This window comes from Chenopodium album, chromosome 1, assembly GCF_948465745.1.
Source record: "Chenopodium album chromosome 1, dcCheAlbu1.1, whole genome shotgun sequence".
Lineage (NCBI taxonomy): Eukaryota > Viridiplantae > Streptophyta > Magnoliopsida > Caryophyllales > Amaranthaceae > Chenopodium > Chenopodium album.
In genome coordinates this window covers 57,393,372-57,449,065 of record NC_137834.1, presented here as the reverse complement: position 1 = coordinate 57,449,065, position 55,694 = coordinate 57,393,372, and the positions used below count along the sequence as shown (strand labels likewise).

The following is a 55,694-nucleotide window of genomic DNA, read 5'->3' as shown; positions in this document are numbered from 1 at the left end:
ATTAAAGTAAACTCTACGTGAACAATACTAACTAAGACAGATAACTAGCGTTAGAGGGGTAACAGAAGATTGAGTTACCGGTAATATTCATATCCTTCGGGGTTGAACATCAAAGCAAAAATCGAAAAATCAAAGGAAGATTGGGTTCCAAAGGTAATATTCTTCGATGATGTATTTCATTTAGTATAATTGCTATAACAACAAAAAAATTACCTAATAAAACATTATATATCACTCCTTCATCACTCAATATTGAACATTAAGAGAGATAATGGTCAATTGACAAGTCAAAGATGATGATAAACAAAATCCTACCCTTTAGGGTTGAACATGCAATTTGTTTCGCCTGTTAATCTTAGGGTTTTCGTTTATTTCAGTGGCTTTTGTTGCCGGGAATACGGTGGCAATGGATATGGTCGGACATCTTTAATGGAGGACGAAACCTTGAACATCTTCAATGGAGGAAGAAACCTTGAGCATCTTCAAGGGAGGTCGAAAGCTTAAGCATCTTCAATGGAGGGAGGAAGAAAGCTTGAGCATCTTCGATGGAGGAAGAAAACTTGAAACACCGTCAATAGCCCTCAATAAACGTTAAGTCACGATAGCACACTAATTGTTAAAGCCAAATCACCATAGACAGCTAACACCAATAAATTATGAATATTACACAAATTCCAACACGATATAAACGAAATTGATTAACATAGGATATTAATGGGGGCGGCTCGACTAGCAGAGTGAAAGCCTTGGGAGCAAACATATAGTGTGCATAATATCATCCATTCATCATACAATCCTTGAAAGAATATAAATATAAATATTCCTAGGTGAACTAAAAGTACAATAAAATTTCTTAATAAATCCAATCCCACGATTTTTACATAACCCCAGAAATTGCACTTATTGGACTAAGCTACCAGCTTACCATACAAAATCCTAACCAAGCCTTCCAACAGGCCTTATATCCTCAAAAATAAACAAGCATTATATTACTACATAACAGAAAACACATACACTGTAAAGAACAAAACAATATAATTGTCATTACCTTGGTCTATATAGCAAGTTTCCCAGAGTCGGGATACTCTAGAGTCTAAATCATTCCACAAGGAACACGGTGCAATTATACAGGCAAAGTAAATGCATATAGGTCTACAAGAGTACAAGGACAAATTTCTCCCAGCATATACCCAACTATGAACCCAAATATACAAAATGAAACAACCTCAGATATATAAGATATATACAACTATACAAGAGTTCCACTTTCCTTTATGCTTCCAAGGTCCAAAATCAAAAGCTGTTCAACACCCTCAAAAGTCAAAACGAAGAGCATGAGCCTATAAATCACATCCCTAGGCCTTCCCATATCCATCACCATGATGCAATTATGAAACATTGGTCCGGCTGTCCCCAATGTGCTCAAAAATTCTATGTCCAGAATTCCAAATCAGCTAATTAAATTCTAAAAGCAAACTGGACAGCCTATGCAATCACCTATGCTGCAGCCACACACAAATTTCACCATCAGACTTGTATCGCCCTTTCCTAATAATTTTTTTAGTGGACTCCATCAGACATCATTCAGACGGTACTAAAATTACAGAAATCCAATAAGCAAATAATTCTTTTTCAAAAATCTTTTACCCTAGGTACATATATTCCTAGATGATCATGTTAACTGAGTAAATTTAAGGTAAACTATGCCTCGCTAAGAAGATAGACAACACAATCGCTAGCACAGCTAACAAACATTGAATTTTTCAAATCAAGCAACTAAGTTGAATCCTCAACATTCCGAAAATCCATAGAAATATGATACTGATAAATGCATAAGAATTACATTTGAGCCAAAAAGCCTGAATCCAATACTTCATCATGTCACCATGTTCTACATAAGTACTCAAACCCGAGTAACATAGATAGCCAGTATAGAAATTTGCATATACTGTAGCAAAACCAAAATGAAAGAGGCAGCTTATCTCCAAACTCCCAACCATAATAAAATTTTAAGGCAAAAAAAGAGATGAGATATAACTTCGAAACAGTAGAAGTTGAAATTTGTCAGCTCTTGTCTTTAAGTAAACAGCAATATGAATGACAAAGACTATAACAACAAATTTTAAGATCATATCTTTCATAAGCAATGGTTTCAAGTAAGAAATAATCAATTACAATAAATTAAATCACATTGACGCCAATTTCAAATTATAATTAACCACAAATGACACTTACCAAAACAAGGATTTGAGAAGAAATTTCTGACTCTAGCTCCTGAATGTTTGACAGTGAATGCTAATACCACAATTTTAGTATGAAACACAAAGTGAAAGAAAGGAAGTTCCTCATGCAACGCTCCAATCTGTGTAAAATTTTATGTTGTAACCACTCTAATGCACGAAAATCTAGATGTTTCACCTTCTTCACAACCATAGCTTCAAGACAGCAACATAATATCCGTCAAAAAAAAAAAAAAAAAAGACAGCATCATAATAGGCAGGCCATGCCCTTTCTGCTACCTCAAGACACTCCAGGAATAAACCCAAACATTGCCTTATTCGTTTGAATAGTTATAATATTCAATAAAAAGGAGCGAATAATAATCATTGTCGGTGTCCTTCTGGCAAGGCAACCACGTTATGAAATGGTACTGTTCTTTTTGGCATGGATCCATCTTCACTTTCATCATCATCAAACTCAAGGAGATAACTGCACCAAAACAGTTTATTTGCAACTGGAATCAGTCATCTATGAGATATCAGATATACAAATCAAATATAATTAAGTTCTTCTGAGCAAACTAATTAACTCCCCTATATCAACATATTATTTGACAAGATCAGACTCAAATGGCATTAAAAATTGTTTCACATTCTGATTCTACTATTTTAGCTAACCAGAAAATTCAGATTTCCATTTGAAATTTGGGGTAACAATATCGAAGCAGCACATTATTCTCCTACTCCGTCTAAGACACCCCTCCCCAAACCTAAAATAAATAAATTATAACAAATAACACCGCAGAAGTACAACAATTTCATAGTTTCTCAATTGCATCTACATATTAGATCATTCTACATTAGCATCTCTTGTCCTTCTTAGTTTCTTGTAGCAAAACATAGAAATCTGCAAATTCAATCCATTCACCAAATTAAAATTCAAAAACTTGAAGAGGCAAGACAGATAACTTACTCATCGGTCTTCCTCTGGAAAAGGTAATATCGACCGCAATAACACCACACCAAGAAACAGTGATATATAGCGAATCTCAGTCAGATACATTCCATGATATTTGGCTTCTTAGATTAGATATTAAGAAGCTGCAATTTTTTTGGAAATAAGGAAACCAGAATAACAATTGATTTGATATACCTTGCGATTTGGATTCACTACGGTTGCTTTGTACAATGCTGTTGTACCAGGATACACAGCCAAAACTGCTCTGCCAGGAGGGAAGTCCAGGGCAGTAGAAGGATCATTCCGTTTGGGGAAAGGTATGATATGTGATGCAGGAAGCTTATATTTTCTATACAAGGGAAAAGCAATTTGATTTAAATATGCAAAACACACAATTGACCAAAATGGTAAGACACATTTAGTATCATTCAAATACATACCAAAAGTAAAACATGCAATCTAAGCAGGGAAATAAAAGAGGAAGCAATTAGCTCCACTGCAAATATACAAGGAAAAAGAAAGCAGTTGCGGTAAATCCAGGCCTGGAAGCTATGATACTTCAAAAGTTCTCACTAAATCAAACTTCAAAAAGTGAAACAGTACGTACCCCTGCCCCCCCCCCCCCTCCCCCACCCCCTCCTCTCTCTAAAAAAAAAAAAGAAAGAAATAAGTCATTCCAGTGTCCACAGTGCAGTGTGTAATGAAGATTATATCAACCTCAGCCATGCATCATAAACTCCAGGCCTGGAAGCTATGACACTTCAGAAAGTCGTTCCAGTCGTTCTCACTAAATCAAATTTCAAAAAGTGAAACAGTACGGAATCCCCCCCCTCACCAAATTAGAAATAAGTCGTTCCACGTGTCCACAAATGCAGTGTGTAAAGAATCTTATGTCAACCCCCCCCCCCCCCGCCCGGCGCGGGCGCGTCATTTTACTTTTGAATTCAATCAGAACTTCTATAAGAAAGAACTTATGATTTGCAAGTCAAACAAAGGAGAAATCAGCATCTAAAAGAAAAGTGAATAAAAGCCCAGATGCAGGACAACAGCATCATGGGGTTCAAAACAAAAGGGAAACATAATACGCAGCTATATCATTAACTGTTCACCGCAATGAAGCCAATAGATTTGGTTAAGAATAATATTCACCAATAAGAGGTACAGCTTAGCCCTTAAACTGATAATTGGTTAACTGATCACCGTAGGTACACATTCCTATTTTACAAAATATGAGGCAAGCTTCAGAAGCCTGCATGTTCATTTGAAGTAGAATTGTCATGTATCTAAAATCGCATTAGGCACATTAGAACAACAATTGAAGCTTCCATGAATCAACAAGGCTTACAAATCTCAAAACCTATTTTATGTTTCTTATCTTTGAACCAGAACAATTTATTAATCAGCCTATGAATACACAAGTCCAATCCCTTCAACACTTGTCAATTTCTAATGGAGTCAATCATTCGCAATTTTTCAGCCTTTTAATATGATGGACTTGTGATGACTAATTAAGCGGTAATTTTGTCAGTAATAATGTAATTGAAGTAAGCTACTTATTAAATTAAGGGTTGATTAAAAACAGCATCATGGTTATAACAATTGAAAATTCTAGTGTAGTCCTATGACTTTCGACTACCATAACTTTTAAAAATGAACGGCTGAGATTTAATTACTTTTATTAATTTTTAAACAGTTTATTTAATTATAAATTTTTTTTATTTTTAAAAATACATTTTGTATTTTTCAGAATTTTTTTATCATTTTTGAAATTGTTTTTAATTAAGTTAGAAAATTTAAAAAAGAATTTCAAAAATACAAAATGTATTTTAAAAAATAAATAAATAAACCATTAAATCTCAGTCATTCATTTTTAAAAGTTTTGGTAGTAGAAAGTCATACGACCACACTAGAATCACCCTATAACAGTAAGAACACCACACCACCCCACCCAAATTAAAAAATAAAATAAAAAGGGGAGCATTTTGTAGAGAACATGGTGATAATATTGCTGAAGCTTATGGTGCCTTTAAACATGGTTTCAGGACTGCAATAGAACATAACAGTCACTATATTTACATTTTCGCACAATTATCAGATTACCTAATACATCGCTAGCCAAATCAACTTCATAAGTAATCAGTCAAAATACATTTTAAACAGCATTATTCGATGGTAATTGTGGTAGAACCTTCTTTCAATAGATGTCTATACTTCAATTGCAAAATTAAGATTCAGATACTAACCTCAGTATTAAGTATTAACAACTCACAGCAAAAATGAGTTATAGTTATAATTGATTCAAAGAAAGACATTGAACGCCTACCTCAAAACAATGACCTCTTACTAGGGTATAGTTTAAAACACAACAAGACTTGGAATTAAACAAAAATTCAGGAGCTCCAAAAACATGAAAAATATGTTTTTATGGACATTGACAGTTTACAATAGCACTTATCCCGATTGCAGATGCAATACGTAATACTTACCAAAATCCACTCAAACACTCAAAAAGAGACCAACACAAGAAATTGATATTTCAAGCTCCCAGATTGACCACAGTTCCCCACTGTGCCCAACAGAAAAGGATAAGGCATTTAGAGATAATTTTAGGACTATAAATTTCCTAGGAGTTTGTCATCATTTTTCAGTCAGTACGAAATCGTTAGATATCAACTTCAACATTGGAAAAATGAAACATTTTAGAGTTTAGATTGTCCAAGTTTCAGTGGAATAATGTAAATGGAACTTTAGGGCCTTACTTTATCATTTTTATTCAGTATTCGATTTTTAAGAGAAGAATGACTAAATAAAATTCAATATACAACCTATACAAATCCACTTTTTATAATAATATGCCAAGTACCATAAGTTGGCAATGATACCAAATGGGCCCTAAATTTTCTTGCAATAGTCCACTATTTTTCAACATTCAGGTATCTTTATAATTTGATTTTATGCATTGTTAATGAAAACATCCTGTTTTCCAGGGAAGTTTTCGATAAGTATCTAACAAAAGTAATGAGTTCCCATGAGATTAAAATACTGCACACTGTGGATCCAACGAGTAGTCTATGTAGGCTACGACGGTGAAAGAAAATAAATTTGCCTGTCCTTTTTATCTTTATTTACCAAGTAAAGAATTTTTTAAAGGAAAAGGCATGCAATCAGTTCACATTCCCCGGAGCATTTAGAATGGTAAAAGCCGACATTCATGAAGGTAGTGAAGTATCATGATTCGACATATCAAACCAACCAGGAACAGATATGAAGTCAGCTACCTTTGCCCACCACCCTCTTCATCGTCACCAGGTTCCTCGTCAAGCACTTCAAATCTGAGATTGGAAAAATGGAGAATTAAAATATGGTGAAGCAGGTGTAGCAAATTGTTTAAAACTGCAGAAAATAACAAGCAACAAGTGTTGACAATGACTAAGTGCAAGCGATCACAGAAAACTTTAATGGACCATGAAAACTGCATGATATGACAATTAGCTACTAAAACTAAGTGTCATTTCAAGACCCTACAATATATTTTTAAACACTAATCATTTTCCTTGAAAAAGTATTTATTGTTTTGTTACCATAGCAACCACAAGGCTTCAACACTTTTTAAGTTGCCTATACTATAATTCTTTAAATTTTTATTCAAGAAACTAGCATGTGCCCGTGCTAATGCATGATGTTTTAACTTAGCTATAATGAAAATTTGTTTCAAAAACTGATGTCAATATAAAAAAGATGGAATTTTTGGTTTTGATAATCCCAACTGGTCAATTTTCTTTTAGTAAACCCAACTTTATGGGGTGTTTTCTTCTATAAAGCATGGTGTCTGATGTCCTATTGAAAGGGTTAATTTTAAATTTTTATAAAGTAACAGGCACAAATTAATTGGTAAAAAAAAAAACACAAAAACAAAAACCATAACACTTGCCCCCCACGGCCCCACCTCACCCCCTACTTTACCCCAACCCAACTCTTCCCTAACCCAATCTGTCGACCACCCCAAGCCTCGCAATTGGTCGGCCACCCACCCCAACCACTAATGCTGGGTGAAAATGATATGGAAAAAAACCGAAATCCAAACCGAATTAACAATTAGGTTCAGTTTTTTTCCTATTCGTTTCGGTTCGGTTTGAAAAAAATAAAAAAAATCGGTTTCGGTTCGGTTTCGGTTAAAGGATTTAAAGAACTGAAATCCGAACCGAACTTCTGGCCCATTTATACATAAGCCCATACCTCTTTAACCTAAAAGCCCATCAGATGAAACCTCTCATATATAAACCTAAAAAAACCCTAAGTCCCTTATCAGTTTCTCTCTCCTCATTCACTGCCTCCCTCTTTCACGCATCTCCTCTTTCCTCTCAATTTTCTCACTCAAGTCACTCTAGTCTCTCTCCTCTCAATATCAATTGTTCTTCAAACTTTCAAAAACTTCAATATTTCCCATCAAAATTATATAGTCGCATCTCGAAACTCCGATGAACAAATTTTTTTTGGTACATTTCTTCTAATTAAAAGGCAAGTTACTTATTTTTTTAGTTCATTCGATGAAATTTGATTGCATGTTCTTTTTTTTTTTTTTTTTTTATTTTTTTTGTATTATTAGGTTTATAATTCAAACGAATTTCATGTGTGCAATTTTTTTCTTTTGTATAAAATCTTAGATCTCTTACCTCTCATATCTCTCTCATCAATTTTTTGTGTTTTTGCACTATATTTTAAATTTACAGATCAATTGGCCACGAGAAGAGCAAGAAGTGTTTTTGCATGATCTCTCATCAAAATTATAGTATTCTTGTAGATATTAGTGTTGTAATTCATGTTATTAATTATCATAGTTGTATTTACTTTTTGTACTGATTTTTTTTAGATTTATTAATTATAAATTTGGTTGTCTACTTTTGTTTATAATTTTAATTTTATCGAGAAAAAAGCAACACTAATTCGGTTTTCGGTTTGAAACCGAATTACATTTTAAAATTTTCGGTTTGGATTGGCTCGGTTTAAAATATGTTCAGTTCGGTTTCAATTTGAAAATATCAAAACCGCATTATTTCGATTTGGATTCGGTTTGAAACAAAATCCAAACCAGATACCAACATTCACCCCTACCCCCTACCCTCACCCCTATGCCAGCGCCACGAGGCAACCCCCCGACACCCATCCTCTCATCACCCGATTCCCACCTCCCTCCCTCCGAAAAACCTTAAAAACACCCCCCCCTTCAAAACCCACCACTGCCCTCTATCCCTACCCTAAAAAACCCTAGCAGCTAAGGTTTTGGGGGTGTGGGAAGGGCGGTTGGGGATTGGGGGGGTAATTCGAGGGGAAGAAAGATATACGACGACAACACTATAACAATCATATACCATTTTGTATAAGCAACTAATTTTTAATTTCTAATCATCCTAAAAATAGTATAATGTATAAAATAAAAAAAAAAATAATAATAAAAAAAGAACATATATATTAACACATAAAACTTTATAATGTGAATTTTGAGCCGACTAATTGGTATAATATGATAGGTCCTAAATCATTTTTTTTTAAATCTTTACTTAATTCTCATAATCATTGTGCTTATATGATTAATAATACTAAATTATATATATTTTTTTAAAAAAAAAAAAAAAAAAAAAAAAAAAAAAAAAAAAAAAACCTTTACTTCTCCTTATATTAGACTAAAATTTCAACTAACAAACAAAAACCGCAAATCAAATAACCATTTTGCAACAAAAACTTATTGACCAACATCATAATTAATGTTTTCAAAGAAGGAAGTCACATGCTAATATATTTTTTTACAACTTACTGGCAGAAAAAATAAATTATTAATTTCTTTCTTGTGAAACATGTAGCATAAATTATTTAGACGTCCGCTAGATATTGCTTCAAAATTCATCTCTAAATATATGAGTACAATTGATAATATCATGTCTGTTTCTTTCAAAGAAAAAATAATGGTAAATATATGTGAGAATTTCAAGAATCATTTTATGATCCTTCCTTAATAGTGTTGAATCCTTCATACTTTGCTTGCATTACTGTTTAATTTCAACATGTTATTTGTCTCATTCATGGAGATATTGTTTAAATCATAATGACTTATTTTCCTTTTCCCATTTAAGTATGAGTGACCGATATAAAAAATGAACATTTTGGTTGCCTTTCACAATTATATTAATTGATATTTCCTTTTTTTCTTTTCCCACTTTTTTATATTCTTAATTTTCTATTTTTGTTCATCCTAGAATACCATTGATTTATATTAAATTAACTTTCTTGAATTGTTTTCTTTTATTTCCCTTTTTTTAATGGTTCTTTTTTCCAAATACATTTCAATATCTTAAAAATATTTCTCCTCTTTTAACTTTTGATTGGTACTATTTGAAGATAATCGGAGTAATTTCTCTTTTCTCTTACTTATTGGTGCATGATTGGGCATCTAATAAATTTGTTGCCTTTTAAAGTTATAAGTGAGTATGAGGTGACATAGTTGAAAAGTAAGTATTAGGGGTTTGCCCATCAATCATTAATCCAATTTTAAAATAATAATATAGATATGTGTTTTGCATCCACCTAAGCACCAACACCCTCCTGCCATAAAGTTTGCCTACAGCAGGTACCAAAAAGGGTAAAATGGGCAGCCCTAAATAATTATATTAGCAAGCAAGTGATGTACCTTGAGACAGATAAATGTAGAGTACAAAAAAGAAACTGAGAAATCATCATAGAATTCATCATAGAATGGGTCAGGTGAGAGAATAAACAAAGCATTCAAGAAATTGTGATTAGCTCTTTGAAATTGGAGAGTATTCAACCTGAGGTCTTAAACCCTTGGGAGATCAACAGTTCTATCATTCTTTGTTTAGTACTTTAGTTGTTACATTTATTATCATTCTTTGCTTAGTACTTTAGCTGTTACATTCATACTTTAGATTTTGCATTCAATACCACAATTCAAAACCTCTACATTTACAACCAAAACCTCAATTCAAAACCTTGTCTCCTCCAAAAGGAGAATATTGGGGATATAGGCCTTTGACTTTCACTTCATCCCCTTAATCCATTCCCATTCCTATGGCCAAAGATAGTTTTTAAGTTACTTAACATCTCATTCTTAGTTCTCTCCTCTCATTGCCATAATGCCATGTACCTATAGAATCATTTGAAATGTTCTCCTTTGAAATATGAATCATCCATCACCCATTCAATCACACGAGGAAATCCTGTGTTACTTCTCATCAAGAAAACACCATAAAAGTTTCCTACCTGTACACTTGTGCAAGGGTGCAATGAACACCAAGATATCATGCCCAAATATAATGCTCAAGAGGACTTATATAGAAAATGGAGAAATCATGCACAAATGCCAAGGTGCTCACCCAAAAGATATCCTAATTAATTAATTGAGTTATGGTAATCTTTACTCCTAAATTAGTGGTGCCATCTATAGAGAAACAAAAATAGCTTTTGCAGGTACAATATGGCATAATATAAACTTTGAATTTAGCAAAGGAAAATAACAAATCATTCAAAACAAGGTCTTATAAGTAAGATTTAACTCACTCTTTTGTTTCCCTGTCATAATGCATCACTTTCACCACAATATACTCATCCTTCTCTGTTTCATCTGTTGTAACCCTAGCTGCTACCTGAAGACACATTACTAAGATCTTATGAAAAAAACTATTTAAAACTAAAAATTCAATGTACAGTATAAAGTATTACGGACATATACCTGTTCACCTTTCAAACTAGCAAAGTTATCAAGTTGGTTTCTCATGGAAGGAGAGACCCTTGGGATATCAGAATCATTTTTCTTCTGTTTCTTCTTTTGCTCATTACCTTCTGCAACTCAAAATTAGAAATAAGGAAACAGTTTTATATTAGGAAAATTTGTCGAAAACCACCTTATATAACACTTTTTTTTGAAAAAAAAAACTACCTTATAATTTTGTTTTTGCGAAAACACACCTTAAACGTAATTTTTTTGCGAGATAGCACCTTATGCCGGAATCCTACGTTGACCACCCCATGTGAGTGGCACGTGATTTCCAAAACACCACCACCACCACCCGCAACCACCTCACCTAAGCCACCCTAACCCCCTTAAATCATCGCGCCGGCACCACCTAACCCTTCCCCCCAACGTAAATCCACCTCCCCTACCCCTAAACCACCCTCCCTCCACCGTAAAACCCCTTCCTCCCTCGAAAAACCCTCCCCTACCGGCCAACACCCTAACCCCCTACCCACCTCCAGCGAACCATTTCGCCCCTCCCCCGGCTCTCTCCGCCCCTTTTCCTCCCCTAAATCTAAAACCCAAAAATAAAAAATCTGGGTTTCGATTTAGGGTTTTAGGGTGGTGGTTTAAGGGAGGCAAAGGGCGGAGACAACCGGAGGAGGGGCGAAATGGGTTTGCCGAAGGTGGGGAGGGGGTTAGGGTGTCGGGCGGTAGGGGAGGGTTTTTCGAGGGAGGAAGGGGTTTTACGGTGGAGGGAGGGTGGTTTAGGGAAAAGGAGGGATTGGGTGGTGCCGGCGCGGTAATTTAAGAGGGTTAGGGTGGCAGGGGTGGATAGGGTTTTTTGGGGTGTTTTGGAGGTCAACCTTAGGGTGGTGGTGTTTTGGAGGTCACGTGCCACTTAAATGGCCTTCAGCATAAGGTGTTATTTCACAAAAAAAAAATTATGATTAAGGTGTATTTTCGCAAAAAAAAAAAAAAAAAAAAAAAAAAAAAAAAAAAAAAATATATATATATATATATATATATATATATATATATATATATATATATATATATATATATATATATATATATATTATAAGATGGTTTTTTCCAAAAGAAGTGTTATATAAGGTGGTTTTCGACAAAATTTCCTTTCTATTATCTTGGTTTTTAACAAAATGAATACTTAATGCTAAACAAAAAGTAAATTTATTTCTTCCATGACACTCCACAAGGGAGTACACCCACAACGCACACACTAAGTCCCAATTAATATTTCCACATGTTGTTAGGAAAGCAAAAACACGAGGTTTGGTTGAGTAAAGGTGAAAAATAAGAATTTTAAAAATAAAAAAAGTGGGCAAGCATCATATATTATCATCCTTTTAAAAGAAGTATCACAATTCACAAGGAGTTTGAGAGAAAGAATAAAAATATGAAACCAAAACAATTTAAAAAAAAAAAAAGAAAAAAGAATTAATGAAATGATACTTTCTATTTAGGAACAAAATTATTGGGTAACTAGGACATTTATTTGGGGACAGAAAAGGAATATTAATGAATATATAAGTCAAAACATATCTTGGCCATGTCCTATCCTATGTTGTTTCATTTTTTTTAAAATTTGCATTATGTTGTTGCTTCAGTCTTTAGACACACATTAGGGCTTTAAAAGAGTGATGTTTAGCGAAAAGGTCAAGATGTTATGGATGAATAATGTACATACCTACTCTTCTTCGTTGCTGCCCAGGAGGGAGCAAACTATCCAGCTGATTTATTAAAATACCTGATACTCTGTAGGGTTTGAACATGTAGTCAGCTCTTCTAAAATTATCAAAAAGTAAGCTTTCATACTAAAGCTTAGGCAAAATGCTTGTTAACATGTAGGTAACGAGATGTACCTCACTTCAGTTTCAGCCAGTTCCTTAGCATTGGTGTACAAATGCTTAAGCTTCGATAAAGATGTGTCCCCAGGCTTCTCAACTACTTCTGGGTCTGCACCAAATTAATCATTTTTATTCTTTAGAAAAAATGTCCAGAGTTCCAACTTTTCACTAACAAAACCAAGCACCTTCAACAGTATTTTAACTTTTAATTACAAAACATCAACAAGTAGCTCAGAAAAAAAAATATAAAATTTCAAATTACCTTCTTACATTGTTACCTTTTATTTAAGCGTTTTCCATGTGATAATAGAAGCAATTTGCTGTTTATGATTGTTAAATCCACTTTCTTTGGGATCTGTTTCATTTGTGTAGTCGGCAATTTTATATGCAACTCCAACTCGACTATTTTTCCTACCTCTCCTAAATTACATCATTTACATGTATGTAGAATATGTCGGTGATTTACAAATGGAGGGTCTATTGCATTACGTTAATTGAACAACAGTTAGCTTTTTTACTTGTTTTCATTCTTATAATATCTAAAGAAGATGGACAATATACTTGCTCACAACCGCAAACTCATTCTAATTTGTTAAAACAATTCCAAGAGACTGCAATACACCTAACTCAATATATAGCAACAAAAAATGCAAAGATAGAATTAAAAGTGAAACTGGTACATGACTAAATCTTTCATTCGATCAATCATGTATAACCCAACACATCAAGGCCATATAAGGTCACATAATCACATGAGCTTATAAATTTTCATACTAGTGAAAGAAAGGATAAAAGATTGAATTACAAACAAGTGAAATAAAGTTAACACTAGAGAGCTTATAAATGAACCTGACCATGTGTTTGCAATTTATCTCTTGCATCATACTCCCAAAAAGTTCCATGGGTCTATTTATATGATAAACAACTTCATTGTATTTTAACTTATCTGATCTTATCTTAACTTATTTGATCTTATCTTAACTTATTTGATCTTATCTTAACTTGTAAGAACTTATTTTATTTATACATTGAACTTGAGTAACCTTATCAGCGGCCCCTTGGTTTTAAAAAGCGCGCCTCGGTCGCGTCTAGGCGCGCCTCACTCCCAGGCTATGGAAAATGGGCTTTAGCTAGGTGAGGCTTAGTCACCTACGGAAGGCGCGTGCCTCGTGCACCTCAAAGTGCCTTTGGTAAGGCGCGCCTTTGCGCCTCAAGGAAAATAACTAAGATTTAAGTAATAAATTGAAGAATGATGGACATTTTTTCAACTTCAGACTACCTTACCTTTAAATATATCTTTACTTAATTTATTATGAATCTTTTCAATTGGTATTAAGTACAAACAAAGTAAAAAATAATTTGAAATAAATATATAAATACATGCGCCTTGCATACAAAAGGCGCGCGCCTTCGCCTTGCGCCTAGGCTGCAAGGACCATTTGCACCTTGGTGCGCCTTGCGCTTTTTAAAACTAACGCACTTATTTGAACTTATTACCCAACTTATTAACCCTAATCTAAACTTATTAGACATAGATAAGTGAAAATAAGATGAACAAAACGGGCATAAAGGTTGTTCTACTTGCTACAACAAGAAAGACCTCTATACAAAGTGTACAAAATATCTCACTATAAAACTCTCCAAATATAAACCTTAATATGTCGCATAGGACCTATCTGTATAAAAAGTGTAAGACATTATTCAAGAAACCCTCTAAGGATAGCACCCCACGATATCCTAAGAGAATTTTCATATGTTAAGAAATACTTCTCATGATTCCACATATTTAGCCAAAGCAATATCATGTGCAGGTCATTTGGTGTCTAAGCCAAGACCCGAAAAATATCACTTGTAAAGAATTAAAAGTTACACTTCATCATCAAGCATTAACAAGTATCCATCCAACCACAAAGGGATTTTTATCACAAAGTTTTATGATATCCTTCAACAGGAATTTATAAGTAACTCTGACACTTCATCTTTAAGCCAAAATCATAGAAAAAATTACAACAAAAATACCCATGTTCGACACTTAAACATGTATCCATGTTAGATAAAAACAACTATTGGAAAATGATACCACCATTAACGGTACCATATAATTCTTAAGCCCAAACCAAACACATAGGAGTTGATCACATATTTATGTTCCAACTTTACAACCATACTAACCGGCCACTCTATCATACCAAATTTTAGTATTCGATAATGCTTTTTAATTTCCAACCAAAAATTAAGCAGCACGAAACAAATAAGACTTACCTTCTACATTTCAATAAACTAAATTAAAATGAAATTGATCAAAATATAATATTGACAAAAAACATAAAACAAATCATAATAAAATAAAAAGCAAAAATTGTGAAATTAATCATATACTGAAATTGAAAGGAGAGAGTAATAACACACTGGTTTGGAGCTTCTTATGAAGCTTATTAATATCAGACAAAACATCTTCCTGCTCTTTCCTAAGGCGGTCGAGCTCCTTCGAGTTGTCTAGTATGCTAGCAATTTCCGATGTCGACATTGTTGGTGAATTCTTCTTGCAATTGTATTATACTTCCTCTCTTTTGTATTTTTTCATTTGATTGTATTTATAAACTGAACAATTCATAAGTATAAAGAAATAAATCATCAATATAATTGACCAAAAAGAAAAGAAATCAAGAATAATTAGGGCTGATTATAAATTAATTTGTTACCAAACATATATATATATATATATATATATATATATATATATGTAAAGAGATTTGATTTCATATTGAATTATCTCGAAAAATACATAATTTTAGGGATATTTGATTCAATAAACAAATAACGCTCATAAATTTTTTATCTTTTGGATATGATGTTTCATAATCTAAGAATTTACGAACCGTAAACTTAAAGCACTGATAATTAAATTAGATTAGATCAAATATAAACCCTAAATTGTGAAATTGATATGATGATGACAACAAAAAAACAACTTACCTTAGAAGCTGCTTCAATGGGGGATACAACATACAAGGATAAGATTCGACGGAGAACGCTTCAATGGAGAACGTTGAGTGCGCTTCAACGAATAACTGAGAGTTTGAGAGAGGTAGGAAATAGGAACGGAGGCCTTTAAAAGCTATGACCCGCCAAAGTAATATGGGTTAGATCCGTCTGATAAATAAATGGGCGGGTCTTTATGGGTTAGATCCGTCTGATAAATAAATGGGCGGGTCTTTATATCATCAATAATCAATCAATCAATCAATAATTCATTAATCAATAACTAGTTCAAAAGGTTGATTATTTATTATTGAACTTCTTAATTAGTGATATTTAACTACGAATTAATGATCTTTGATTATTTATTATTATATATATGTGTATATACAAATATACACATTAAAATATTTTTTTAAAAAAAATTACTATATAATTAAAATATTTATGAAAAATATATTAAAAACATAGAACCCCAAAACATTTTAAAAATATATACTATATAATTAAAAATAAAATAAAATATTAAAATGATAAAAGAACACAAAACACCTTTTTGAAAAAAAAAAAAAAAAAAAAAAAAAAAAAAAAAAAAAAAAAAAAAAACAAAGAGTTGTGCCGGTCTTATTTAAAAACTAACTTGATCCTAATTTTACTCCTAACTTGTCAAATAATGAAATATGGTATAATAGTCATTAAGTGAAATATGGTATAATTATTGTTATTATTATTGTTATTGTTATTGTTATTGTTATTGTTATTATTATTATTATTATTATTATTATTATTATTATTATTATTATTATTATTATTATTATTATTATTATTATTATTATTATTATTATTATTATTATTATTATTATTATTGTCGTTGTTGTTGTAATATAAGCTTAAAAGTATGAAATTTGGATTAGGAATATCATTAGACATAAACTGAACTCAACTGAACTGAACTGAACTTATTAGAGTTGAACTGAACTGAATTGAAATTAATCTGATTAGAACAGGCCCTTAAATTATTTTTACCCTGGTGTGTCCTTCAATAATTTTTTTTTATTTCCTTTTAGAAAATATGTTATAATTAAAGTTTAAAGAGGTAAAAAAAAAAAAGTTAACTTAAATATAAATAACGACCTGAATTGTAATAAATTAATTATTGTCTAAATCTTTAACTATATAAAGAATAAAAAAAAACCAATTACATATTTAGGAAAATATCATATAGATTATCAACATAAGATTTTTAAAAATAATTTTTTTTATTTTTTATTTCCTTCTAGAAAATCTTTTATAAATAACGACTTTAATTGTAATAAATTAATTGTCTAAATCTTTAGTTATAGAAAGAATAATAAACAATCACATCTTTGGGAAAATATCATATAGATTATCAACATAAGATTTATTAATTATTTTTGCCAAGCAAATTACCTTGATGAACAATATCTACGTAGAAAAAATCAATGACCGACTATCTATAGCTATATACTAAATGATAAACCAGAAATGACACTTGTCATCCATTTGTTAAAAAAATTTCCTCGAAAGCTTTTTTTGTTTTTTTTTTTTTTTTTGGCGACAAGTTATTTTGTTTTTCCTAGTGAATATTAAGGGTGTGTTCAATTCACCTGAGTTTTACTTATCTGAACTTATCTGATCTTATCTTAACTTATCTGAACTTGTCTGAACTTATCTTATCTTATCTGACTTATTAGCCCTTATTAGAACTTATTTTAGTTATAAATTAAATTTGGTAGCCCTTATTAACCCTTATCACAACTTATCTGAACTTATTTTTCTTGAACTTATCTTATCTGAGCTTATCTTATCTGAACTTATTAACCCTTATCTGAACTTATTAACCCTGAAATAAGTGAAAATAGTCTTCAAAAAAAAAAAGTGAAAATAAGGTGAACTGAACAGGGCCTTAATATGGAGTATTATTACATTGTAATTAATCCCTTCCTATGAATTAAGTATATTTTATTTATACACATTCGACAAATATATTACTCTTTTATTTAATGCAAGTACTATATACCATAAAATAATATTTTTCTATATATAACTTTTTTATGTATATAATTCATAATTATTTTATTAGTTGTGTATGTAATACTCCTTAATTTTTTGTGTATTTATTTTGTATGATATAATTTTCTTTTTATTTTGTAATTACAAAACTTTCATTTTATTTTGCAATTACATTTAAATTTTTTTAATTAAACACAATATTAAACTAATGATAAATGGTAGAAATTACCCTGCATAGCACGAGATCTAACCTAGTGATCGACTAATTATGAGACAGGTGGAGTTTAAAGGTTTTAAGTAAACATGTTTTAAATTTTTTTAAATATTTAATTTCCATACACCAAAGCTTGTATCAATTCTTTGTAAGTTTTTTAGATTATTTTTTTTTTATAAAAAACAACTAAAAACTACTTTTAAATATTATATCTCTCTCTTCTCACGGTCCTTACCCAAACCCACTATTACTTTTTTATTATATATTTCTTCTCAAATTCATTACTTTTCAATAAATTAGTAACCTCATTATCTTTCTTTTATAATTTTTTAATACTCCAACTACCCTACTCACCTCTAATTTTATTTAAGTAAATTAGATTGCCTAAAACTATGTGTCCGTCAATCTGTAACACATATTAAAACACGGAGGGAATAATTAAACTGAGTTTACAACAAACGAAAGGACAATAAAGTAACATAAGTTACTATTGGCATAAGAAGCCCTTACACAATCCGAAGTACTAATTAAGGTCATTAACGAGATTTACCTTTAAGCTATTACAACGAGTGAGGACGACGCATATAAGGTTTACCAATATACATTTAAACATGTGATGGGACTATTGATAGAACGAGGGAAGTTGGTGATGATGTTTTGTGTTGTGCAAGGTATTTTCTAACATACAATTAAAAGTCTATGAATGTTGCTAAAATGACGGAGATAACCAAAATCAGTATGTCTTACCCTAAGGGACCCCAATAATTCAAATGGATAAAATCCTCTTGAAATCTATGTTGCATACATGTCAATCACATTTCTTTGCGATCTGACAAAACCATATCTTATACTTCCTCCGTCCCATAATGTAGTTCCTATTGTGTTTTTTTCACGGTATTTAAGAAATGAGAGGAGAAGTGGAAAAAGTTAGACAAAATTACAATGCAAGTGGATAATTTAAGGGGAAAAAAGTGAAAAGTACAAGTGTAGACAAAATTTAGAGAGATAAAGTGAAAAAAGTACAATGCAAGTGGATAAATTAAAGGTAAATTAGGAAGTTTAATGAATAAAGTAAAAAAAATAAGGGTATAATGGTCTTTACATACTATTCAAAATAGAAAACAAAAACTTTTGCATGCCCCCGGTTTACAATAATTTTATTGTACATTGAACATTTTACGAAAAGTGACCCTTTTTTCTTATAAAAGTGACCCTTTTTTTTTACAAAAGTGACCCATATTTTCACAAAAGTGACCCTTTTTTTTTTTTTTTTTACAGAAGTGACCCTTTTTTTTAATAAAAGTGACCTATATTTTCACAAAAGTTACCCTTTTTTTACACAAAAATGACCCCTTTTTGTCCACAAAAGTGACATTTTTTCTCACAAAAACAGAGTATCAAAATAAAAAAAATAAACACAAAATGCAAAAGTTTTTGTTCTATAGCAATCATCACCTCTCAGTTTCGGAAGTTGTGTTCTTGAAGTTGCAATTTCAGTCCCAAATGATATCACACCCACTCCCACTTACCACCTTCTTCCCAACAATACAATACAATTATCCTCCATCATATTCACTTTCTTCAAAATTCAACCATTTTCTTCTACAATTAGCAAATATTTTCCTCCATTTTCTCTCTCCTTTAATGGCGAAATCAATTAAGCTTGAGAACAACAACCCCTCCGAAGATCCGCCAAACTCCTTCGACCCGAATTCCTCCCTTGCGTCCTTCGTCGTTACCCGTTTCTCTATCATCTCGACCTCTCTCTCTTTCCTCGAATCACTGACACCCACCTCCAAATCACTGACGCCGGAATCGGGGGATGAGGGGAGGTCAATGGCGCTGGAATCGGGGGATGGGGGTGGTCAGCAAGGTCGAATCGGAGGGGGACGCCGGATTCTTGGGAGAAGCTAAGGGAGTGGCGACGGTGGTGGGTGTTTTTCTCGATGATGAAGTTGCCTAGCCCAACCTGATTTTACACTAATTTAGTGTAAACCGGATGTTATTAAGAGTTTGTGAATAGAAAAAAATGAACAACATTTTGGGTATCTAAAATAGGAAAGCAAAAAATATATTGTGGGACGGCGGGAGTATATATTCTCATACAAGGTCATGATGTTGTAATGACTTTTAATGTTAGCACATACAAATGGGTTTAACAACACTTACTATCATCCTCCTTTAACAAGGGTTTATGTAAATCTGAAATTGAAATTTTGCAACATCTCCCAACAAACATAAGTAACACCACTTTCATTAAAGGAACACATTTTTATTAAAACTAAAGAGATTAAAAAAGGGCAATTCCAAGAGTCAAACAACTTCAATTCATCCTCCAATTCGACTTGTCTTCGCTTCTCGATCTATTATATTGGGTGCTTCCAATATCTAAGTTTTATTTTTTTAGAAAAATTCACTTTAACTTATTAATCCAAACTTTTAGCGATTTACTCTGAATTATCCCAACTTACATTTATTAGGGAGCACTATGAACTTTTGGGTTGATTTTCTTCCACACTTTAAAGAAAGGGTGATTTTTATTTTGTAAAAGTCATGTGTGATGTGTCGCAACATAATTGGTCCAAATTTTTAAAATAATTAAAAAAAAAAATTCCCCAGCCAGCCACCATCCTTCATCCACTTAGCCCTAACCCCCAGCCCGACCAAAATTCGACCGCCTGCCTCCCCTAATGATATTCGTGTTTTATATGTTATTTTATCCCCCGTCCCACGGTCATTTATATGCTTATTTAAGCTCTTCGGAACTATTTTTAGCGCTAATGTGCGGTTTCTAGTTTTTTGTAGAGTTGGCATTTGTTTTGTAGGAATTTTCCGGATTTATCGGTTTTTCCTATGGTTTTCCGGCCGCTACGGGATATTGGAGCTTGTAGCACATTATGATCGTTGATCATAGCCCAAAACCGATCGTATCAGTGATTAAGGGATTGGTTCGTGAAATTGATTTGAGCAATGGACCAAGAAAAGGTGTTGGGCCTCGTCATTTGAAGCCCAAAAGATTTAGAAGATAAGCTCAAGGATGGCCAAGGCAAAATCCGGGCCCGATCGGGCGGCTACATAGAAATCAGCATTCAAGGAAAAAGGTGGCTCTGATCGGGCGGCCCTTCGCCCGATCGGGCGCGAGTATTTTTAGGCGGCTTAGGAGTTTCCATTTGGCTAATCTTCGAGCTTAGTTTTAATACTCTTTTGTAATCTTTATTAGTTACTGTAGACACCCATTTGTGTCTCCCCAAAACCAAACCCAGTGATGAGTACCTTTCACGTCGAATCATAATCGAATGAAGCGAAAGTGTGGAAAGTTTAGTGTTGCGGATAGTTTTAATTTCTTTTCTCTTTTCTCTGTTTTTGAAAACTTATTTTAAGAAAACAGCCAATCCAGTTTGGTTGGTCCATGATATGGGTCCAATAGTAGTGTAGTTGGATGAGGCTTGACAAGAGCTTTCCAACGATTTATTATAAGCCCAATTCCGATGAATATTGAGGAAGTTATGGCCAATTTACTAAGCTGGGCCCGGTTTGAGCCTTATATGCGGCCCAATGATCTAGGGGAGGGCCTAATATGATTTATCATTCCTAATGTAATTAGGAATGATTTTAGTCTTCTAGATTCTTATAGAAGGTTCTTTTCATTCCTAAGTCAATTAGCATTGATAAATTGACTTTTGTTGACTTTTCAGAGTTTTAATTAAAATCAAAGAGCATTTTTTAGGAAGATACGATTTTATCCTCCTGTACGGCAAAATTTATCTGATTTTAGAAAACGCGACAAAAACAGGGTTAGCGCCTGGCGCCAATAAGCTAGCGTTCGCGCCAGCTCTGTTTTAGGTGCGCCAGATGCTCTGTTTTGATATTTATCTTTTTGGCTGATTTTCTCTATAAATAACGTATTAAAAACTCTGTTTTCATTCATCAACGACCAGTTTTCAATTATAATCACCTACAACCAGTTTTCATTCGCAATCATTAATTCTCTCATTCTCTTTTAATCATTCATCATCTCTCTCTATCTTTTTCTCTTTTTCTAAACTTGTTTTTACATACAAAATTCCCCATTCACAAGATCTAGAAACACCTAGCCATATTCGAAGTTGTCTTCGCCCTAGACGTGAAAGGTTTAATTTCTGAGGGTTTGGTCCCAAATCTCTCTTTCAATTATTTGATTTAATTGTTGTTTATTATTTTCCTTGAAGTTACTAACGTGTGTGTTTTGTTATTAGAAAGAGGTACGAGGCATCAAAGTAAGTACTTTAATGATTTTTATTGATGTTATGATGTAGAAATCATGTTTAAATTGTTATTATGATATTCCTAGTATCATGTCTAGGGTAATTTTAATATTAAATATGATTGTTATGATGCCTTCTATGTTCTTCCTAATATTTATGATTGTTAGTATCATGTTAGGGTTAAAGCTTTGATTTTTATTGCTTAGTGACATGCTAGGGTTTGTTATTAATCTTATTAATTAGTATCATGCCTAGGATCTTGCTATTATTATGCTTTAATATTAACATGAACATGATTATGATTATAATGATTATAATTTATGATGATTGTGAATATTATTATTATTATTTTGATGATTATTATTTTATTTATAACGATTATTTTTATGACGATTATTATTATGATTATAATTATTATTTTGATTATTGTTATGATGATTGTTATTATCATGATATTGATTATTATTATGTTGCTTGATATTTATTGTTATTGCTTGATCACCCCTTTTATGCATGTTTAAAGGGAATTGGTACTTGTCATCACGCTTAAGAAGATAATTAATAATCTTGTTTAGGGTTAATTTGATTATAATTCAAGTGATTGTCAATAATAGTTTTATTTGTGCATTGATATTCAACCAACGTAGATAAATAGGTTTAGGGTTAATCCTATTGATTATATGTTAATTAGAAAGCGCACATGAATACGATCTGAACAAAGTAGAGTCCTATTATTAGGGCAGGTTCAATCTCTTTTAGGTTGGATTTGTACCTTCATCTCCGAACCCTTATTTGGTTCTAGACCTTAAGGAGTTGACGATCTCTTGGATCGTTAAGGGGTGTAACCTTCACCATGTGAATGGTTTACAAGTTCCTAAAACTTGTTGGCGACTCTTTTGCTCTATCTTCTTCCCTTTGGACGCCACCGTACTTTAGTGTATGATCACAGTGGGGTTCAAGCGAGGGGATTAACGCTTGAATTTATTCCCCACAGTTACGCTTTCATTATTCTCTTTTCTCATACTCTAACTTTAGAGAGCTTTTTAGTGGGTGATTATTGTTAAACTCAAGTTCTTTCCCTTTTTAGTGCAATTCCATATTTTCCTTCTTTCGGTATTCCTTCTTCTTTCTTTATTATTTTCTTGTTTTAATTTTAATCATGTCTTTTTCATATATTTTGATTTGTTTAGATTTAATTATGTGTGAGTAGTTTAATTCTAGGGTTCTTGGGGGATCCATAATTAATATGAAGGGATAATTTGTTATTATTGATTATTGATATTGCGTGATAATTTCTTATTTTACAATTGGATTATGAATCGAGCAGATGTGATTTGATTGTAAAAGTATAGAAGTATTGAATCGATGAATCGAGCAGATGTTAATTTGATATTAACGGCTAATTTCAATAGGGACTTAGATCTAGTAAATTGCGAGAACCTGTTAGATCTATGTTGATTAATAAATTGTGGGAGCCTGTTAATCATGTTATATGTGCAATGTTGATTATTGATTGTCATATTTATTCCAGAATCTTAAGTATTGGTGAACCTGTGACCCTAGGTTTCTTATTATTGAATTTTCCCTATTCTTAATCTTCGTAGTTTAATTCCCCTTTCATAACAATATTTTTGGTTACTTAATAGTTTAGATTATATTAATTAATTAGGAATAAATTGGCTTGTTTCCCTATGTTTTATCCCTACTTCAATATCTACTTAGTTAGAGGACTTAGGAATTACTTTTGATTAGGTGATACGAATTAAGCCTGTCACCTAATAACCGATAACAGCCAGTCGGCCTCTCCTTACCCCTAAAACCACTCAATGACCCACCTACACCGTCGAAACCACCCCCTTCCCCCATCCCCAAAATAGCCCCTCCCTTCTCAGGTAGATGAAACCGCCCCTCCTCCCTTTCCTTGTTGTTGAAAGGACTGATTTTTTAGCTCCCTTAATTGGAGATTATTGCCAAGAAATTAAATAAAGTTGTGTTACTTAAGGTTTTTGTGGTAGCTTTTTATAGATTTTTTTTTTTTACAAAATAAATAAATGGTAGTTGTTCTCAAAGTAGTCATTATAATGGTAGTTGTTGGTAAAATTTTCTTAAATTTTGACAAAATTACCCTATATCTAAAGTATAATACTCCCTTTGTCCTTTTTTATTGGATACGTTTTGACTTTTACACATTTGCCAATACACCTATTTGATTATACTTCATTACATACTTTTTTAAATTATAACGATTGAATATTAATAGAGTATTCGTTGAGACGAATCAAACATGATCTCACATGACTCTTTTACTTTTGTGAGTAAATTTGAAGATTATCTAATTCTCCCTCTATCCCAGAAACATGACACAGTCGATCAACATTGCACACATGTCAATGAACTATTTTGACTTTATTTGTATATAATTAATAAAAATTATTTTTAAAATTATATTTTGAGAGTATATATATATAAATATACCTATTTAACAACATATTTTATGATAAAATATGTTTTTATTATGTTAGTAAAAAATTATGATCAAAACTAATACATGAATAGTGAAAAAAGTCCAATGTCTCATATATTTTGGGACGAAAGGAGTATTATGAATCTATACTTAGTATTTAAAAAAACAAACCATCATCCTCATGATGCCACATGTAAATTAAATTTTTTACCAATGCCACATGTCATTTCATTTAATCTTTCTCATATTAAAAAAAATACACTAGCTTTAATTCAATACATGAATGACTGTTTTGTTCACTTTCCCCCAACTTAATATTTTCTACAATTACATTCAATTTTCACCCCTTATTCTTCTTTATAACTATTAATTTTCCAATAAAAAATATACGAGTATTATAAAATTAAAAATCATATTAAATACCTATAAACAATCCGTGCATTGCACGGGCCAGAAGGCTAGTAACATTTAAAATCTAAACATAACTAGTAAAAAGAAGCGGATGAAGTATTATGAATAGTATTTAAAATTTGATAATAACCAATAAAAATAAACGGAGTAGTACCCTACAAAATTAATCATCCTAAAGTTGTGGTAAAAAAAATAAAAAATAAATAACATCCTAAAGTAATTGAAGCACTTTAATATACATTTTGTTGATACATAATATTATTTTACCATTAATAATTTTGATTGTATATTTAGGGTCTGTTCTCTTCAGCTTATTTTCAGTTCATTTCAGTTTAGCTCCCATAAATTCAGTTCAGTCCAGTTCAGCTTAATTCAGTCAATCAGAACAGACCCTTATTATAATTAATTGATACTATGAAATTTTATACAATGTATCAATTTTTTTATGCATATTAGTTATAGAATTCAAGTCAATCTCCTACAAAATTATGCTGATTAAAGTGATACGCACTTTAACAAATGGAGGGATTATTTTTCTTGCATTAAATGTCTAAATTTATTATAAAAATGATTTATTATAAAACAATTTATTATAATTGTAGTTAAATAAAGATATCTTAATGAATGTTATTTTTTTATATTAATAATATATATCAAAGTTATCAAAATCGAGATTTCACTTTAATTTGGAAGGGATTTAGATGTGTATGTGTTACTATTGATAGTAGTCGTTTTAGAAGTTTTTCTATAAGTTTTTATTTCTCACATGAGATGGTTTTTTCTTGTTTAAGGCTTAGAATATTTTAATTATGCAATTTTATTTTGACAATCATTATTTTTACCATATAGGAGAATTCGAGTGAGATGATTTTTAGTGGTTGTGACTATTCACCATAATTTTATTTGGTATGCATGCATATATGTTTTTTTTTTTTTTTTTTTAAATTTTTTATTATAATACTCACATAGTATCATATTAGGTATTTTATATACTTTGAAAATTAAGTGACATCATTGTAAGAAGATTATGATTCTTAGATTATTTGATAAAATTTTTTTAATAACTTATTTACAAGCATGATAAGAATTGATAATTTAATTATGACATGATACATATTATTAAAAGTGAACTGAAACATATAATTATTTAACCATAAGTAGTAACAAGAAATGTTTCAAAAAAAAAAATAGTAACAAGAAAAAATTAATGTAATCTTAATTCAATTTTATAAGAAGGGGTTACATTTATTATTTATGAAGCATGATTATTATTTATTTCTCACTCATATTTAATTATAGATTGGAAAAGGTAAGTAAATTTAATACTCTTTCGTAGAATGAGTTGAGTCAAAGAAGGATTCCAATGTAGAGGTGTAATTATGCACATTTTGTATGTGTCATAACCGTGTAATAAATTAAATTGATTAATCACGAAATTAAGAGGCGACTGCAAAACTTATTACATATAAGTATAGCACCTGTGCGATGCACGACATACAAATCTTGATACGCATATTTATTTCACAAAATTTTAAAATAAAATGATTTAATGAGTAATAATGAATTTACTTATATACTACTTGTAAATAGAGCTGTCAAAAGCTGACCTGACCCGAAATATCGACCCTAATCCGACCTATTAACCGACCTGTCTGAACCCGAAAAAAATGGTGACCCTAACCCGACCTGAAACCAACCCTAGACCCGAGTTGTCCCGAGTATTTGAGACCCGAACCCGAACATTAACCGACCTAGAGACGACCCGACCCGAATGTAACCCGTAAATTATTGACCTGAACCGAAATTGACCCAAACCCGTTTTAACCCGTCAAAACCCGAAATCAACCCAACCTTTTCCTAACCCGACCTGAATTCAACTCGACCTGTTCCTAACCCGACCCGAATTTAACCCGACCTGCTACAAACCCGACTTGAATTTCAACCCGACCTGTTACAAACCCGACCCGAATTAACCCGACTTGTTATTGACCCGACCCAAATTCAACCCGACTTGCTATTGAATCAATATGTATAGGTCGTTATCTCATGTTGGTATTGTAACGGAAATTGAATCCTGACTCTATTCCTTCAATATTTTACTTTGAATTTTAAGAGGTTAGTTTCACAACATGTTTTTAGGGACGAATTTCAGGGACGAAACATGTTTTTCACAAATTATTGACTTAAATCGAACCCGACTCGAACCCGACTCGAACCCGAGAATGACCCGACTTGATTATAACCCGCAAATTATTGACTTGAACCGAACTCGACTTGAACCCAAGAATGACCCGACCTGATTATAACCCGCAAATAATTGACTTGAACCGAACCCGACTCGAACACGAGAACAACCCTAACTCGTTTAAACTCGTAAAGACCCAAATTTAACCCGACCTATTCTTCACTCGACCCGAATGTAACCCGACCTTTTACTAACTCGACCTAAACTCGACCCAAACCCGATAAGATGTATGACCCGACATGACCCGACTCAAGCATGACCCAACTCGAACCCGACCCTCATATGTTATGACATTAACCCGTATTAACCCGACCCGAGATAACCCGACTCACACTAACCCGACTCAAACCCGACCCGTTTACCCAAATTGAAAGCTCTACTTGTAAGCAGCCTTTTTTTTATTCTTAAATTGTATGGAAAGATTTGAAAAATAATTCAACTCAATGAACTAACAATCAATACGCACATTAATTAAGTCATATTTTTTCCCTCATTTCTACTTACGCCATTGGCCACCTCATTTTTAACTGGGGGTATTTTTCTATGTGGCTGGTCACACCGTGTGGTTGGGGTTACTCGAGTTAAACAATAAGGGGTTACTCGAGTTACTTTTGTCCGAGTAACCCTTTAAATAATCCCTAACTGAGTAACTTGAGACCCCTAACTAAACCCCTCGAGTATTCCCTAATCGAGTATCCCCTCGAGTAATCCCCGATTGAGTAACCCCTCGAGTAAAACCTGACCGAGTAACCTCTTAAGTAACCCATGACTGAGTAACTAACCCTTGACCGAACCCCTTGAGTAACCCCTGATCGAATCCCTAGAGTAAACCCTGACGGAGTAACTCGAGTAACTCATGTCCGAGTCACCTAAGTAACCCATGACCGAATATTTAACTAACCCCTGACCGAACCCCTCAAGTAACTTCTGACCGAATCCCTTAAGTAACCCTTGACCAAGTAACTCGAGTAACCCCTGCCACACGATGTGGCCGGCCACATATAAAAATTTGCCTCTTAATTGACTATCTCTAACTAAATACGAAGTATATTTTTGGAAAAGTTTACCATTATAGTAACAATATGATCATTATATATTGTACTTCGTATATCACAAATAATTTCGTATTTTTTCTCCTCTATGACTTCTAAAAACAATTAAAGTTTAAAGTTTAAAGTTTAACATGAATCTTTTAAAAATAGAATTTTTGATCCCATCAAATACTACCTTAATTTTATTAAATGATGAATTCAACTGATCATCACCACACACCTATTACACCTACTACAACTAAAAATCTACAAAGCCTCAAACTTAAAATTATTATGAAGTATAATTTTTTTTTTCTAATATTTTAACCTCGGAATGATGTTTAGGCTTGTCAATTGTTTGATTATATGTCTTTTTTTTTAATTATATGTAATTATTTAATATTTTTATTGCATATATATAATAGTAAATAAATAAAATAGAATACACAAGCATATAAGAGAGAAGAAAAAAAATGCATATCACCCGTGACTACATATACAAAATCTACAACAAATATTCTGTGCGGCTGGTCACACAGTGTGACCGCTTGTAAAAAAAAGGAGTAATTAACCCCTATGACACTAACAAACTAACTCCTATCATATTGATATAGTAACTTCTAAGCCCTGTTCACTTCACCTTATATTTGCTGAACTAAAATTATTTTTTTGTTAATCTTAAATTATTTTAACTAAACTAAAATTAATTTTACTGAATTAAAATTATTTTTGTTGTTGATTTTTTTTTTAATTATTATTTCTCTGTTATATTTCTTCTTTAAGGTAATTGTTCTTACCTGTACTGAAATTAAATGTACCAAATTGAACTTATTTACACTAAACTGAAATTATTTTTACCAAATATTATATGTTTAAGATGAAGTGAACAGAGTCTTATTATACTTATTTAGTAACCTTTAAATAACAAAGTACAACACCGACAAAGTAACAACTATAACACTAACTGGATAACCCCTATAACACTAACTGAGTAACCCCTATAACACTAACTGAGTAACCCAAGGAAAAATTGGCCGCAACAACACCAACTATGATAAAAGTGAGTGTAGCAGCACAACCTTTTAAGGGTACGGTCTTGTAGGGAATATTTCAAGCATTATCCCTAGCTTGAACCCCACTGTGATCATACACTTAAGTACGGTGGCGTCCAAAGGGAAAGAAGATAGAGCAAAAGAGTCGCCAACAAGTTTTAGGAACTTGTAAACCGTTCACGAGGTGAAGGTTACACCCCTTAACGATCCAGAAGATCGTCAACTCCAATAGGTCTGGAACCATGACTGGTAGTTCGGGGATGAAGGTACAAATCCAACCTAAAAGAGATTGAACCTGCCCTAATAATAGGCCTCTACTTTATTCTGATCGTATTCATGTGCGCTTTCTGACTAACATGCAATCAATAGGTTTAACCCTAAACCTGTTTATCTATGTTGGTTGAATATTAATGCACAAACAAAACTATTATTGGCGATCACTTGAATTATAATCAAATTAACCCTAAACAAGATTAGTAAATTATCTTATTCAGCGTGATTACAAATACAAATTCCCTTTCAACACGCATAAAAGGTGTGATCAAGCAATATCAATAAATATCAAGCAACATAATTATAATCATAAAAATAATAATAATAATAATAATAAATCATAATCATGTTAAAGCATAATAATAATAGTAAGATCCTAGGCATGATACTAACAAGATTAATAACAAAACCTAGCATGTCACTAAACAATAAAAATCAAAGCTTTATCCCTAACATGATACTAACATGATATTAGGAAAGACAATAGGAAGCATTGCAGGAATCACAATTGTCATATTTGATATAGATATTATAGTTGTTACCCTAAACATGATACTAGGAAGATCAAAACACCCTAACATGACATTAGGAATCATAATAACAATCTAGATATGATTTCTATATCATAATATCAATAAAACCATTAAAGCACTTACTTGGATGTCTCGTACCTCTTTCTAATAACAAAATACACGCGTTAGTAACTTTAAGGAAAATAATAAACAAACAATTAAATTAAATAATTGAAAGAGAGATTAAGAAAGTTTTTTAGACTAGATTTGGGACCAAACCCTCAGAAATCAAACCTTTCACGTCTAGGGCGAAGGCAACTTCGAACTTGGCTAGGTGTGTCTAGCGCTAATGTATGAGGAATTGTGTTTGTAAAAATCTAGGCTTAGAAAGAGAGAGAGAATCAAGAATTTCTTGATGAGAGTTGGTTGTTGATGAGAAGAATTGATGATTGAAAACGGAGGTTTTAGGAGACTATTTATAGAGAAAATCAGCCAAACGGATAGAAAAACGAATCAGAGTTTTGACAAGAATAAAACTCGATTAGCGCCAGATGCTGGACATTAGCGCTTAGCGCCAGGCGCCAAACCTTAGCGCCAGGCGCTAATGCTTGTCGTCAGGCGCTAATAATCAGTTTCACGCGTTTTTTGTTGTATCATATCTTTTGATCCGGAAGTCCAAATAAGGCATATAATATGTTGTTGGAAATCTCTTGAAGTCTAATTTCCAACCCAATTGGAATCAGATTAAAATCTTTTGTAGATAAAAAGATATGACCAAAATAGGGGGACGGTGTTAGTTTTGGATAAAGTTTCATATCTCATTCATATCTTTTTCGTTATAACCCGGATTTAATATTTTAATATATCATTGGAAAGATAATTTCAAGATATATCCAACTATATAAAATTTGGATAAAGATTATGAGGCACGAAAATAAAATCTGACTGTCTTTGAACATCTTTAAATTCGAATAGAATTAGGATTAAAAAAAAAGGAAAGTTTTTATTTAACTCAAATTCTTTAATCTTATCTTTTCAAAAAGGATAACTAAGATCTTTTAGAAACTTATAGAAGCTTCTAATGAATCCTAATTAGTTTAGGAATAGGATTAAACCTTTTGACCCTCTACATGATCATTGGGTCGTAGGTAAAATCCGGTTTGGGCCTAATTTAGTATTTTGGCCATAACTTCGTCATTATTCATCGGAATTGGGCTTATAATATATCGTTGGAAAGTTCTTTTCAAGCCCCATACAACTACACCGTTATTGGACCCATAACATGGACCAAACTAAACTGGAATGCACGTTTTTCAAAAATAGGGTAAGAAAAGAAATATTTTCAAAAACAGAAAGAAAAAATATTTTAATAAAAACATCCTCATCACTAGACTTTTCACACTTTCGCTTTGTTCGATAATCAAATAACATGAAAGGTATTCATCACTGGGTTTGGTTTTGGGGAGACATATTTGGGGTTTCTACAGGTCTACAACACAAACTATGTAATTGGGTGCACATATTAGCATAAATGACACTAATGAACTAAGGTTCCATGGAAAAAGTGAAATCTTGTTTATTTTATATAATTGTTTAAACATTATTTAAACTTATACTACCTCCGTTAATAGTTATGTGCAACTTTTGCCATTTCGGGATGATCGGGGTTATGTGCAACTTTCCATTTTCTTTCCATTTTTAGAAAAAAATAGGTGGAAATTACAATATTGCCCTTACGTAAAATTTTTATTTTCTTAATTATTACCCTTATTATAACTAATCTAATTAACCTAAAACTAATCAGATTCTCCTAATCTAATGATTCCCTCCCTTTATTTTCCCAATTCCCCCATTCTCCCCTCATTTACTCACATTCCCAACCACCAAAATTAATTTCTGATGGTTGATTCTCTCTATATTTTTCGGAGAGTTCATAAGATGAACCCTAGTTCATCTTCTGGGTATTTCTCTCTCCTCTGTTCTTGCGATTTTCTCACTTTCTCTCTCCAGATATACTCTTCTGTTCTTCAATCTTTCCCAAACAAAGTCCCCCCCATAATAATGGTGAACTTGGATCCTTTAAAGGATGCTTACATGGCTACAAACGACAAAGGAGAGGAGAATCTGATCCTCAACCTCATCCACTGCTTCGAGGTTGGATCTCCTTTCCCTCGTTAATTTTACGAGTCCAATGAAACGGGTCCCTACTGTACTTTGTACACTTACAGAACCCTGGGTCATCACTACAAGAAAAAGGGAAATTATCAACTGATTTTTGCGACTACCATAATAATCAGTCAAAGTTTGCAACTAATTTTGTAATAGTTGCTACGTGGTCGCTAATTAGCAACTGATTTTTGCGACTACCATAATAATAAGTCGCAAAAATTATTTTGCCTTGGTTGAGGTTCCGTATTATTTTTGCGACTGAAAAAGATGAATAGTCGCAAATTTTGCAGCCGATTTTGCAGTAGTTGTTATGCGGTCGCTAATCTGCGACACTCTTATAAGTTTTGCGACTAAATTATAGTTGTTGGGTTAACAATTAAATTTTTTTTTAAAAAAAATTGCGATTGCTATTGCAACTATTCGATAGTCGCTACCATTGTCGTTAAAATTTATTAAAAGAGAAATAAAAAAAAATTAATAAAGGAGAAATTAAAAAGGATTTTTTTGACTTTTACCACAAAAAAAAAATCACAAATTTAATTTTTTACTACCAAAACTTTGATTTTATCACCAAAAAAAAATTAAAAATTGTTTTTTACCACATGTCGCCAAAAACCTAATCGAAATTTATATGTTATTCGATTTTTGTGCCAAATACATGGTCTTTAGGGGTTTTGATACTTTGGATCCAATTTGAGGTCATAATTGACAAAAAAGATCATAATTGTTTCCTTTTGCGAGTCTAAATATACATCGATTTGCGTGAAATATTTAAAACGACTCATTTTCGATCATTTTTTGTCAATTCTGACCTCAATTTGAATCTACAAGGCCAAAATGCTCCCTTACACTTATAAAAAATATGTTTTGCGCACGAAAATCGAAGAATTTTTTTTTAAACCTTTAGATGTAACGGTTTTCTTTACGGTAGGTTGAAAAAAACAATTTAGTTTTTTTTTTATGGTAAAATAAAACTTTGGAAAATTTGCAAATTGCAGCCATTTAAAGTTCGTATTTTGCAAATTGCAGCCATTTAAAAAAAATTGCAAATTGCAGCCAAAAAGTTCATATAAATTGTAAATTGCAGCCCGATTCAACTTTTTCATCGGTTTACAAGTTGAAAATCTTCGATTAAGGTTTTAGGGGCTATTTTAGCCCTTTGGGGTCTGAATTGAGCTCGAAATCAGCAAAAAAAAAACGCAAGTGTCTTGTTTTGCGCAACAAAAATGTATCGATTTGTGGGAAACTGTAAATATGAGACACTTACGTTATTTTTTTGCTAATTCCAAGCTCAATTTCGGGCCCCTAAGAACTAAAATGACCCCTAAAACCTTAACCGAAGATTTTTCAACATGTAAACCGATGAAAAAATTGAATCGGGCTGCAATTTACAATTTATACGAACTTTTAGGCTGCAATTTGCAGAAAAAAAAAAAAAAAAAATACATGGCTGCAATTTGCAAAATATGAACTTTAAATGGCTGCAATTTGCAAATTTTCCTAAAACTTTTAAAATTTTTGGTGGTAAAAAATAATTTTATGTGTTTTTTTTGGGTAATAGTGAAAAAAATTCATTAAAAAACCCTTAGTATTACATGTTGTTCCCTCAAATGAAGAACTAAGGGCCTGTTCTCTTCCGTTGAAATTCAGTTCAGTTCAGTTCAGTTTAGTTCAATTCAGCTCAGTTTAGTTCAGTTCAGTTCAGTTCAGTTTAGTTCAGTTCAGTTCAGTTCAGTTCAGCTCTTAATTTACGTCTAATGATATTGCTAATGATATAAAGCCAAATTTCATTCTTTTAAGCTCTTATTACAACGACAACGACAACAACAACAACAACAACAACAACAACAACAACAACAACAACAACAACAACAACAACAACAACAACAACAACAACAACAACAACAACAACAACAACAACAACAACAATAACAACAACAACAACAACAACAACAACAACAACAATAATAATAATAATAATAATAATAATAATAATAATAATAATAATAATAATAATAATAATAATAATAATAATAATAATAAGTAATAATTAATAATAATAATAATAATCAATAAGTAATAAATAATATAATAATAATAATCAATAAATAATAATAATAATAACAATAATAATTTAAATAATAATACTAATAATAATAATCAATAAATAATAATAATAATCATCAATAAATAATAATAATAATAATAATAACAATAATAATAATACTAATAATAATACTAATAATAATAAATAATAATAATAATAATAATAATAATAATAATAATAATAATAATAATAATAATAATAATAATAATAATAATCAATAATTAATAATAATAATAATAATAATAATAATAATAATAATAATAATAATAATAATAATAATAATAGTATGAGGCTCGCTGTCAGGCGATTGGATATGGGTTCATTCCCTTCTCCTTTTCTTCGTTTGGTGAATTAGAGAAGGAGGCTATTGCGTTGCTTAAGCGAATTTAGAGGTTCTCGACGACGCAAGACATTGGAGCACGTGCTGCAGCTCATATTTTTACTAGGGTAGGCTTTGCTACAGCTAGAGGAGTGGGGGCCCAGATTGTATCTCGGCTTCCCACTAATTTATTGTAGGTTGTATGACTTTTTGTTTTTGAGATAATAATAATAATAATAATAATAATAATAATAATAATAATAATAATAATAATAATAATAATAATAATAATAATAATAATATGTACATTTGTATATACACATATGTATAGTAATAAATAATCAAAGATCACTAATCCGTAGTTAAAAATCCCTAATTAATAAGTTCAGTTCAGTTCAGCTCAGCTCAGTTCAGTTCAGTTCAGCTGAGTTCAGTCAATCGGAACAGGCCCTAAATCACTCTTTTTTACTCGAGTCATTCATAATACGTAATTACATACTCTTCTTCCTCCAAAAAAAAAAACAAAACAGAAGGCCAAGTTCAGAACTTTAGAGTAATCAATCAACCCGTCGTCGTTGTCTTCATCTGTCGCCGCTACGCCACCACATCTCCTCCCAGGTTAGTCACGTATTCTTCCCCTTCCTACTGTCCATTCCATCTTTCTCTTACTACAATTGGCCAATTGTGAATTTTAGTTTATCATTGAGTTTTTTGCCCAATTTTTTAAAATCTGGTTTATATTGCGATTTGTGAATTGATTTTAATCTAATTAAATTGATTGAATTTCGAGTTGATTTATTTGCGAATTGATTGAATTGATTTTAACTCTGGTTTCCATTGAGAATTGATTTTAATCTGGCTGCCAATTGCAAATTTTAGAATTATCATAGTCAATTAATGAAAAACCTATCAAAATTGATTGATTATGCAAAAAGCCCTAATTATTTTCAATGTAAAGATCCCAAGTTATATTATTCCAACTTTTTTTTCCTCTAAATGTGGTTGATTGGTTAGAGTATGTGAGATATGATCTATAACCACTTATTCAACAATGCTCAATCAAAATCATGAGCTCTTTGAGGTATTCATTTTATGTATCATTCTGCCTCAATATTCTTTAATCTATAAAGTTTTGATTTTTGTTTTTGAGGCTGTTTACATCTATAACTGATCAACTGTTCTTAATAACATTAGTGAATGTTTCTTAGTTAGCCAATACCTGTAGGGAATAATTTCAAGCCTTTAAAATCCCACTAGCTTGAACCCCACTGTGATCATACACTAAAGTACGGTGGCGTCCAAAAGGGAAGAAGATAGAGCAAAAGAGTCGCCAACAAGTTTTTTTAGGAACTTGTAAACCGTTCACGAGGTGAAGGTTACACCCCTTAACGATCCAAGAGATCGTCAACTCCATAAGGTCATGAACCAAATAAGGGTTCGGGGATGATGGTACAAATCCAACCTAAAAGAGATTGAACCTGCCCTAATAATAGGCCTCTACTTTATTCTGCTCGTATTCATGTGCGCTTTCTGATTAACATACAATCAATAGGATTAACCCTAAACCTGTTTATCTATGTTGGTTGAATTTAATGCACAAATAAACTATTATTAGTGATCACTTGAATTATAATCACAATTAACCCTAACAAGATTATTAATTATCTTATTAAGCGTGATTACAAGTACCAAATTCCCTTTAACAAATAAAATAATGTATCAAGCAACATAATAAATAATAATCATGAATTATAATCATAATCATGTTAAAGCATAATAAACATAGCAAGATCCTAGGCATGATACTAACAAGATTAATAACAAACCCTAGCATGTCACTAAGCAATAAAAATCAAATCTTTAGCCCTAACATGATACTAACATGAATTAATATTAGGAAGAATATAGGAAGCATCGTACTTTTAATCATACTTAATATTAAATTTACCCTAGACATGATACTAGGAATCAAAATAACAATCTAAGCATGATTTCTACATCATAATATCAATAAATCAATTAAAGTACTTACTTGGATGCCTCGTACCTCTTTCTAATAACAAAATACACACGTTAGTAACTTCAAGGAAAATAATAATCAAAACAATTAAATTAAATAATTGAAAGAGAGATTTGGGACCAAACCCTCAGAAATTAAAACCTTTCACGTCTAGGGCGAAGGCAACTTCGAATATGGCTAGGTGTATCAAGATCTTGCGAATGCGGAATTTTGTATGAAAAAGTAAAAGTTTATTAAAGAAAAGAATGCTAAAGAATGAATGAAAGCTTGATGAATGAAGAGAATTGGTGAATGCTAATTAAAACTAATTGTTGATGAGAATTCGTGAATGAAAACGGAGTTTTTGATACGATATTTATAGAGAAAATCATCCAAAAAAGATAATTTAACAAAACAGAGTCTGAAGATTGAAAAACAACCTTGGCGCCAGCCCTGGCTAGTCGGCGCCAGCACCAGTGGCTAGCGCCAGACGCCAATGGCTAGCGCCTGGCGCCAATCCTGGTTCCAGGCGCCAAGGCCTGGGGTTGGACGCCAAACTGATTTTTAACACGTTTTCGAAAATCCGATAAATTTCCCGTACTGGAAGATAAAATAATATAATTTCAGTCGAAAATGCTATTTGATCTTGATTAAAACTCTGAAGAGTCCTAATTGAATTAGGAATGAAAAGAATCTTCTAGAATGTTCTAGAAGACTAAAACCATTCCTAATTGCATTAGGAATGATAAATTATATTAGGCCGTCCCCTAGATCATTAGACCGTACTTAAAACTCAAACCGGGCCCAGTTTAGTAAATTGGCCATAACTTCCTCAATATTCATCGGAATTGGGCTTATAATATATCGTTGGAAAGGTCTTTGCAAGCCCCATCCAACTACACCACTATTGGACCCATATCATGGACCAACCAAACTGGATTGGCTGTTTTCTTAAAATAAAGTTTTCAAAAACAGGGAGAAGAGAAAAGAAATAAAACTTTCCGCAACGCTAGACCTTTCCACACTTTCGTTTCATTCGATTATGATTCGACGTGAAAGGCAGTCATCACCGGGTTTGGTTTTGGGGAGACACAAATGGGTGTCTATAGAAGCCCCCACTTTGACTGAGTTCGGAGAAACGCAAGTTTCGAAAACGAAAGCCAAAGTAACGATAGGGACGGAGAATGATTCAGAACGTTCTGCGACCCTAAATCACTCTTGTAACGCCGATACCTGCAAAACTAGCATTAGTTAAACAGATAAAAGAGTTATGAAACGCGTATCTTGCACCGTCGAGCACACGTCTCTAAAGGTAACCGATTGTTGCTGCTCTGTTGTTTTGATGACCTCCTGCAAGCCAGAGAATGTCATCCCGCTTGAAAACTGTTACGCCTTGTAACTGCTTCCAAATTAGAAGATTGTTTCGCCCGAAACTATCCTCTCCGTAATGATAATATTCCACATCCTAGGGAACATCATCGAAGATTATTTCTCTTGAAACAATCCTCATCCGCATTGATAACATTCCACGTCCAAGGGAATACTATCGAAGATTGCTTCTCTTGAAACAATCCTCAGTTGTTTGTGACAACTCTCCATAATCCAGGGAACGCCACCTTGTTGTTTCGATGTTCACTCGTCTCTGAACAAAGAGCTTCTTTTTTATATGATCTTCTGAATGATGTGTCCACGCGTCTCTGAACAAAAGAGCTTTGATAATAGGAGATCTTTGATGATATGTCCACGCGTCTCTGGAGCAAAGAGCTTTTGATGGAAATGTTCACGCGTCTCTGAACAATAGAGCTTGATTGATATGCCCACGCGTCTCTGGAGCAAAAGAGCTTGAAAAGGATTGTCCACGCGTCTCTGAACAAAAGAGCTTTGAAAAGGATTGTGCACGCGTCTCTGAACAAAAGAGCTTTGATTGATATGCCCACGCGTCTCTGGAGCAAAAGAGCTTGAATGAAATGTCCACGCGTCTCTGAACAAAAGAGCTTCGGTGCTTGAATGTTTGTTGCGATAATGTTCTGAAGAAAAATTTCCGAAGACCAACGTTTGTAGATCTCTAAAGCTCGCCTGAACTTTATTCTGCTAAAACCAGTATGTCGGTGTCTCCGTGATTAGGCGCTTTAAGCTAAGTGAGACGATCTTTCATCAGGTCGATCACTTATTGCAATTGTAATCAAACCGACTACTTAATCATGTCAAATTGCTTATAGGGGCTAACTGGCGTACCAAGGAACCCAAAATTGTTGTATGAGGTCGAAATCACCTTTCTGAGAGGCTTCGAGCTCTGTCGTTGTTGAGATATTTCTGGCGCCAAGAATTGATTCTGTCGCCGAACGCTGTGATAGGGTCTTCCCTGTTCTGCTACACCTGTATTTATTTTTTACTATAGAACTTTGGCAATTTCTTTAATTATCTTAGGGTTGACCTAAGGCTTAATGTTGCTTGACTCATCGACTTGACACGACTCAAGGTATAAACTTGACTCAATATGTTTGACTGACTCGAGGTTGACTCGACTCAAAGTGAAATGACACATGTGTTAGACTCAAATCAAAGTGATATGACACGACATGACTCAATGTGTACATGACTCGTGTGTGTGCATTGTAATGTGATCGTGCGACTCGAAAAATGCAAAAAACAAAAATTTCCGTCACTTTTGTGGAGGGTACCGACTTTCTCCCGAAAAAGAAAGACGCAAAAAAGAATCGAAGTTTAGAAGGTGCATGTCGAATGAGCTTAGTCAAATGTCATTCGATACTATCTCTCAAGGTGCAAGGATTAATCCATCCTAGGCTATCTCAATGGTTGACTCCATGATGAAAGTATTTGGGTAACTTAGGCATGGAGGCTAAGCACTTCATACTTCTATGTAATGACAATTATGATTGATTAGTGATGTGACAAGGCATGCTTCATCGTTATGTTAAGATTTCATGACAAAGGGTTCCTAAGGGAAGTGTATTTGGTCATGTATGCGTGATGTGTGTGATAGTGACACTAAAGTTAGGCCGCAAGGGCTAAGTGTGTGAAATGATATTATTTATTAAAAGAGTCAAATGGTGGTGACTCTTAAGCTAGATAAGCTAATGATGTAGGGATCAAGCCCCCAAGTCTAGCTCTAAATGAAAAGGGATGAGCATTGGAGATCCCTTGATATGATCATGGTGTAAGTGTGTGAATGTGAATATGAATGCATGTTTATTACGGCCGCACCTCGATGTGAGGTTGCCTACGTATCCGTTAGGAATCAGGCCGAACGTAGCTCTAGCCGAACCTCGCACAAGTGTGTATACCTCAAAAAGGTCTTCTTAAGGTTGTAACGTGGTTAGGCTAAAGGTTATAGAAGAAGGGGATAAAGGCTCAAGACCCTAGATAAGCCCCCAAGGTGTGCAACCTTGCTTTTGAATATTTGTATTTTTATGCTTGAGGTTTTCTGCTCTTTTTTTTTTAGCTCTTTTTGCTTTAGCATTTATTTTATTTTTATGAGTGTGGGCAATCCCGGTCATGCGGTCTATCACTCACTTGGCATTCATGTTTCTCAGGTACGGTACCGAGCACTCGATAAGAGACGCAATCTGAGACATGTTCTTATCGAAGATACTTTCATATCAAAGACATTGGAACACTTACCCTTTTGTACACTTGTTTTCGTTTTTTATTATTGATTATTTTTTGCTATTGCTTTCTTTTGAATTTTCTCAAGCTTTCTTTAGAATTGCATAAGTTGCACGCCATCCCATCCCAAGGTTAGGTAGATGTAGGTTGAAAAAAGAAGGGTCTATCGTTAGACGAGGCTCAAAGTGGTTTATGAATAAAGGATTGTATAATTGAAGGGCGAAAGGAGATATGATGTGGCTACAAGGGGTGCCTCAAATCATTAGTATACCTTGTGCTTAATTCGACATGGTTTTTTTTTTTTTTTTTTTTTTTTTTTTTTTTGAATGCAATATAATGAAATGATCATATGCAAGGAAATAAATGCTCATTTTATTAAAGGAAAATAAATAAAGAATCTACAAAAATTAATCTAAGGGAAAAGAAAAGTGCCTATGCTAGACTTATTGGGGAAAGGAAAAAAATGAAAAAGAAATAGAAAAAAGAGGCTATGAAATCTTGTCGTTGCAGCTCGCCTCTTGTCTTGTGTCATTCGCTTCATCATCACCCAATCTTCTCGCTAGCTAGAGGCAATGGGATCTTATTTGCCTCTATGAGATCTTGAATGAGATTTTGAAACCTATAGCATTCATCAGTAGTATGACCGCGCCCTTGATGGTACTTGCAATAGGAGTTTGGATTCCACCTCGAAGATCGATTTTCTGGTGTTGGATTCTTGGTAGGGCCAATAGGTTTGATTAATCCTTGATCATAGAGACGATCGAAAGCAGCATCGTAAGTCATTCCAATGGGTGTGAACTCTCGCCTGGGTTTCCTTTTAGATCCTTGATTGTGAAGACAGTCGAAAGCTTCATTGTAAGTCATTCTTATTGGTGTGTATTCTTCAATGGTCCGTTTTTCCTGTGGCTTAGGAGCATTGAGTTCTTCATTAAACTCTTGGCGAGAATTTTGTTCGATGGCCATCACCCGATTTGCTAATCCTTCTAACACATTCAAGAGCATGACAATGACATCTTGTAGTTTTCGAATTTCCTCTTTTAGACTTGACGAGTCTTCCTTGGTATTATCTAAGAAAAAACTTTCATCCTCCTCAATTATGGCCACTTCATCGAGAGAGGTCATATAAGCTGTCTCGATCACGGGCTCTCCTACAGGTGTGATAAGAAGTGATGGATCAAAGGATGCTTGGTCATCTTCGATGGCTAGAATCTCGGAAGTTTTATTGTCATCGATCAGATCTTGAATGGCTTCTTTGAGTTTCCAACAATCTTCAGTGTCGTGACCCTTTCCTTGATGATATTTGCAGTGCTTATTAGGGTCCCACTTAGGTGGCCTAGCTTCTGGAACCGGATCTTTGATGGGCCCTATGGGCATGACTAGTCCTTTGTGATGTAGCTTCTCGAAAGCCGTTTCATAACTTATACCAAGTGGAGTGAACACCCTTTTTGATCTTTGGATTCATGGTTTAGAGGCGTTTGTAGCATGTACCTCATTAGAGGAAGAAGAAGGATGGTCGCTCTTCTTTCCTCTCGTACTATTATCTTTCAGAAGGTCATCTTCAATGTCAATGCCTATATTATAAACAACTTTGAAAGTATTCAAGTTGTGTTGATACTTTAAGTGCTTTGAATACTTCCCTTGGAGATTCTTGATAAACATCCTCACAGATTCTTTTTCGGTAGGAGCCTTGACCATATTAGCAGAAGTTTCCCTCCATTTATTGAAGAAAAAAGTGAACCCTTCGTTTTCCTTTTGTTTTAACATCTCAAGTTGTCTGTGGTCTGTTTCGTCTTGGATGTTGCACTTATATCTATCTATGAAAGCGTTTGTTATCGACTCCCAAGAAGAGGTTTTTTCTTTCTCGAGAGAAAAGAACCATTGTTGACAAACGGTCTCGAGAGATAGTGGGAACAGAGAGGGGAAAACCTTCTTATCGATACCCTTAATGCTCATTATAGTTTCAAAAGCTCTTAAGTGGAAGTAAGGGTTATCTGTTGCCTTGAATTTAGGGATGTCAGTGGCGTTGAACTTATGCGGAAGAAGTTCTTTGTCCAGCGAGACCCCTTGTGAACTCATACCCTGAAATTTATAGTCACTAGATAGCTTGCTTAGACTCTCTTGCATGAGGTTCATTTGTTGTTGCTTCACGAGATCGTCGACCTTAAGTGTGAGGAGCTTCAGTGTTTCAGTCATGGTAACCAATTGGTTCCTAAGCTCATTGACTTCTTCTTGAGTTGCCATTATCTTTTTAGCCTTCCTCTTTTGACGAATCGGTTTATCAAAAAAGCGAGATTTGAATAAAGAGGTTGTCCTTGATTAGTCGCCCTTCTCTCCTCGACCAAGTACTGTGGGAAAGGAATTTGGGGATACTTATTGTTAATTATTTGACTCAAACTTTATTCAACATGCGATTGATGGAGGAAGTGAAGAAAGATGGAAGAATGTGAAGAAAGATTTAGATGGAGGGATATGAAGAATTAGAAATAGAATGTACCCCCAACTCAAATGACGGAAAAACCGACTCATGCATGGACCTACGACATGGTCATGGTGATGTATACTCAAAGTGTGTGCTAAGATTAGTGAGTGTAGGTGACATATTAAGACTCGTGTCATGACCATGTGGCTAAACTATGTGACCAAGACTCGATTAATGACTTGACAAGGTGTTGTTGACAGCGGAGATTAACCGAATTAATTAGCAAACTGGTTAATTAGACCCTAGGTGATGACTCGACAAATAATCCGAACTGTCGGCCAAACGACAGGACTGGCGTCGCATTATGGTGGTTGGCGCCAGACAATTTAGAAAATGTCTGGCGCTACACACTACAATGTGGCGCTACAGCTCAGACTTTGGCGCCAATATTGGAGCTTCGGTCCAGGACTGTTTTCGGTATTATTAGTCAACTGGGGTATGCCTAAAGTCGTACTAGGTCAATTTCGATTAAAAAAAAACTTTATTGACTCAAATTAATTAATTAATTGATTAATTAGGCAAAGTTCTTTAAGTCATTAATTTTAGTCTCAACACAAATCAACAAACGGTTAAGAGGAACACAGAATTTATATGCACAACAAATAATGCACAATTAGTCAAGTAGGCATAATATGATGCAATGAGTTCGCAACCTAACCATGGCTCTAGTTCTCTAAAGTTCGGGATACGGTTTAGTCAAATAGGGTCCATGGTTAATTGCCAGATGCACCACGTAGAAGCCTAACCGTGAAGGGTTAACGCGTGTGGATAGGACACCGCGAGTTTTTAGAAAAAACTCACTTCCATGGTTTGGTGAATTCAACCTCTCAGATGTACCCTTTGTTGCAGGAGCATTCAATCGGGTAGATAGAGCATGAATTCCTAGAGGGTTATGTCCATATGTAGAACACATATGGGTTTCAGAAAAGTGAGAAAAAAATTCAATCAGGAAGCAGGATCGAGCAAACAATACGAAAAACCGATCGAAATTAGAACGCATATTTCTGGCTCGGTATTGGGGGAAATTGGCGCCAGCAAACAGAGACTGGCGCCAACTTTTAACTGTAGCGCCTGGCGCCAATACTGGAGTCTGGCGCTACGGCTAAAAGTTTGGCGCCAAGCTCTGGCCCCTGACGCTACTTCCCACATGCCTCAGCAGCTTTCTGTGCTCAATAAAATCATCCAGTTTCGCGCGGTGTTATTTCAGTCCTAGTTGTGAAAGACATTTCTCAAATTTCCTACGTGTTAAATCCTATGTTTTTGACTCATTACGGATGGTCTTTCCAATGAGAACCTTTTTATGCATATGACAAAAATGTTAATCAAAATTACGCACATGAAATACTTAGAACTTTTCGAGTCTCATCCACTCATTCTAAATCATTGCCGAAACAAATTCAGGAATTAAAATAGAAATCCTCCCCAGCAGAGTCGCCAAAAACTGTAGGGAATAATTTCAAGCCTTTAAAATCCCACTAGCTTGAACCCCACTGTGATCATACACTAAAGTACGGTGGCGTCCAAAAGGGAAGAAGATAGAGCAAAAGAGTCGCCAACAAGTTTTTTTAGGAACTTGTAAACCGTTCACGAGGTGAAGGTTACACCCCTTAACGATCCAAGAGATCGTCAACTCCATAAGGTCATGAACCAAATAAGGGTTCGGGGATGATGGTACAAATCCAACCTAAAAGAGATTGAACCTGCCCTAATAATAGGCCTCTACTTTATTCTGCTCGTATTCATGTGCGCTTTCTGATTAACATACAATCAATAGGATTAACCCTAAACCTGTTTATCTATGTTGGTTGAATTTAATGCACAAATAAACTATTATTAGTGATCACTTGAATTATAATCACAATTAACCCTAACAAGATTATTAATTATCTTATTAAGCGTGATTACAAGTACCAAATTCCCTTTAAACATACAATAAAAGGTGATCAAGCAATAACAAATAAAATAATGTATCAAGCAACATAATAAATAATAATCATGAATTATAATCATAATCATTTTAAAGCATAATAAACATAGCAAGATCCTAGGCATGATACTAACAAGATTAATAACAAACCCTAGCATGTCACTAAGCAATAAAAATCAAATCTTTATCCCTAACATGATACTAACATGAATTAATATTAGGAAGAATATAGGAAGCATCGTACTTTTAATCATACTTAATATTAAAGTTACCCTAGACATGATACTAGGAATCAAAATAACAATCTAAGCATGATTTCTACATCATAATATCAATAAATCAATTAAAATACTTACTTGGATGCCTCGTACCTCTTTCTAATAACAAAATACACACGTTAGTAACTTCAAGGAAAATAATAATCAAAACAATTAAATTAAATAATTGAAAGAGAGATTTGGGACCAAACCCTCAGAAATTAAAACCTTTCACGTCTAGGGCGAAGGCAACTTCGAATATGGCTAGGTGTATCAAGATCTTGCGAATGCGGAATTTTGTATGAAAAAGTAAAAGTTTAGAAAAGAAAAGAATGCTAAAGAATGAATGAAAGCTTGATGAATGAAGAGAATTGGTGAATGCTAATTAAAACTAATTGTTGATAAGAATTCGTGAATGAAAACGGAGTTTTGATACGATATTTATAGAGAAAATCATCCAAAAAAGATAATTTAACAAAACAGAGTCTGAAGATCGAAAAACAACCTTGGCGCTAGCCCTGGCTAGTCGGCGCCAGCACCAGTGGCTAGCGCCAGGCGCCAATGGCTAGCGCCTGGCGCCAATCCTGGTTCCAGGCGCCAAGGCCTGGGGTTGGACGCCAAACTGATTTTTAACACGTTTTCGAAAATCCGATAAATTTCCCGTACTGGAAGATAAAATAATATAATTTCAGTCGAAAATGCTATTTGATCTTGATTAAAACTCTGAAGAGTCCTAATTGAATTAGGAATGAAAAGAACCTTCTAGAATGTTCTAGAAGACTAAAACCATTCCTAATTGCATTAGGAATGATAAATTATATTAGGCCTTCCCCTAGATCATTAGGCCGTACTTAAAACTCAAACCGGGCCCAATTTAGTAAATTGGCCATAACTTCCTCAATATTCATCGGAATTGGGCTTATAATATATCGTTGGAAAGGTCTTTGCAAGCCCCATCCAACTACACCACTATTGGACCCATATCATGGACCAATCAAACTGTATTGGCTGTTTTCTTAAAATAAAGTTTTCAAAAACAGGGAGAAGAGAAAAGAAATAAAACTTTCCGCAACGCTAGACCTTTCCACACTTTCGTTTCATTCGATTATGATTCGACGTGAAAGGCACTCATCACCGGGGTTGGTTTTGGGGAGACACAAATGGGTATCTACAATACCCAACTTTATTTTGTCTTACTCTCCTTCATAGTTCATACTTCATGCATCACTTGCTAGTGGATTATTTTATTAAATATTCATTGTACTTACAATGGAAACTAAGTCATGTCTACTTTCCTTATCTTTGCCAACTCTCGTATGGTTGTGCTAGTTCAGTTGCTGCTGAAATCTAATTCTGCAAGCTCCTTGATAGATGATTATGCTCCGTGCCTAGAGACATGTGAACAAGAAGGCCAGATTGCGGATAATAGCAGTGATATCTGGGTGTGCTTATGCTCTAGGTGCTAGAGTATTGTTAGTGAGTTGCTTATACTATTGAATTTGTTATGTGGCTTTCTATTGATATCATCTCTGTTTTTTTACAGCTTCTTATTGGCAATATCAGCAGGCCGCACCAAATGTGACTCATTTTCTACTTAAATTTGATCTAGATACCCTGATTGAGCTTACATCCTTACAGCCAAGATTTAATTATAGGTACGGTGACTTTAGGTTTATGTGAATTCATTGTATTGATTGTTTTGTTCTTATAAGTTTTCTCATCTCTGTACTGATTTGTGATACAGAGTTGCTTAATTATGGTTATTCTTGATATGTTGGATAAACTTTTGAAGCCGGGCGTAAATGCATTGCTTCATGAGTGTTTGGGTACTAAAATGGTCATACCCATTTTAGTCTTGGGTAAGTCTACCCATATAAGCCCAAAGGGCATAAAAAGGTCTAAAAGGTCCCAAATAAGTAAAATGCATCAATATGGCCTTCAACGACCCACATATGTACTTCTAAGGGTTCACTAACACCCACCATGTACTCCTATATATACCCCTCAAGGGGCCAAAGGTAAAGAAGGTCACTCTTATCATCTAAGATGACCATACTCCTTCACTCTCTCCCCTTAACTCCTCTCAATATATGCATTGTTTGGCTACTAACTTTGGCGTCGGAGGCTCCACCCCGGGGTCCACCCCCGGGGCTCGGGGTTTATTTTGCAGGTCGATTCAAGGCCCAAATTCGAGGTTCTCAGGCACCCCTTTGAGGCCCGGTTAGCTCATTTTTTGCCGAAACAATGAGTATGAATTTCAGGTTAGTCTTTTATTTAGATAGCTACAAAGTACCAATACTAGCCTTGAGAGTTTTCAAGTGTTGGTGATTGTTCTTATCTGTAATCTAATTAAGGATCTTTAATTTTACTTTTTATGCTGGCACATAAGTCCTTTGGTGCATGTTTTATGATTTGAACATTTGAGACCATATTTACTAATACATATCTTAATGCAGGGAGAATATATGGAAAAACTTGAGGATTATAAGAACAAAGAAATTGAGATAAGCTCCAACAAAGTCTACTTAGAGGTTGTATGTGGGCAAAAGAAAGGAAAAGTTTACGGTTTAGGGAGCGCTTCATAAATGTACTTCAAGAACGATTTGTGGATAACTACTGATCTTTAATGTTTGGAGGCATATTTGTATATCGTCATTAGTTCTTATTTGAAGTAGCTTCCTTTATATGGGTGGTGATTTTGAAACAATTAGTCATGTGGTTTAGAATATTATTTTTTATTATATTGATACAAATTGATGATATTTTTGATATTTTAATAAAATTGACATTTTGGTTATTTTAATTTACGCTTGGGAACCCTTTTCTTTTCTTTCAGTGACTGATATTGGTCATCACTAAATTATGGTCTCCAAATATTTATAGTCAATTACAAAAATTTAGCGACTGCAGATTTGTTTTAGAGACTGAATGGTTAGTTGCAAAATAATTGGTCTTAGTAGTCTCTAATCCGTCGCAAATTATTAGCCTTGCAATCGCTAATCCGTCACAAAATATTGGTCTCCGTAGTCTTAAATTATTGGTCTTCATAGTTGCTAATCTGTTGCAAATATTTTACGACGGAAAGTGATTTAGTTGCTAAAATTTTAAAGTTAGTCGCTAAATTGTAGTCACAAAGTTGTTGCAAATCCGTCGCTAAATTTGCGACTATCCAAAAATAAGTCGCAAAAATGAATTTGCGACGAGGTCTTCAGCGACTTGCCAAAGTAATTGCAAATCCGTCGCAAATTCATTTTTGCGACGGATTTGCGACGAATTTGGCCGTCGCTAATTCGCCTTTGTCTTGTAGTTTCAAGTCCTCAAAAGTGTTGAGGAGGAAGAAAGAGTGAAGAGGGAGGAGGGTGAAGGTGAGTCCCGCCGTAAATCGCTTGATTTCTCTGAGGTTGCTGTAGGTCTGGTTGCTGAGAGTGGGGAGGGAAGTTTTGTGGTCCAAACAAAACCTAGATCTAAGAGGGAAAGGCCACCCCCAAGAGTTAGGGCTACGAGGAAGGCCGCGCGTGTTGCTCTGAGAAGGATGCGTGGCCTCCCCGACCACTAGTTCATTGTGCTGTCTTCTGATGAGGAGCCTGATGAGGAACCTCCTTCCAAGAAACCAGAAGAGACCTCTTGTTCCGTTCCTATTGTGAAGCGCTATGTGAGGCGGATGAAACCTTCGGTTCAACCCTCTGAGTAGCTGCACTCGTAACGATTCCTAACCCTAACTTCTTTAATATATGTTATTGAGTCCCTTTTATTTGATGATTGTGTATGCTTGTGACTTGATTTGTTTATGTTGGTTATGTTCTGATCTTGGATTGTGGTTGGTTAAATTGTGCTGGTTATGTTCTGATTGTGGTTGGTTAAATTGTTCTGTTCTGACGAGTCCCTTTTATTTGATGATTGTTTATGCTGGTTCTGTTCTGATCTTGGATTTGTTTATGCTGGTTTTGATGATGTTGGCTTGTTGAGGACTGGTGGATTAATTTATGGTGGATGATTTTGGTTGTCTTGGCCCTGCTGGATTGTAGTGTTTGTGTTGGTTGCCTTATTTGTTGGTTTCCTTATGTTTGACATGTTCACTCATGATGCATGTTCTGGTTTGGATAATGTTTGGTTGATGTTGTATTCATGGCTTTTGGCTTTTGGGAATTTGATTGTTGAATGACGAGCCTTAATGATGGTTTGTTGTGTTGGCTTTTGGGTAATTGTGTGTAAATTGTTCTCAATGATCATATTGTAGAGAACATTGTGTAATGGAGTTCCCTTTACATGATTCTTGTTGTGGATATGGTTCAGTCCCCCTTTTTAATGACTATAGTGTTGAAATGGAATCCAAATGATAAAGGGACTCTTATGAAATACTTTTTGAACAAAGGTTTTGCTCCACCAATCACTATATACTGATTGATGTTGAGGTAACCATGTTTGAAGAGTTGTGTTTAAAAAAAATTATCTCCTGATGGATTCATTAACTTAAGTACTTTTCCTAATTTCATTCCATTTAAAATATGGCTACAAAAAGCCTATTACATGTGCACTAGAACTAAACCATCACTGCCTTTGATGTTTGTTTCAATTACCTACATAGAAAATACACCTAACCACCTATTGATTGGTACAAAAAAAGAACTAAACAAAGGAGAAATAAAATAAATCTAGCTAGCATTATAGACTCCTAAGTGGTTATGTGTGGCAGTGTTTGGTTGTCTTCTGTGTCTCTTTGTAACTAGTCTGCATCTACCTCCATGTCTTCTGTTTCTGCTTCATGATTTCCCTGGGGTGCTGGCCTGAACATTGTGTTCAGATACTCTACAACATCCAAAACTAATCTCCTGTCCACTTCAATCAGATTTGGTAGAATGCCAAGATTCTCTAGTTTTTTCTTGTTCATATGTGGAATTTTGTACTTGTTCCCTCCCTCTGCCTTGAGTATCTTGATCATGCATCTTTGTAATGTCACCCAAATGTACTTGTTTACTTCTGGTTTGAAATTGTTATAAGACTCAATAACCTTTTCAACAAGATCATCTACATTCTTAGGAAAAGACTGATATTGCAAAGATTGAATTGATCTGAATAAAGCTAAATCCAATACATTCAAATCTGGTGATTGTGCTGGTTGGAACACAAACTGAATGTTGAATCCATGTGCTTGTGTTTCTGCAATGAACTCTTCATATCTTTGTATTTGATGTGGCCTTGCATTATCCCACTGTATGACCACATTTTTGGGCAAACTTTCTGGCCATTTTGACACTATTGCTGGTATGACCTTGTTCAGTAACATGTGTCTTATTGCCTCTCTGTTCACATTTTGAATTGCTTTAGTGACCAATGTGCCAGCTGCTCTGTTTTTACTTAACTTCTTTGCCCTTTCGTGTTGTGTGAATGGGAATATTTTATACTTCCATCCTGTAGGAGTTCCCCATTTCTCCCATACAGAGGCTTCCCAATAATGGCCATGAACATAGCTTTTAATTTGAACCTTCTTGATTGTTGAGCCATATAGGGGTCTTCCTCACTTGGTAGTAGATAGAATCTCCTCTTATCTGGGTTGAGATAAAACCATTTCTCATCAATGTGTATGGCATACTGCATGTCCTCAAATGTGGGGTTCTCATTACCTTGGATTGGGTTTATGTGAGACAAAACCCATTTCATTCTTGCAACCTTAGCTTGTGATCTGATGTCAGTGCTGGCTTACTGCTTGCTGTGTGAGTTCTCAGCCTTCCCTTTTTCTTCAAATAATGAAGAGTTACATGTGAAATCTTTAGTGCTACAGCATATGATCTTTCTGTCTGCCTTAAGTGTAGTGGGACTGAATGTAGGAATTCATCAGAGAATTCCCTTGGCTTTGGACCTGTCCTCCCTATCATTTTGGACCTGATATCAATCAAATTCCCTTCTTCCATTTGCCTTTTTATTTCTGTGAAAATTCTTTTGATTGTTGATTTGTGAACCTTGAATTTGACTGATAATTCCACCTTGTAGCCTCTAGGTAAGTTACCATCTTGCATTTTCAACATCATTGAATCAACTATCTCTCTCTTTTGATGCATGTTGATTTTAAATACTTAATTTAAAAAATTATTTTAGAATGTGATTTTAGGATATGGCTATTATAGTTTTTCTTATAGGGTGGTACATATACACCTACATGCCTCATATTATTATTGTTATTATATGCTTTTATGTATGTCTATTATGCAAATTTATATATGATAGATAAATAAAATCATTCTTATGCACACTTAGTACTAATATAATTTATAAAATTTTCTAGCTTCATAAAATGGTCAAGAATGCATATAATTTGTAGCTATTCATAATCTATTATTAACTATCATTGTAGGAAAAAAATATCCCTTGTTAATTAATCTTTTACCAAACCGTAAGAGATTTTGAATACATAGATTTATAGTAGTATATCGAGTGGTAAAATATCGGATAAATATATCTTTTCTATAAATTATACGCATCACTCCATATCTTTTAATAATATTCTACTTAATAATATATTATATTCTATGAAAAAGATAGAATATTAAATATTATAAAATCTATGTAGTATATTTTAAGGAATAGTATACTTGAGTGATAAATGAGTGATCTATATGTTCAATACGTATATATTATATTGAGTTCCATACAAGAATATAAACAAAAAATTTATTTCTTAAACAACGCGTTTCTGGTGCGGCAAGGTGCCATATCAGTATTCCCACTTCTAGTAATCCCCCAGACAAAGTAACCCCTGATTAACTTAGTAATCCCTGACTGACCTAGTAACCCCTAGTAACCCCCTGACCGACCTAGTAACCCCTAACAGACCTAGTAACCCCTAGTAACCCCAAGTAACCCCTAGTAACCCCCTGACCGACCTAGTAACCCCTAACCCCAAGTAACCCCCGACCTAGTAACCCCTGACCGACCTAGTAACCCCTAACCGACCTAGTACCCCTTTAATAACCCCCTACCTAGTAACCCCTGACCGACCTAATAACCCCGACCTAGTAACCCCTGACTAACCTAGTAACCCCTAGCAAACCCCAACCTAGTAACCATTTACCCACACCCAAACCCACTCTAACCACCACCAACATCATGTAACCTTCGACCGTTGCACTGACCGAACCCACAACTCCACCAACTCCATCCCATACCCAAACCATTAAAAATCAACACATTCAAAGAATCAAAGTGACTATGTGACCCTCCTGTAAGCATGACAAGTAAACAACAAAATCAGCACCATCCTATTTCTTGAAAATTATTAAATTAATAATACCAAGCAAGAAGCGTATTTTATCGGTTGATGCCTTACTTCAGCCATCCTCAAAAACAAAATTCACCAACCAGAATAATCGGCCTTGAAAAGAAAATAAAAAATTTTGTCTTGGTTTCGAATATTACTTTAAAATATGGCTAAAAAAGCTAAATTCGACCATGAAAATTCTAGATTTAGAGTTTTAATGGCTAAATTTGGCCCTTAAAACCTTGAACTTGTTTTCCGGCGACGGAGTCACCAAACCACCACTACCCTCCCAGCGAAACCACTGCCTTCGACGAAGGAACCATAAAGACGCCTATTTGCGAAATTTGTGTTCTCTAAGTAAATGAGATGAAGATTCTAGCTTAGAGAAGAAGTAAAGAGGAGAGAGAAAAAGATTTTTTTTAAAACAAAAAATAGAAAAATTGTGGCTGGCCGCATGGTGTGGTCAGCCACATATGAAACTTTGTGTTCTTAAGATTATGTATGTAGGATAAAAAATTATTTACTATAATTAAAGTATAAAAATATTTTTCCTAAAAAAAAGGTATAAAAATATTATTCAACATCTTTTACCAAATTAATTTGCTACTTAATACCACCCTCGCCTTCCTGAGTTCTATCCATTTACAATTCCTAACGTTAAAATGAAGGTAGTATATAACGTAGTATATTTTATAAATAAAATAATTTATAAAATTAGTGTATTTGAGTGATAATCTACATTTAATATACAGTTAATTATATCTTTACTAAACTGTAATATAATCTTAACTAAAATATTTAATATTCATGTGTAAAATATATAGGAGATTATAGATTATGAATATTGTTTTATAATATGCAATCAATAGAATCTGTAACAATTATATACATTCTAACAATAAACAAAAAAAATAAAAAAAAACTAAAATAGGGACACATGTCATCTTTGAAGCTAGTGTGCCATGTTTTAGTATATTATATAGATAGATAACTATTTAAAATATAATATTTAAAAATATGATATTTTATCGGATAAATCACAAAAGAAATTTAAAAGAGGAGTGTACATAGTAGTGTAAATAATGCAATTAAAATAACGGTTGAAGTAATTAACAAATACATAAAATTGTTTATATATGAATTAACAAATTACATAAATATTTATAATTGTAGAAGCAAATGATTTATTCAACAAAAGTATTATCATTTTGCTCCGGACCACCAAAATATTAGAAACGACTAGGTTCCTATGATGTATATATAAGAAATTGCCTTGAGGTAGTCCCCATTATATTGATATCGCATACAAACGAAAGTTGATGATATAACGACATTTTCGAAATTATAAGAGTTGCTTTTTGAAATATATTTATTGTTTAATGGTTTTACTAAGTTAGACCCCGTTATTTAACTTTGTTGTCCCCACCTCTCTCCCTTTGACAAAAAATGAAGGAAAGAAACCAAAAGACTCACAATCCCACCTTTCTCCCTTAACAATGGAGGAACGAAACCAAAATAGAAGACCCAAATTCATTCGACATTGGAGGAACGAAGCCGAAATTGAAGACCCGCCTCTCTCCTTCACAAGCATTCTCTCTCCTCTGCCTCATTAATTTCCACCGACCACCATCACGCCCAATCGCTCATCAACCCGACGCGCCTCCATACTCAAAGTACAAGGTGGTATGTTCAACTCAAACACTACCATTTCTGGAGGCTTCGCCGCCGAATTAAACAAAAACCCTAAGAAAAATGGAGAAACTAAGGGTTTAATTAACCCTAAAGGGTAGGTGTTTCACTCCTCCATTGTTTTCTTTGTTGCTTTGCACAATTTCTCCCTCCATCCCTTGATATTAATTAACCTTATTATGTTGCTTGATATTATATTTATTTATTGCTTGATCACATCTTTTATGCATGTTTAAAGGGAATTTGGTATTTGTAATCACAATTAATAAGATAATTTAATAATCTTGTTTAGGGTTAATTTGATTATAATTCAAGTGATCGCCAATAATAAATTTATTTGTGCATTATATTCAACCAACATAGATAAGCAGGTTTAGGGTTAATCCTATTGATTGCATGTTAGTCAGAAAGCGCACATGAATACGATCAGAATAAAGTAGAGGCCTATTATTAGGGCAGGTTCTATCTCTTTTAGGTTGGATTTGTACCTTCATCCCCAAACTACCAGTCATGGTTCTAGACCTATTAGAGTTGACGATCTCTTGGATCGTTAAGGGGTGTAACCTTCACCCTGTGAACGGTTTACAAGTTCCTAAAACTTTTTGGCGACTCTTTTGCTCTAGCTTCCTTCCCTTTGGACGCCACCGTACTTTAGTGTATGATCACAGTGGGGTTCAAGCTAGGGGTAATGCTTGAAATATTCCCTACAGTTTTTGGCAACTCCACTGGGGAGGATTTCTATTTTAATTCCTGAAATTTATTTCGGCAGTGATTTAGAATGAGTGGATACTCGAAAAGTTCTAAGTATTTCATGTGCATAATTTTGATTAACATTATTGTCATATGCATAAAAAAGATCTCATTGGAAAGACCATCCGTATTGAGTTAAAACATAGGATTTTTACACGTAGGAAATTTGAGGAATATCTTCCACAACTAGGATCGAAATAATGCTGCGCGAAACTGAAAAATTTTATCGAGCATAGAAAGCTGCTGAGGCACGTAGGAACTAGCTTCAGCGAATAAAGACTAGCGCCAACATTTTGACGTTAGCGCCAGGCAACAGCTTCTGTCGCCAGGCGCTAAAGCCAAAAGCTGGCGCTTGACTCTGTTTGCTGGCGCCAAGTTCTTCCAATACCGAGCCAGAAATATGCGTTCTAATTTCGACTAGTTTTTAGCACTGTTTGCTCGATCCTACTTCCTGATTGAGTTTTTCTGACTTTTCTGAAACCCATATGTGTTCTACATATGGACATAACCCCTTGGGAATTCATGCTCCATCTACCTGATTGAACGCTCTGAGCAACAAAGGGTACATCCGAGAATGTTGAATTCACCAAACCATGGAAGCGAGTTTTTCTAAATTCGCGGTGTCCCATCCACTCGCGCCAACCCTTCACGGTTAGGCTTCCGCGCGGTGCATCCGGACAATTAACCATGTACCCTCTATTGACTAACCCATATCCCGAACTTTAGAGAACTAGAGCCATGGTTAGGTTGCAAACTCATTGCATCATGTTGTGCCTACTTGACTAATTGTGCATTATTGCTTGTGCATACTCTTTGTGTTTATCCTAACCGTTTGTTTGACTTGCGCTAAGATTAAATAAATTGATTT

The 55,694-nt window shown here is 33.9% G+C and overlaps 2 protein-coding genes and 1 long non-coding RNA gene across 8 annotated transcripts; 1 reads left to right on the top strand and 2 right to left on the bottom strand.

Moving 5' to 3' along the window:
- Positions 1 to 1,016: 1,016 nt before the first annotated feature.
- LOC145556437 (SAGA-associated factor 29 homolog A-like) lies at positions 1,017 to 15,831 on the bottom strand. Of its 5 annotated transcripts, XR_014091864.1 has the most exons (12): positions 15,769 to 15,831; positions 15,202 to 15,393; positions 12,808 to 12,901; positions 12,633 to 12,700; positions 10,919 to 11,028; positions 10,747 to 10,832; positions 6,456 to 6,509; positions 3,373 to 3,526; positions 3,193 to 3,206; positions 2,520 to 2,709; positions 2,236 to 2,435; positions 1,017 to 1,502 (listed from the first exon to the last, which is right to left on the bottom strand). XR_014091864.1 is itself a non-coding variant. In XM_081618097.1 (10 exons), exons 2-10 carry the CDS (start codon positions 15,317 to 15,319, stop codon positions 2,604 to 2,606), a joined length of 804 nt encoding a protein of 267 aa, XP_081474223.1. In that variant the 5' UTR covers positions 15,320 to 15,393; positions 15,769 to 15,831; the 3' UTR covers positions 2,109 to 2,603. The 5 variants fall into 5 exon arrangements, 1 of the variants encoding a protein (XP_081474223.1); XR_014091863.1 differs by having other exon boundaries at positions 1,017 to 1,548; positions 2,236 to 2,709; XR_014091861.1 differs by having other exon boundaries at positions 2,236 to 2,709.
- A 19,538-nt stretch (positions 15,832 to 35,369) lies between these two features.
- Positions 35,370 to 47,919, top strand: LOC145589947 (uncharacterized). Of its 2 annotated transcripts, none has more exons than XR_014101852.1 (3): positions 35,370 to 35,464; positions 46,679 to 47,396; positions 47,592 to 47,919. It is a non-coding gene; the product is annotated as an uncharacterized LOC145589947 (long non-coding RNA). The 2 variants fall into 2 exon arrangements; XR_014101847.1 differs by lacking the exon at positions 35,370 to 35,464 and adding an exon at positions 46,476 to 46,594.
- A 1,939-nt stretch (positions 47,920 to 49,858) lies between these two features.
- LOC145633132 (uncharacterized) lies at positions 49,859 to 50,793 on the bottom strand. The gene is made up of 2 exons (XM_081685417.1): positions 50,573 to 50,793; positions 49,859 to 50,435 (listed from the first exon to the last, which is right to left on the bottom strand). The coding sequence occupies exons 1-2, from the start codon at positions 50,791 to 50,793 to the stop codon at positions 49,859 to 49,861; spliced, it is 798 nt and encodes a 265-aa protein (XP_081541543.1).
- Positions 50,794 to 55,694: the final 4,901 nt, after the last annotated feature.

Coding starts and splice junctions, on each gene's coding strand:
- LOC145556437 (XM_081618097.1), bottom strand. CDS start 15,319: ATGTCGACATCGGAAATTGCTAGCATACTAGACAACTCGAAGGAGCTC. Junction 12,701..12,807: donor CTGGCTGAAACTGAAGTGAG/GTACATCTCGTT, acceptor CAAACCCTACAG/AGTATCAGGTATTTTAATAA. Junction 10,833..10,918: donor CTAGTTTGAAAGGTGAACAG/GTATATGTCCGT, acceptor ATGTGTCTTCAG/GTAGCAGCTAGGGTTACAAC.
- LOC145633132 (XM_081685417.1), bottom strand. CDS start 50,793: ATGAAATGGGTTTTGTCTCACATAAACCCAATCCAAGGTAATGAGAAC. Junction 50,436..50,572: donor GCCATTATTGGGAAGCCTCT/GTATGGGAGAAA, acceptor AAATGTGAACAG/AGAGGCAATAAGACACATGT.